Source organism: Populus euphratica, unplaced genomic scaffold (assembly GCF_000495115.2).
Source record: "Populus euphratica unplaced genomic scaffold, PopEup_1.0 scaffold10.1, whole genome shotgun sequence".
In the NCBI taxonomy this organism is placed as follows: domain Eukaryota; kingdom Viridiplantae; phylum Streptophyta; class Magnoliopsida; order Malpighiales; family Salicaceae; genus Populus; species Populus euphratica.
This window is the reverse complement of record NW_011499856.1, coordinates 2625450-2697026: the sequence shown is the minus strand read 5'-3', so window position 1 is coordinate 2697026 and position 71577 is coordinate 2625450. Positions and strand designations below refer to the sequence as shown.

The following is a 71577-nucleotide window of genomic DNA, read 5'->3' as shown; positions in this document are numbered from 1 at the left end:
TTAATAAATAAATAAAAATCATTAATAATAACTAGAGACAAAACTAGAAAAATTAAAAAGTAAATATAAATCTAAATATTATGTTCAATGAATTTTTTTATTAAAATTATTTTTTATTTAATAAAATGATAATAAAAATAAATACATGAAATCAGTTATATAAAATTAAAAATAAAAAAAAATATCATGCAAAGTTAAACATGTTAGAAATATAATTTAGGAGTTAATATTTTTTATTTTTTAAAATAAATTTTATCTATATAAAAAATTATAAATGTACTAGAGTAAATACATATAAAATAATTAAAAATATTTAAAAATTATGTAGAATAGTTATTAATTTAAAGATAAATTCAAAAATATTTTAAAAATATATATTAAAAAATATTAATAAAAAAATAATTTTTTTAAAAATACGTAAACAATACTAGCCTTCCTAGAGCTAGGCTCGCACACTGAGCACATTTTTAAAAAACTCACATATGGGCTTTTCTTTATATGGCAACGGGGGAATGAGTCATAAAAAATAAAATAAAAAAAGTTAGATGATATATCGACGGCAACGGGGGAATGAGTCATTAAAAAAAAAAAAAAAAAAGAGTTAGATGACATATCGGCTACTTTTATATGGGCTCATGGTTTGGTGACCTAAAAACTTATATTTAATTTTAAAAAATTTATAAAATATATTAATAAACATGAATAAAAAAACTTAAAAATATGCTTAAAAATCTAAAATCAACCTAAAGTTTTTCTTAAAAAAAACTTTTTGAGCATAAATTTACCATCTAAGACAAAATGACACTTAAATAAACTTTCATAATTAAATATAGCTCAACACTAATTTTTTTATATTTATAATTGATGTTAACTGATTTTTTTTTAGAATTCAACCAATTTTTTTCTTATTTCTCAAATTAGATATTAAAAAATAAAGAAAATAAAATATTAAACTAAAATTAAATTTCTAAATACTCGAAAGACCCAGAGTTTATAATTTAAAAAATATAGAAATTAAAATAAATATTTTTTTATCAAATTTTAAAATTATCACCTATTTTTTCTTCTTTTATTACTCCATTCCTTGTTCTTTCAATCTTGTTGTGCTTCAATTTAAGTATGAAAAGATACAATTGGTTACAAAACAATTTAAACATCAAAATGAAAAAAATTTATCACAATAAGTACATGTGAAATGTGAAAAGTGAGAGTATAACAATAATTATTATTTAAAATATTTGTTACTAAAATATAAATTAAAATAAAATATTTTTTATTTTAAAAAAAAAAAATTGACATCAACACATTAAAATAATTTAAAAATACTAAAAACATAATTTAAAATAAAAAACTTTTTTTATTTTTTTTAAAACACAAAAATAAATAATTTCATGTTGTTTCATTTTACTCATGGAGCATCGTGCAGTAAACACAAAAATAAATAATTTCATGTTGTTTTATTTTATTCATGGAGCATAGTAGAAGATAACACACAAGAAACAACAATTAAATTAAACAATATATAAAAAAACTATTTTATCCTTGAAACTTCATGTCCTTTCCAAGTTTTTTCTGAAATATTCTTTGTATTTTTTTTCAAAATCATTTAATATTATTTAATGGTGGTATTATTTTTAGAAAAAAATCATAGTTTAAAGTTTTAAATTATACATATGCATTAACAATTTCAAACAATTACAAATTATTAATAATAAAAAGGTTACATAAACATATTAACTAGTTTAGTATGCTTTTAAATCTAAAATTTCATTGTAAGAATATCACGTCTGATATATTAAATAAAATAACATGAAAAAATTCATATGAATAACAAAAGTAAAAAAAAAAAATCAACATGATAAAGCGTTGAAATAATAATAATAATAAATAAATAAATAAACTAGAGCCGAGGCGGGCATGCCGAGGCTCTATCCAGGTGCCCTTTGGCTCGTGTTTAGACTGTTATTTTTTAAAAAAAGATTCTATATAAAGATAACGTGTCATATGCATAGATGGTGTGTCGTTTATGCATCGTATATTTCATTGCTTGTTGGAATCTGGAAAATCGCATCAAATTCAACCGAGACATGGGCTTAATATAAAAATATGTATTTTTTAAATTAAAAAAAAAACCATATCCATACAATCCTTTGAACTTTTAAATAAATCCAAAGTTAAAAATCATTCGTGAACACTATATTCAAAAATTGAATTTAAATTTAAAATTTAAATTCCCATATCTCTATATTTCGGTGATGTGATGGTTTAAAGTTAATATCTGTACTCTGTAGGGTTCCTCATGATATATATATGTGTGTGTGTGTGTGGTTTTAGTTTTTATCATTATGGTCAAATTACCTCAAAAGTAATTCTCTCTTTTTTATTATTATTTTTGTTTGATCAAAATAAATAATAAAAAATAATTTAAATAAAATCAATGGACATGACTTATAAATGAAGGACATGATTTATAATTTTTAAAATTTTGCAAGGACAATTCTAAAATAAAACTTCACGATATTTTTTTAATCTATTTCTTATTCTTCATATCCCCTCGTATTAGAAATATAAGAATTCACTCAATTTCTCTATCTTTCTATCTATACCAACTAATGTAATGGAAATTCTAAAAGGTACCTCAATATAGGGGTAAGTAAAAAAAAAAATTAAAAAACTAATGAAATTAAAAAAATTAAAAAAACTAAAAAAATCAAATTGCAAAAAAAAAAAAATGATTAGAATGTAAAAAAAATTAATTGGTTTAGTTTTGATTTTATAGACTTGAAACTAAAAAAACCAAATCAAATTAAAAAACCCGAGTCAAACTAAAAGATCAAGCTAAAATATAGTCAAATTGATTTGAACTGATTTTTTTTTTAAACTAAACCAAATTAAAATTGATTGGTTTAAACCAGTGTGGATTGTTTTTTAAATTTTATTTTAATTATTTTTTTTTATAAAAATCAAATTAAATTAAAAATAATCATTCTAACTCAACATCTTTTACTTTTTATGAAACGATAAAATATATAATAACAAATTTTCCTAACAAACTATAAATCATTTTTTGAAAAGTTAAATGAGTAATAGACTAGCTTATATGAATGAAAAATGTTGAATTAATGAAGTATCTTTTCCATTGTAAATATTCAACCTAAACCGAATTTAATTCATATAAAAATTAACTAATAATTAAATCATTTTTGTTTTAAAAAATGATACTTACTAGATTGATAGAAGCAATTAACAAAATTTATTTAACTACCCCATGATTTAATTATTTTTATATTTATTTTATGTGTTTTAAAAAAATTGCAGTTTATATTTTAAATTTTATTGTATACATGATATTTTACATTCTAAATTATTTTTAATTTAATTTATTTTAAAAATTTGATGTAGGTGTAATAATTTATATTCTAAATTATTTTATAATTGAATCTATTTTATAATTATGTAAATTATAGTTTTTTAAAAACATAAAGATTAAATATAAAAAACCAGTAAATTATACGACTTTTAGTAATTTTCCCTTTCCTTTGTTAAGCCGATATAAAAGAAAGTGGAAAAATGATAAATAGGAAAAAAACCCCTGCACTCTACGAAGTCTTACCAGAGAGGCAAACCCTTCTTTCTTCTCTGTCGAATATCGATGGCCAGCAACAGCAAGAAGAGACCACTCGATAGTGACCTCAACCAAAACCTCATCAGAAAACACCACCACCACCACTCTCCCTCCTCTTCCTCAATAACTAGGAAACCCTCTTTCCCATCTTATCTTGAAACCCCAAATCTCCCACCAACAATCAAAATCCTCTGTGAAATCATAGCAAACACACCTTCTCATAATGTGGAACCAGTTCTTGATGCCACTGTTATACGTGTTAAACAAACCGATGTAGAACAAGTTCTTAAATTGTCTTATTCTTCACCTGGCTCAGCTGTCAAGTTCTTCAGATGGGCTGGCTCGCAACTTAATGACAAACATAGTCCTTATTCTTGGAATCTTGTTGTTGATCTTTTAGGTAAGAATTCTATGTTTGATGCTATGTGGGGTGCTATTAAGTCTATGAAAAGAGAAAAATTGGTTTCTTTAGCTACTTTTGCTTCGGTTTTTAGTAGTTATGTTATTGTTGATCGAGTTAAAGAAGCTATTATGACTTTTGAAGTTATGGATCAATATGGTTGTACTCGAAATGTTGTTGCTTTGAATTCTTTGTTAAGTGCTATTTGTCGAGAAGGTAGAACTTTTGATGCTGTTGAGTTTTTACATGTGGCAAAGAATAGGATTTCACCTGATGCTGATTCATATGCGATTTTATTAGAGGGGTGGGAAAAGGAAATGAATGTGGCTAGTGCGAGAACGACTTTTGCAGATATGGTAAGCATGGTTGGTTGGGATCCAAGGAATGTTCCGGCATATGATACGTTTCTGAGTACTTTGCTTATGGGGTATGATGGGTTGCGCGAGGCGATGAAGCATTTTGACACGATGAAGGATAGGGGCTGTTTTCCTGGGGTGAGGTTTTTTAGACTAGCACTTGAAGAGTGCTTGAAGTGTAATGATATTAGAGCGGCTATGTTGATTTGGGAGACATTGGTGGCAAGGGTTGGGTTTAGGCCTGATATTCAGCTGTATAATTTGATGATTGCTATACATTGTTATGATAACCAAACTGATATAGCGAACAAGTTTTTGGATGAGATGATTTATAATGGAGTGTTCCCTGACTCACAAACATATAATGTGCTGTTCCAATACTTGATTAAGTATAAAAAGTTGAAGGAGGCATCATTTGTGCTCAACGAGATGATCAAGAATGAATTCTTTCCTAACAAAACAAATTGCAATGCTGCTATTAAGGCATATATGGATTCAAAGGAACCTTATATGGCTATAAAAGTGTGGAAATGCATGATGGAGAATTATAGTGAATCAGACTTGGAAGAGGCTGGAAATATGTTGGTTGTTGAGCTCCGCTATCATCATATGGTTCCAGAAGCAGTAAAGTATGCCGAGGTTATGATTGAAAAGGGAATCAAGTTGACCTCTTCATCATTATCAAAGTTGAAACAGATGCTTAATGAGGAGAAAAAGCCAATTTTGTACGAGGAACTTCTGAGAAAGTGGAAAGCTCATCGGGTAGACTAAAATTTGTTGAAACTAAATAATATTAGCAATGCTTACATTAACTGGTGTCTTACAATTATTGCTGCAGGACTTGCACACATGTTTCATGCTGTATAGAAAAAAGACCACATGACCCTAAATGGGTGCTCTAGCCTTTTGTATCATAATGCTATTTAAAATTGTGACTCTTAGATGTATTTGTAGAATGCTGAGCAATGTCATTCTAGCTGATTATCCTTCAAATCATGATTAGATGGACGTTCAACTTTACCTAAGGAGTATACCTTTGTCCATATCAGAGTAGCAGGTGGATACCACCACTATTATAGTTTTCCTGTTTGTAAATCTATGTATCACCTTGATCCCTCTCCACTGTCTTGGCAAGACAATTTTAATGGTGAACAATATTTCTCGTATTCCTGATGAATATGTTCCTAATGTTCATGGCAAATGGTGCCTCAAGAAGAAGAGGTTTTGAGGCGGGGGGTTCAATATTGCTTACATCAAGATAGTGGTTCTCTTGATATTTAAATGTGTCTTTCTCCTGTTATTATTTGGATTTTCATTTAGTTTTAATGTGGATTTTCCTTAGCTATGCCTGCTGGCTTCCTTTTGGTTTATGTTACATGTGGTTCTCTTGCTATTTAAAGTTGTCTTTCTACTGTCTAGCACTTGAGCGTTCATCTTGCAGAACTTGGAACACCATTCCTGTGCCTAGAATCCTTTTCTTTTCTTTTGTTTTTTTTTCAATGAGGGGGAGAGGAAAAAACTTGGGATTCCCTTAGTTTGGGTTTCTCCTTCCGAACTTTCATGAATCTTTGGAAAATTCAATCAAAAAGTTTCTAAGAAGAACAGAAGCTAACTTCCATTTTAGGCATGTATAAAATTATTTATTCCTCTAGTTTCTCCTAGATTTCCAAAGATGGGGTTTTTATTCTTGTCTCGAGTTTTTTCTTTCCTTCATTTTTTCAAGAATCAAACACAATGTACATACGCATACGGTATTTCACATTTTTTCAAGAATCAAACACAATGTACATAAGCATACGGTATTTCACTTATTCGTTTTTTTAGATGTATTGATTCTCCGCATGCACGCACTCAGACCCCACACCTTCGCACTGTGTTTGATTAAACAGATCCCTTTGTTAATGTGTATTTCACAGAGCACATCGCACTTCAAATGCTTGCTATGCAATGCTCCATTCAGTATAGTACACTCATGCGAAGGATGCCGCCGCTTGCTAGCAGTAGTTTTGGTGCTAGATTAGATCTCCCATGTTAGAATTGCAGCATGACTGGATTTTACTGATTTGGTTCATCTCCACTTGAGACCCCAGATCATGACTTCAATGAAAGATTCCATTCAAGCGACTCCTTCCCCCTGTACATGTCTATCCTGTAGCAAGTACTAGGTAGTATTTTTCCCCTTTACTCAGCTTTTGAAGTTCAAAAGTTTGATTTTTTATTCTGCTTCTTTATGCTATACACCTTCCATCCGAGACATGAAAGGACACATCAAATGATCCTTGTATGGTTCGTTCATGTTGATGGCTTCCGAATAAGAAAGAAGCAAAAAGAAAATTGATGAGAATAATAATAATAAAAAAACAAAAAGAAAATTGATGAGAATAATAATAAAAAAATAAAAACAATCTGCAATATTTGGATAAAAAGAGTAATAACATAGGTAATCACCGATGCTATACGGATCTACATGTTTTCCCTCGGATTGTTCAAGAGAAGCCATCAACCGTACGTTTTTGTATATAATTAAGTAAACTTATTGAATATTTGGATAAAAAGAGTAATAACATAGCTAATCACGGATATTATACGGATGTACATGTTTTCCCTCGAATTGTTCAAGAGAAGCCATCAACCGTATGGTTTTCTATATAATAAAGTAAACTAATCTTTTTCATGTGGTTAAAGGTATTTTGAATTAATTGTTGCACATCAATATTAAATTGACTTTTCTGCATAGGTAGACTATCCTCGTGAGAAAACTCATAAGATTTTTATGATGAATGGCTTGGTCTATTGTTTGAATTCTATTCATGGCTAAGCCTCTAATTCCTATTAATTGTACCATTTGATTTGGTGAAAAATGGTAATTGAAAAATGGTGAAAATGGGTGACAAGGAATGTGATAGGTTTGGGTATGAGACATGAGAATGTTTTTAGTAATTGGAATAAATATAAAGGGTGTTAAATAGATTAACATTAATAATTAAAAAAAAAACTAAATGAGGAGGAGAATTTTTTATTGCACACATCCCCACATATCACTATTTACTTGATATATTATATTTTTAATTTATTAAGATTAAATTTTGTAATTTAATTTTTATAAGTTTATCTCAAACTCATGATCTAGATCATGATTTTAATACGTTAACTCGATTGATTCAATTTTTTTCTTTTTCTAATTAACTGTTTTTTGCTCAATTTCATCCTTCAATATTATATTGATTGAAAGTTAGATTTCGTGATTTATTTTAATCTACTTTCTATAAGGTTATCCCTGTCTTATGACTCGGGTCACAAGTTTAATGAGTTAAACCTGGTTGACCCAAGTTGTTTTTTATATTCTTTTTTAATTTTATCTTTTAACATTAGGTTGATTGAGAATTGAGTTGTATAATTTGTCTCAGTTTACTTTCTTTTAAGTTATTTTGGTTTCATAATCCAGATTATGAGTTTGACAAGTTTACTTAAGTTGATTTTGGTTATTTTTTAAGATTTTTTATCTATTTTTTTCTAGTTTTATCATTTAACATTAGGTTTATTGGAAATCGAGTTTCATAATTTGTTTTTATAGGATTATCATGATTTTATAATTTGAATTAATCTGAGTTGATCCAATATGTTATTGTCATAATATTTATTAAAAAATTTTATTTTAAGTATTTTTACCGGTCATCTAGATTATTTTTGAATTTATTAAAGCGACCAAGATGAATTCCTACACTTTTTATTAAAAAAATTAAAAATATTTAAATATTTTTTTTATATATAAAAAGTTAATCTTACCTGTAATATTATTGTGGCTAATGATGTCGTAGCTTCTAAAGCCCTAGTACCTTTGTTTTTTTGGGCTGAAAAAATCATCCATAAAAGTTATCTTTCCCTCCGGAGATCCAAAAGAAATATAGCATGAAAACGTGAAAAACCAAAAATCGTGAGCGGCAGGATTCGAACCTGCGCGGGCAGAGCCCACATGATTTCTAGTCATGCCCGATAACCACTCCGGCACGCCCACAGCTGTTGAAGATGCTAATGAAATAATATAAATATATTTTATAAATAAAAGGAAAATCAAGAAATAAACAAAGCAAAGTGAAAGGATATTCCAGATTGTCTCCATCAAATAAACTTCTAGCATTAAGAGTTAATGCCAGGATGAGATTTGTACACGTGGCCTATAATTTGCCCGTATTTTGTATCGTGATATTTGCGTTGTTAACGAAACTAAAGAAACACAAGTAAAAATGAAATGATAATCAAAATATTATATAGTATTTTTTAGTAAATAAATTAAGATTCATATAAATTAAGGGCTCATATATTTAATAAAATAATCAAGGTTATTTAATTTTAAAATATCTAAGCTTATTAACTATGTAATTAAATATCAGCTTATTATTATATATAAAACAAAAAAGATTGAAATTAGTTAATTTTAAAATATTCAGGGTTATTTTTTTCTTTTAACCTCAGTGACCATCACTTTCTATATTTCCTATATTCTTTAAAGTAAAGACTAATATAACTTTAAGCTGTTTTTATATATATATATATATATATATATAAAATCACTTTACATTCTCAAAAGTAATATATTTTAAAAAAATAACTATAATTTTTTTTGATGTTTTAATTTAAAATAAAGCTAAAAAGAGAGAGTATAGGGCCAAATCGGCTTCCAATCCCATTCTCGAATTTAGAAGACAAAAATGGTAATTAAAATGTTCTTTCGATCCTTACCTCGGCCATTGAACAAGGATTCAAATGTTGCTATTTTCATATTTAAGAAAGATACGGTAAATTTAATACATCTCGTTAGAAGAAATTAGTTCAATCCACGAGATGAACTCTCCAAGAAATCAAGATTCAAGGAGTAAAAGAGGCTCTAACATGACATTATTATATAATGGAATCCAATTCCTAAGATTATTACAATTATTAGGCCATCAATGTATCATGTTCATGTGCATGGAAGTCAACGAAACCGATTTAAGAATCCAAAGCAATTGAATTTTTTTTTCTTGATTCATGTTGGTTTTTTAAATTAATTTACATATATCTTAATTAATTTTTATAAATTCTGAAGATAATGACTATATAAATCTTCAATAACTATTAATATTAATAGCTATATGACTCGAATCTGAGATTAATAAAAAAGAAAATTTTTTAATTCGCTATATGACTCGAATCTGAGATTAATAAATTTTTTTTTTTTAATTTTAAATTCTTAATGACAGGATTATCTACTAAAAAAAATTGAAATTTAAGTTTCGTATGATTTTTTTATATTATTTTTTTCTTTATAAGTTTGAAAATCATCACTTTTCAATAATTCAATAAGATACTGCCCACCACCTTGTTATACAGGGTTACCCTGTTAAAAATCTATTTAAAAATATGGTTACGGTTATTTTTCAAAGTATTTTTCATTTAGAAATGTATCAAAAAATATTTTTTTATTTTTTAAAAATTATTTTTTATATTAGCACATCAAAATGATTTTAAAACATAAAAAAATTAATTTGAAACAAAAAAAATAATAATTTTTTTTAAATATTTTTAAAATACAAAAATAAACAGGAATAAAACAATATAAATATTGAAGTATGATTAAAAAAATTTAGGACCCATTTTGTTCCACCATCTCTACGAAGCAACACTAATTGTTTCACCATCCAATCATATTGTTATTGATGGAAAGTTTTAAAATATAATTATTATTATATTTTATTTAAAAATATATTAAAAAAATATTTTTTTAAAAAAATTATTGTTTTAAATTAGAATGTTGGGTTTGTTCATGCATCCAACCACTATAATCAATTTTCACGTATCTTAGGTGAATGACGATTAAGATACAGATAGATTAAGAGGTTGTAATTAATCTCATGAGTCTATGAAGCTTATCTTGGCTCAAGACTCTTCGTGGCATCCTAACTTCGCTCTCAATCAAGACATTAATAATCTTGTGCATTCGGGTTGGCAGTCCAAGATTTTACATGCTCTCCGTGAAGGCATCAAACTTTCTAGCTCTTATTGGTTCCAAGTTATTAATTTAATGTATAACGAAGATAGAAAGTTATAGTTTTTGAAATCCTAGAAATTATAAATTTAAGTTGTAGAGAAAGAAATCAAAGTTTTTTAAATTCTAATTAAGATTGTAGAGAAAATCCCGTTAAATAAAATTTGAATATCAATAATAATAATAATAATAATAATCTTGAATAATCTATTTTAAATAATAACATATAAATTGTTTAAATGATAGCTAAAACCGGCTTAATTAGATGATATATAAAACCTAAAAACCAAATAAAATCCTAAAATATAATTAAGAAACGAATTTGAAATAAATAAAGAACATTCTAAAACTCCATTTTACGGGTAACTTGGATATGATGTTGATCTCAGTTAATTATAACAAGTCGATCCATTAAATAATTATACTTGTAAAGTATATATATTGATAAAATTTCAGCTCGACTAAACTATAAAATAAATCTTGTTGTATGCTTATATTTTTAATACCCATCCTCATTCAGGATTCTAAACTTTTGGATCCTAAAAGATATTGTTATAAGACTAATTTATTATTAATATACCAATTTATGATCAAGGTTTCAACTTATGATCAAAGAAGAATTTAGTTAACGTGTGTGCAGAAAGCTTGCTGTAAGGCACCCTTGTTATTAACAATAAATAAATAAATAAATAAATCCACAATTTCACATATTGTTCGAGCATTTTTAATTAGTTATTAGTGGTTTTGAGAGATTTGGAAACGCTAATAAATAAATTAACAGTAGAATCACATTGTTGGATTGTTGGGAGCACAATTGCCTACACTTTTCTCCCATAAGAATACAAGAGAAAGACATAATAATTAAAATTTTCAATTAATTAGTTGGTGGGATCATGTCACAGGAGACATTACAGCGCAAAGAGCAGCTTACACAGAACATGATAGCGTGCACTTTGTTCTCGTGCTTCTTATTCTTTACGTGAGAAATCTCCTTTCTTTTGCACTTCTTTCAATCTTTTCCCATGTAAATCTATTTCTTTTTTTTTTATATATAAAAAAATATGATACTGTTCTTTTCCCGGCCCTAAAGAAAAATGAAAGGGATGAGATGAGATGCTCTACTCGTCAAAATTCCCCTTTTTTTCCAGAAAAAAGATGTTCTAATTTTCTTTTTTAGAGAATACATAGAAGATGCTCTTAATTCTGCTTGCACTAAAAAATAAACTTGGACAAAAAGAGTACAATTCTATTATGATTCTAAAAAATGAAAATCAACATCAAATTAATCAACACATATATTATTATTATTATTATTATTATTATTAATTAATATAAATATTTTAATTAATTTTATAAATTTTAAAATTAACGAATATATAAACCTGGCTATCAATATATAGAAATCATTGGATCCCCTTCTTTTTTTGCCAGCACCAGAAAATGCTAATATGGATACAAATTTATAAATGCAAAGAAATAAAAAATGAAATATAAAAGAAAAATTAACAAATAATACTCTTTGAGATTTCACTTTGGGAAGTAAATAAGTTTGTGCCAGATTTTGCTTTCATGGTTTGATCTAAAAGAAAAATTGCGTAAAAAGAAAATTATAAACATCGTGGGGTTCAGATGTGAAAGGCAACCCTTAACTTATAAAAATAATAACATTACCTCGGTGGAATCAGTACTAGATCAAAAGTCATTTGTTGAACTCAATACTTCATTATGCAGTCTGATATTCATTGCTCACAGTACATTTGTTTAATAATATTTAACTATCATTTAAGTTACCATTTTTTTTAAAAAAAAAATTAAGGTATACATTAATAAAGCATTGCTATTTTATTACTAAAAAAAATTATTTTCTTAATTGAAGTATAAATATAAAATAAGTACTTCATTTTTCTCAATACTCCATTTATAGATAAAAATAAATACTTGAGAGAGTTTTTTTATTTATTATTTGAATTGTGAATTTTCATGGTACAATATTTTTTTAATGTATTTCAATTTATTTTAAGAATATATATTTTATTAAATATAAGTCAAGCTACTTGTTGATGTAATATGAATATTAGATCAAGAGTAGATTTGAAAACATGGTCCAACTTATGTTTTTTAAAAAATTAAATATTTTTCACTTAAAATTAATATTTTTAAATTATTTTAATGTATTGATATTAAAAATAATTTTTTAAATAAAAAAAATATCATCTTGATACAATTTTAAACAAATTTTTTTAAAGTACAATCACTATTATAATTCTAAATAATTAACAAATAAATAAACAAGTTTAATAAATGACTTGGGCTATAATAGTGAAGTGTTTGATGTTATTATTTTTTAAGGTTAAGTATTCGCCTTTAATAACTGACATCAAATATTGAATTATTTATAGAAATAATAATGACATTTCAGATAATAACAAGAGTCAACTTTGTTAATAAGAATGTCATGGTTACCAATATAAAGTATATGTTTATTATCACGTGACATAAGAGAGAGATAAAAACATTAATAATAATAATAATAATATATTTAGTTAAAAAGATAAGAAATATATAAAAATATGTAATTGCTTGGAAAATTTTAAAGTAAATTTTTGGGCTTCTAAAATATAAGATATCTAAGAGACATGTTTTTAAAGATAATATTTTTTATTTTTTTATTTTTAAAATATTATTGTAATTTATTTTTAATTTCAAGAATATTGTCCAGCTAAAAATATAAAAATAAAAAATAATAATTATTATAATTTTAAAACTTAATCTAAGATAATGCTTGAGTTACCGGGAGTGATTATCAATTTAGGTCAATATTTAACTTGAATTAATCTATTTTTTAAATTATCAAAATGATATCATTTTAATAAAAAAATTTTAAAAAATCAACAAGTTTGTGGCTTCTGTTTTACCTTAAATTAACTTAATCATGAATTGATTCAGGTTTTTTAAAAAGTTAGACTGAGTTAATTTTTTTTTATTTTATTTAAAACTTAAATAAATCAATCTAAACTCTAGGGTGGATAGGTTTCTGAGTAACCCGTTGAATATGTTTAAATTTTATAGCTAAAATTATTATATTATTATTGATTTCAATACTCAACATAAATTAAACTAAATAAATAATATCTAATTATTTTTTAAAATATATAAGTTTGATAAGAAAAACATATTAAAGTTAAAATATTTTTTTATATTTTTTATTTTATTCACTATTAACCAAACATGATATAAAAATAATTATTTTATTATATATATTATTACTAAACACAATTTTATCTTTATTTTTCATTTTATCTCGTTTCTTTCATCATCTCTATTTTTATTTCTTTTATTAGAGGATAGTAATGAAAATGAGTGACAATAAAAGCAACCCTTCCGTACTAGAAAAAAAAAAAAAACGTTACAGATGGGAAATTAGAATTGCAACTACTTCTTTTGCTCTTGTAGAAGTACCACTAAATTGTATAGAGGACATAAGATATTCTTTGTAAGGTAAACATTACAATATTCATCGTTTTTATTTCTAAAGAATATCGTTGTCATGCTTTCTGGCCTTTGGCTTTGGGATCAAATTAAGAACTGGTCATGCTTTCTTCTCTCATGTAGTAATGTCCTCGGCATCGTCTCTTTTCAACATCACGTTCAATGAACCCTAGCTGGAATCCATGAAATTATTATGGATAATATCATGTCTTTTCAACCCAATTTCAATCAATTAATTGATTCTCGAGGTGGGCCTCAAACAGTTCGATGACATAATGATTGTGGTCAAAGACGTCAATGAATTATAAGTGATCAATGTCGGAAATTGTTGTCGTTATGGTGCTGCAGACAAAATCAATTTAAAAGTTAATAAATTAAAAATATAGGATGCCTCCTAAGTTTGTCAACTCATCATTTTTTTTATACATATAATATTGTATTAAGAATATTATTTTTCTAAACTAAAAAAAATATTAAAAATATAAATTTTTTTTGTTGACAGTATCATTAAATTTAGTTAAACAATTTAATCTTAAAATTTGCTAATCTAATTCCTTAACTAGTTCGAGTTTCAAATTAAATTGTGTGGAAACTTATTCAAAATAAATCATTTAATTTAATGAGCGTAAAAAACTTGAAAGTCTAGTAAAAATATAATATAATTTTTTTAAAAAAATATAATAAAATATTTTTTTAATATTGAGACAATATCAAATTAGATTGATTTCGGTCACCCTAGAACTTAGGTTATAGAATTCAATGAGTTTAATAACTTTGATGTTTTTGATAAATTATTTATATTTAATTTTATGATAAAATTAGATGCTTGCAAAATCAAGCACCAACCCTAAAAAAAATATTTATTTGAGATTGTGATAAGCATGTAGAAAGTAGAAAAACATAAATCATTAAATTCATTTCCTAACCAATTCAATATTGAAAAAGAATTAGATAAACTTGTTAATCGAGTAATCCGAGTCAACACATTAAATTTGAAAACAGGATAATGAACTTTAATGAGATTAATAACTTGTTTTTTAAACTATTTTTTATTTAACTATATAATAACAAAAATTAATAATTACAAAATTGAGCATCAAATCAATATTGAGACTTCTCTTAAGATTATAATAACCTTATAGAAAAAAATGGAAAGAATTATGAAATTTATTTTTCAATCAACTCAATAATGAAGAGTAAAATAAAAAAAAATAAGAAAAAAGTTAAAATCGCTAAACCCTTCAATAGGTCCATGGATTTTCTAAAATTTAATAACATGTTTTTTTTTTTGTTTTTTTTTTTAACCATATGATAAAGAGAAAGATAGAAGATCATATAATCAAGTTTAATTAGTAAACAGAAAAACCATCGCTAAACCCACGAACTGTGATAACTAGGATTACCTCGCCAAACTCACAAACTGAGTCATGAACTCTTCAAAATTTAATAATATAGTTTTTTAAAATTATTTTTTATTTGATTAAACTTTTTTTAAAATAGACCATATTGTAATACTAAGATATTTTTTTAATATCAACCCGATGCTGGGATATTTTCTTGATACAACAATAACCATATAAAAAATAAATTAAAATAAATTATTAACTATAAATCCCTATAAACATATCATATAAGAACCAAATTGAAAAAAATTCAATAACCAAATAAAAAAAAGAGTCGAGATGAAAAGAAAAAAAACAACATTATGGAGAAAGAAACAATGTTTGAAATTGTTTTTGAATAAATTTTTGTACTTTCAAAAAATAAGTATATGGATTTATGTCTTATATATTTTTATTATCTATATTATTTTTTATCTTAAAACTATAAATCACACACTCTAAATCCAAGAAAAGTCGAACTTTCTCTAAGAAATAAAGTCCTTAGAATTTGATGTATTCTAAAAGGAGTCAAAATAAAATCTTGGGATGAAAATGAAAACTAAGCTTTAGAGGGTTTCCCTAATTAGTCGCTAAAATAAACTCATCTTTATGGCATGCTTTTTAATGTGTTCCTGACTATATAAAAAGAACAAAAATCATCAAACTTAAAGCAACTCTACACACGTTATGCCCAATCTGTCTGTACTTGAGCATTGAAAGAGTGCCATGCATCATGGATTTTTGCCTCACAAAAGGATCAGAATGATTGTAAACAAACTCACAAATTCTAATTAATCACCTCCCAATCTCTTTGGTAGGTCCTAATCAGGCACCGGGTACACACGTGCACGACCAAAATCATAATTATCGAACTGGATAACCTTATTTCGGACCAGTCAAAAGTGACCAACCTTACCTGAATTCTACCATTTCCAGCATCACTGCCAGCCTAGTAAAAAATCCAATGCTTGGGTCCCAAATGGCATCGCATCCCAATTCTCTCCGGTGAGGAGACAAGTTGGGTCCCCTTTGTATCATTGATTCTACCACCAAGTTAGGCTGAGGCTCAGCTTCAGCTTGTTCTGGTAAAATAATTCTCGTGGAGATCCTTTATCATGTTAAAAAATCTTAATAATCAAGCTAGGCTAATTAGGCTTGGCTTAAATTCTATCTTGTTTAAATAATGGTCACCTTTTTTGTTTTGTTTTGTTTTTTTCTGTCGAGCCTCTTTCTCCTAATCCTATCACACTCTTGATTTGTGTTGTAGCATCAAAATGCTTAAGCTTCAAATGCTTTGCACACCCCTTCCCAAAGATTGATTTGCAACTTTAAACATTTTTAAAAATCTAGTTGCTTAAGTATTTGGAGATTGACAAGTTTCAACTACCATATTGGGAACACCTTAATGATAACATCCATTATCTCTTCTTATATCATGCTGACTCACTCTTATATCATGCTAATCAACTACTGAAATTTTAGATTTAACGATAAAATTTTTTATTGGTATTTATATTTATAGTCTATCAATAAAAAACTTACCAACAAGTTTATGGACAAAAGTAATTTGTTAGATAAACTCTTATCAGTGATTTATAGTCTATCAATAGTAATTTTATAGATAGATTTATTGATGGAAAATACGTGCAAAAAAGTAATTTATCCTTTTTATTCTGTTAACACTTTCATCGATGGATATAACATATCACTGATAAAAAAATAGTATGTTATTTCATTGGTGATTTTTTTCACCTATCTATATGTTTATCATATGTTTATCAGTGAATTTGATATATAATAGTCAAACATACCATTTATTATTTTGTTGGTGAGCAAATAGTGGAAATATCATTTGCAAAAATCTTTTTCTGACTCTTTAAAATATATCAATGGACTAAGTCCTCAGTAAACTCATCAGTAATAATTTAAAAAATTTATATATTTTTAAAAATCTATTAAATAGAAATATAAAATAATTAAATGAATATAAAATTCAAATATTTATTATAAATTTAAACATTTATAAATTCAAATATAATAAATCTAGAATAGAGGTGTTGGAGGAAGAGAGCGAGAAAGCAGGTCTTCACCTAGATTGCGGGGTGAATAAGAAGGAGCACATGTTCCACCCATCTGATATCTCGTTTTCTTGACCAATCGACAGAGTTTGACCGTCTTAACAATGAGTTGTTTATAATTAGTAGTAAGATGAGTAGTCTAATCTTTAACTTGCTAGCCTAAAATTACCTAGAATTCTAGAATTTGAGTGCTCGGAAACGATTGTGAGCATCCAATGATTGAATATGCAAGTCCTCGATTATAGTGTTACAAAGACTGTATACCCGATTTTTATTGAGTCCGCTAGACAATCATGCCTCAAACAATAAAAATACAAATCGAGATTCGGATAAGTCGATGGATCATTATTATATCTCTTTTCCAATCGAGTGTTATATGTATCTTGAAAAAAAAATCAACAAATTCTAAAAAATAATAATTTAAGAACAAATAGTTGAAAACAACATACAAACAACTAAGCTTGGATATCCACTAGTTGTTACATCTTTTTTTGGTGGTCATTAATACGCACATGCATTTCTACAAAACCTCCATCAAGCTTGGTTTGCATCCAAGAAGTGTGGCATGCATTGTTGTTAGTTAAATATATTTATAAAAATCAATAAATTTATTTAAATTTGAATAAAAATATTTATAAAATCTCAAACATACTCTAGCATGTACAAATTATATATTTATATAACAAATTTACCACAAAAATATGCAATAAAAATTAACATTTTAAAATTAAGATTAAATTAAAAATTTATAGTTTTGCTTACTTAAAGCGAGAAATCCTCAATAAAATTTGAATAAGAATATAAAAACTGAGTGTTAAGATAGTCAAACTTGTAATTAGAAGTTGATTTGTAATATATTTTTTTTGTGTGTGGGGGGAGGGGTGTGTGCTGTTAGTTGCAAAGAAAAATAGAGGAAGAATAAGAAATAAAAGGAAAAGAAAGGATTGTTGCTTGTCATGTCAACAATTAAATATTACAGACGATTTATTGATAAATTTAATTAATGAATTTAAATCTATTAATAATTTTGTTTGTAAAAATAATACAATATCGTTTTTATTGACTTTTTTTTTCAGTTGTAATTTTATCAGTATATACTGATAAAATATTTTTATTGGTATTTATTGATGAATACAACAATGGTATATTCACTGTGATATATCTATAGAAATATTCAATCAATATATCTATTTTTATTTATCAATTTTCTAATAGTAACCCAAATTCCTAAACATATTTTCTAGCAAAATTTCATTAAAATGATGACTAGTCCCGCTACAGGTAGGTCCAGCCATCACCCAAGTCTCGACAAATGGCTCTCCATGGATAACCTAATTTGTATAGCAAGGTGGGAACCTCCTTTTTATTTATTTATTTATTTATGTGGGGTGTTCGGGTCAGCTTACGCATATCACGACTAATCCTCACGGTCCACTGAATATCCTGCAAGTTCAGTGAGCAGGTAAAACACCACGGGGGTGACAGGCATGCGTGGTAAGACTCGAACCCAGGTACATAAAAAGGGGACAAGCCCCTCCCACCGTGGGGCTAGAACCTCGCGAGCAAGGTGGAACCTCTTTGTTATTAGTTGTCGATATACACCTAATCTGCATAGCAAGGTGTCGCTGCTGTGTAGGAAATATTTTGAAAGGGAAACATCTGGTTGGTACTCGGTTGGAGGATATTCCCTCTCCTGCTATGAGTTCTATCAACCCCTTTGCCAATAAATATTAACTCTTGCATGCAAGAGCAGACATGCAGCTGTTCCTGGTTGGAACAATTCTCCAATCGATTTGCAAGAAAATCAAGCAGTTGCAATTAAATAGAATATTAAAATTTATTCAGAGTTGCAAAGATAATAGAAATCGGTGGATAATCTCCTTTCAAAGAGCACTCTTCCTAGGAGAACACCACCAAAAACATCAAGGTAAAAATATAGTTTTAAAAACTGATTAAAAAATTTATTTATTTAAATTATATATCGAAAGGATTGATTCTTATAAAAGAAATAATTTTAAAAAATTAAAATAACATAATTAATTTTTTTTAAAAAATCAATAGATCAATACTCGAGTTTTGATATTATCAAAACTTGATTAATAAAGTTACTAGATAAACCTGGATTAATTATTTTTTTATTATTATTATTTTTCAACTTAAACCGGTTAAGGTGTGGACCTGTAGTTGACCCGCCGGCTGGTCTAGATTTTGAAACATTGGGTAAAATTGCGCAGTTTCACTTGATTGTGTCAGAAACAATTGCAAGATGCAGATTTGCATTATTTCAAGATGCATGGCTATTATGGCATCTTCCTCCTGACAAAAAGTGTAGATCGCCTGATGAATAGTTTGATCATACTGCATCAGTAGTACCAGATCAGTTAGGAATTTTGTGAAAAATACCTAGACTAGGGGTGTGTTTGGGTACCGCATTCCCACAAATTTTGATTTTTTTTTAATATTTTTAAATTGTCTAATTTTGATGTATTAATATCAAAAATAATTTTTTTAAATAAAAATATCAATTTAATATATTTTTAAATAAAAAATATTTTAAATTATAATTATTATCACAATCTCAAATAAGTAATAAATAAATAAAATAATAAATTTAATAAATTACTTGTGTTCTAATAGGGAAGTGTTGATGTTATTATCTTTTAAGGTTAATTGCTCGACTTTAATAACTGACATCAAATATTGAATTATTTATAGGAATAATAATGACATTTCAGATAAAAACAAGAGTCAACTTTGTTGGTAAGAATGTCATTGGCAGCAATACTTTAGTATATGTTTATTATCACGTGATACAAGAAAGAGAGAGATAAAAACATTAAAAATAATAATATATTTAGTTAAAAAGATAAAAATATATAAAAAAAATATGTATTTGCTTGGAAAATTTAAAGTAAATTCTTGGGCTTCTAAAATATAAGATAGGCAAGAGATATATTTTTAAAGATAATATTTTTTATTTTTAAAATATTATTGTAATTTTTTTAATTTCAAAAATATTATCCAACAAAAAATATAAACAAAAGATAATTATTATTATAGTTCTAAAACTTATTCTAAGATATTGCTCGAGGAATAAGTGTTAATTTAGGTCAACATTTAACCTGAGTTAATTTAATTCTTTTTAAAATGATTAAAATGATATTATTTTAATAATATTTTTTTTAAAAAAATCAATAAATTTGTGGTCTATGTTTTACCATGAATTGACTTAATCATGGATTAACTTAGATTTTTGAACAAATTAGGCTGAGTCAATTCTTTCTCTATCTTATCTTAAACTCAGATAGATTGATCCAAGCTTTAGGTTGGGCAGATCCAGAGAAACTTGTAAGGTAGATCCAAGTTTTATAGCTAAAATTATTATATTATTATTAATTTTAGTACTCAATATAAACTAAACTAAACTAAATAAATAATATCTAATTATTTTAAGATATTCTTTGTAAGGTAAACATTACAATATTCATCTTTTTTTTTATTTATATGGGGTGTCCGGGTCAGCTTACGCGCACCACGACTAATCCCCACGGCCCACTGAACATCCTGCAAGTCCAGTGAGCAGGTAAGGCACCGCGGAAGTGACAGACATGTATAGTAAGATTCGAATCCAGATACGAAGCAAAGGAACAAGCCCCTCTCACTGCTAGACCAGAACCTCACTTGGTATCTGGTCATGCTTTTTGGCCTCTGGCTTTGGGATCAAATTAAGAACCGGTCATGCTTTCTTCTCTTATGTAGTAATGTCCTCGGCATCATCTCTTTTCAACGTCACGTTCAATGAACCCTAGCTGGAATCCATGAAATTATTATGGATAATATCATGTCTTTTCAACCCAATTTCAATCAATTAATTGATTCTCGAGGTGGGCCTCAAACAGTTCGATGACATAATGATTGTGGTCAAAGACGTCAATGAATTATAAGTGATCAATGTCGGAAATTGTTGTCGTTATGGTGCTGCAGACAAAATCAATTTAAAAGTTAATAAATTAAAAATATAGGATGCCTCCTAAGTTTGTCAACTCATCATTTTTTTTTTTATACATGTAATATTGCATATATTACATTAAGACTGTTATTTTTCTAAACAAAAAAAATATTAAGAGTATGAATATTTTTTTGGTAGTATTATTAAATCTAATCAAGTAATTTGATCTTGAAATTTATTAATTTGATTCTTTAACTAACTCAAGTTTCAAATTAAACTGTATGTAAGATGATTCAAAGTGAATTATTTAATTTAATAAGCCTAAAAAAACTTAGAAGTATAATAAAAATATGATATATTTTTTTTAAAAAACTTTTAATACAATAATGTTTTTTTAATATTAAGACAATATCAAATTGGATTGACCTTAATCACCTTAGAATTTAGGTCACAGACTTTAATGAATTAAATAACTTTGATGTTTTTATAAATTATTTTTATTTAATTTTACGATAAAATCAGATACTTGCAAAATCAAGCACCAACTCTAAAAAAGATGTTTATTTGAGATTGTAATAAATATGTAGAAAGTAGAAAAAAATAAATCATATAATTCATTTCCTAACCAATCCAATATTGAAGAAGAATTAGATAAACTTGCTAAACCTGTTAAGCGAATAACCCGAGTCAACATGTTAAACTTGCAAATGAGGTAATACACTTTAATGAGATTAATAACTTGTTTTTTTAAACTGTTTTTTATTTAACTATATAATAACAAAAATTAATGATTGCAAAATTAAGCATCAAATCAATATTGAGACTTCTCTTAAAATTATAATAACCTTATAAAAAAAATAAAAAGAATTATGAAATTTAATTTTCAATCAACTCACTAATAAAGAGTGAAATAAAAAAAATAAGAAAAAAGTTAAAATTGCTAAACCCATCAATAGGTCCATGGATTTTCTAAAATTTAATAACTTGTTTTTTTTTAAAAAATTGTTTTTTAACTATATAATAAAGAGAAAGATAGACAATCATATAATCAAGTTCAATTAGTAAACAGAAAAACCACCACTAAACCTGCGAACTGTGATAACCAAGATTACCTCGCCAAACTTACAAACTGAGTCATGAACTCTACAAAGTTTAATAATATAGTTTTTTTAAATTATTTTTTATTTGATTAATTTTTTTTTAAAATAAACGATATTGTAATACTAAGATATTTTTCTAACATCAACCCAATGCTAGGATATTTTCTTGATATTACGATAACTATATAAAAAATAAATTAAAATAAATTATTAACTATAAATCCCTATAAACATGTCATATAAGAACTAAATTGAAAAAAATTAATAACCAAATGAAAAAAAAAAGTTAAGATGAAAAGAAAAAAAACAACATTGAGAAAGAAACAATATTTCCCCTGCACCTTTCATCTTTATACTTAATAAAACAAGTGAAATTGTTTTTGAATAAATTTTTGTACTTTCAAAAAATAAGTATATGGATTTATGTCTTATATATTTTTATTATCTATATTATTTTTTATCTTAAAACTATAAATCACACACTCTAAATCCAAGAAAAGTCGAACTTTCTCTAAGAAATAAAGTCCTTAGAATTTGATGTATTCTAAAAGGAGTCAAAATAAAATCTTGGGATGAAAATGAAAACTAAGCTTTAGAGGGTTTCCCTAATTAGTCGCTAAAATAAACTCATCTTTATGGCATGCTTTTTAATGTGTTCCTGACTATATAAAAAGAACAAAAATCATCAAACTTAAAGCAACTCTACACACGTTATGCCCAATCTGTCTGTACTTGAGCATTGAAAGAGTGCCATGCATCATGGATTTTTGCCTCACAAAAGGATCAGAATGATTGTAAACAAACTCACAAATTCTAATTAATCACCTCCCAATCTCTTTGGTAGGTCCTAATCAGGCACCGGGTACACACGTGCACGACCAAAATCATAATTATCGAACTGGATAACCTTATTTCGGACCAGTCAAAAGTGACCATTACCTGAATTCTACCATTTCCAGCATCACTGCCAGCCTAGTAAAAAATCCAATGCTTGGGTCCCAAATGGCATCGCATCCCAATTCTCTTCGGTGAGGAGACAAGTTGGGTCGCCTTTGTATCATTGATTCTTCCACCAAGTTAGGCTGAGGCTCAGCTTCAGCTTGTTCTGGTAAAATAATTCTCGTGGAGATCCTTTATCATGTTAAAAAATCTTAATAATCAAGCTAGGCTAATTAGGCTTGGCTTAAATTCTATCTTGTTTAAATAATGGTCACCTTTTTTGTTTTGTTTTGTTTTTTTCTGTCGAGCCTCTTTCTCCTAATCCTATCACACTCTTGATTTGTGTTGTAGCATCAAATGCTTAAGCTTCAAATGCTTTGCACACCCCTTCCCAAAGATTGATTTGCAACTTTAAACATTTTTAAAAATCTAGTTGCTTAAGTATTTGGAGATTGACAAGTTTCAACTACCATATTGGGAACACCTTAATGATAACATCCATTATCTCTTCTTATATCATGCTGACTCACTCTTTTATCATGCTGACCAACTACTAAAATTTTAGATTTAATGATAAATTTTTTTATTAGTATTTATATTTACTGTCACTAATACCAATAAGTTCATGGACAAAAATAATTTGTTAGATAAACTCTCATCGGTGATTTGTGGTCCATCGATAATAATTTTGCAGATAAATTTATTGATGGAAAAAAGTGTGCAAAAAAGTAATTTATCCTTTTTATTCTGTCGACATTTTCATCGATAGATATAACATATCACTGATAAAAAAAGCATATGTCATTTCAACAGTGATTTTTTTCACCTGTCCGTATGTCTGTCAGTGAATTTGACATATAATAGTTAAACATACCATTTATTATTTTGTTGGTGAGCAAATAGTGGAAATATCATTTGCAAAAATCCTTTTCTGACTCTTTAAAATATATTGATGGACTAATTCCATCAGTAAACTCGTCAGTAATAATTTAAAAAATTTATATATTTTTAAAAATCTATTAAATAGAAATAGAAAATAATTAATAAAAGTTAAATGAATATAAAATCCAAATATTTATTATAAATTTAAACATTTATAAGTTTAAATATAATAAATCTAGAATGGAGGTGTTGGAGGAAGAGAGCGAGAAGGAGGGTCTTTGCCTGGATTGCGAGGCAAATAAGAAGGAGCACATATACCACCCATCTGATATCTCATTTTCTTTACCAATCAGCAGAGTTTGACCGTCTTAACAATGAGTCGTTTATAATTAGTAGTAAGATGAGTCATCTAATCTTTAACTTGCTAGCCTAAAATTACCTAGAATTCTAGAATTTGAGTGCTCGGAAACGATTGTGAGCATCCAATGATTGAATATGCAATTTCTCAACTATAGTGTTAGAGATATTGTATGCCTGATTTTTATTGAGTCCACTAAACGATCATGCCTCAAACTATAAAAACACAGATCCAGATTCGGATAGTTCGATGGATCATCATTATATCTCTCTTTCAATCTAGAGTTACATGTATCTTGAAAAAAAAAAAGAAGTCAACAAATTCAAAAAAATAATAATTCAAGAAAAAATAGTTGAAAACAAAAGGCTGAGCTTGTATATCCACTAGTTGTTACATTGTTTTTTGGTGGTCATTAATTTGCATATGTATTTCTACAAAAACTTCCATCGGACTTGGTTTGCATCCAAAAAGTGTAGCATACATTGTTGTTAGTTAAATATATTTATAAAAAATAATAAATTTATTTAAATTTGAATAAAAATATTTATAAATTCTCAAACATACCCTAGCATGTACAAATTATATATTTATACAACAAAAATATACAATAAAAATTAACATTTTAAAATAAAATTTAAATTAAAAATCTATAGTTTTGCTTACTTAAAACAAGGAATTCTTAATAAAATTTGAATAAGAACATAAAAACTGAGTATTAAGATAGTCAAATTTATAGTTGAAGGTTGATTTGTAATAATTTTGTGTGTGTGTGTGTGTTGGGGGGTGTGTGTGTGCTGTTAGTTGCAAAGAAAAATGAAGGAAGAATAAGAAATAAAAGGGAAAGAAAGGATTGTTGCTCGTCATGTCACAAATTAAATATTACAGATGAATTTACTAATAAATTTATCTGATAAATTTAAATTTATTTGATAAATTTAAATTTATTAGTAATTATATTTGTAAAAATAACACGATATCGTTTTTATTGACTTTTTTTTCTTTTCTTTTCAGTTGTAATTTTATCGGTATATACCAATAAAATATTTATATTGGTATTTATCAATGAATACAATAATGATATATTTACTATGATATATCTATAAAAATACTCTATCAATGTATCTATTTTTATTTATCAATTTTCTAATAGTAACCTAAATTCCTAAACGCATTTTCTAGTAAAAATTCATTAAAATGATGACTAGTACCGCTACAGGAAGGTCCGGCCATCACCCAAGCCTCCACAAATGGCTCTCCATGGATAACCTAATTTGTATAGCAAGGTGGCAACCTCTTTGTTATGAGTTGTCGACATACACCTAATCTGCATAGCAAGGTGTCGATGCTGTGTAGGAAATATTTTGAAAGGGAAACATCTGGTTGGTACTCGGTTGGAGGATATTCCCTCTCCTGCTATGAGTTCTATCAACCCCTTTGCCAATAAATATTAACTCTTGCATGCAAGAGCAGACATGCAGCTGTTCCTGGTTGGAACAATTCTCCAATCGATTTGCAAGAAAATCAAGCAGTTGCAATTAAATAGAATATTAAAATTTATTCAGAGTTGCAAAGATAATAGAAATCGGTGGATAATTTCCTTTCAAAGAGCACTCTTCCAGGAGAACGCCAACAAAAATATAAATATTGTTTTAAAATCTAATTAGGGAGTTCATTCGTTTAAATTATATATCAAGAGGATTGATTCTTATAAAAAAATAATTTTAAGAAATTAAAATAACATAATATTAATGAATTGATAATCGAGTTTTGATATTACCAAAATTTATAAAAGTACTACATCAACTTGAATTAACTATATATATATATATATATTTTATTATTCTTCAACCTAAACCGGTGTGGATCCCTAGTTGACCCGTAATTGACCCGTCGGCTGGTCTAGATTTTGAAACATTGGGTAAAATTACGCAGTTTCACTTGATTGTGTCAGAAACAATTGCAAGATGCAGATTTGCATTATTTCAAGATGCATGGCTATTATGGCATCTTCTATAAGGAAAAAAAAAAAAAAAAGAAGAGCCGGATTCAAGTCCTTCGAAACAATGCTATCTGATTTAGTCTCATCGTGAACTTAATTCATAAACCATAATATTTAATTTCAATTTGAGAAGGGCCTGACCTGGGAGATTTTTTATTACGGCATCTTCCTCCTGACAGAACTGTAGATCGCCTGATGAATAATTTGATCAGACTGCATCAGTGGTACCAGATCAGTTAGGAATTTTGTGAAAAATACCTGGACAAGGGGTGTGTTTGGGCACCACATTCCTAAATTTTGAATTTTTTTAATATTTTTGAATTATATATTGATTTTAAAAATAATTTTTTTATTTTAATATATTTTTAAATAAAAAATTTTAAATTATCACCGTCACCATAAAATAAATACCAAATCAATTATGTTATCCATAAATAAGGTCTATTGCTAGTTTGAATTCCAGTACTCTCCTTTTGTTTTTCCAGTATATGAAAAAAAAATATTAAATGAAAACACTGTAATAATTACGTTATTTTTTGTGATTTTTTTTTTACCGAAATTTATAAACATCCCAACATTTTCACCTCTTTAATATCATTTCTTTCATTAAGAAATATATATATTTTTTAAAGAGTTTCTCCATTTACTCATATTTTTAACAAATTGTTTCCCTTCTTAGGTAATTCTAACCAGATTGTTATGTATTGAGTTGACTTTCATCAAAGAATCTGCCTGCCAAATATTCAGATTTACAGTTAATAAGTACTTAATAAGCAATATTTAACCGTTAATAAGTATTTACCATTAATAAGTACTTAATAAGCAATATTTAAAAATATATGACAATATTAATAGAAAGTAACTTTAGTCAAATATAAATACATCTTGTATGATATAAATTCATTTAAGGAAAATAATTTAATCTATATATATATATATATATATATATATATTCAATTAGAGAACAAATTTGATCGTTTCTTTAATTCTGAATCTATTAATTACCAAAACTTTCTTTCTATTATTTTTCCCATACCTTTTTATTGAATTTCCTTTTCTTTCTTTTTCTTTCTTCAAAAAACATGATTTTTGGAAGGGATTTTCTACCAATTGAATCGATGAGGGTACGTAGGTAAGGTTTCATCATCAAATCAATCAAATTGTAAGAACCCTGTCTTAGAATTTGTCAAAGATAAATATGCAAGTAGTTCTATTCCCAAAATCTTTGGACAGAAACTAAGGAAGATTTGATATAAAAGGCAAAGGTACTGAAATAGATAAAAAAAAACATACCATTATAACATCGTCATCGTGACATAAATACCAAAATTTCCATTTTCTAGAAAATCAAATCAAACTTATTGAACATAACCTCTTTTTTTTTTTATGATAACTTTTAAATTAATTAAAATAATATTATTTATTTTTTATAAAAAAATTAAATTAATTTTAACTGAGTTGAGTGAATTGATACTTAATCATTTTAATTGATTATATCAAATTAAATTATTATTATTTTTTAATTTTAAATTCGAGCTGATTTAAATCCTAAATTAATATACAAAGGCCAAGCAAATATACAAAGGCAAAGCAAAGTTAGCTTTTATAAAGTTAATAAAATGCGAAAAAAGGGACACGCCTTTTAAAATTTTGCTTAATTTCGAATCATGAGATGCTTATAATTACTGAGAAGTTAAAACTATTTTTCCATTGCTTGGAAGCAAGCCCTATCTCATATAAGAAATTGAGAGATGCTCTTCATAAATGTTTTTTTTTTCCTTGCTATTTGTGATTTATTAACCATTAATTAAAAAAATATAAAAGCATGGAAAAAAGAGTGCTTACAAAAATGTTACCCACAGTATGTTAAACCTAATAATTATAAAAATCTTACCCATAGTATGTTTGACCTAATACTCATAAAAATGTACATCCACGGTAAGAATTAACCACCTTTCCAAATGGAAGAAAAGTTTTGAGTGATTGGTTTTCTCTGCATATATTTAAATTTTATTATGGTAATAATTATTTTTTAAAATGTTTTTTATTTAAAAATATATTAAAATATTTTTTTTATTTTTTAAAATTTATTTTTGACATCAATATATCAAACTAATAAAAATATAAAAAATATTTAAAAAAAAATTAAAATCTTTAGTAAACATACATTCAACTTGCACATTGTCAAACAAATTTTTAGGTAATAAAAATAAGAAAAAAATTGAAAAACCATCATCTAAGATGTGCATAGCTAAGGCCTTTAGATATAAATCAAAAGCTTTTAACAATTTTCATGTGTCCATATAAAATATAATGTAAGATGTAGAGAGTATTTGAAAACGTTAATCAACTCATGTTTTTTTTTAAAATTTATTTTTTAAAAATTTATTTTTTTTAAACCAACTCATGTTTTTTTTTAAATTTTATTTTATTAAATATTAATTTTTTTATATTTTGAATCATTTTGATAAGTTGATTTTAAAAATATTTTTTTAAAACTAAAAAAATTATTTTAATGTATTTCAAAATAAAAAAATTTTAAAAAACAATTATAACCACACTCCTAAACAGATGAATATATATTCATAAAATTTAGTTGTTTTAATTTTTTTTCCATTTGAATCCCAACAGGTAAAATAGAAAATTTAAAACAAATTCCATTTACCATCTAAATCAATATTTACTATTAAGATAAAAACAATATAAGTCAACAATAACGATTTCGAATGTTAAATAAATCTTCTTCTCTTATCCAAAGTTAGGTGAATTCTGATAATTCATGAGTTATATATAGATAGCCTCCTTTGTTTACTTAGAACTGAAACTTAAATTCTTTCAGCTTCTCATGAAAAAACTTGAACTTAAAGCTTGAACCCATGCACGTTTTCGGGATCGAGCTATAGCTAGTTTTGCCTATACACGTAGAGAGGTTGTTGGAGGTTGGCAAAAGACCTTCGGATGGTCACCATACTACAAAGCAATCCTTGTTATGATACACATGTCCTAATCAATTTCTTTTCCTGTCTGAATTTTCGTTCCCAAGAAACCCCATAAGTCACAGGCCTCACCTTTTACATATAAGAAGCCTTTGCCCCCCTCGTCATCTCTTTTGTGTTCTTATTTCACGACCCAATCTGAAAAACACTCTTTAACCCACAATCTTCTTCTTCTTCTTTTTTCTTTAACCCACAATCTTCATCTTCTTAGCTGGTGCCCTTTCTTTTTTTATTTAGCTCATGCCCAATTGCAATTGGGGGGTTCTATTTGTCCACTCTGACATTATCAGAAAGAATCCCTTGTTTCTCTACGTAATCAACTCATTTTTCCCTTGAATAATAAAATACCATCAACTGAATCCGAACCCCAATAAAACCCGTTTCATTTCTATAGGTTATAAGCTTTAAGGGAACATACACCTCTTCTTCATTGCCACCTTCTCCCTCTACTCGAATCCCCATTAAACAAATCAACCCTTCACGGCTTCACCTATACATATACATACATACATACATACATACATACATACATTGCATTTATTTATGCAAACAAGGACCATAAACCATTGAAGTCCGCTTCTTTATTTCCTCTCTCTCTCTCTCTCTCTCATGCTCTCATAGAGAAAAGCAAATTCTCCCCCACCCTTGAAGCAAAGGAGGCATCAACTTTAACTTTTTTTATTATCTCTTTTTCTGGTTTCTGGGCCCTCGTGCATTCATTGTGATCTGCGTTCAAAATGGGGTTCTGTCAAGGCACTTGTGGAAACACAAAAAAGCCATCAAATAGCTCTACTTGCGATGCTCTCTCCGCTTCAACTATCATAGACAAAGATTATTCCTTTGACTATGATAATGAGCTGAAAATGAAAGGTTTTTTGTCAAAAATGTTTTGGCAATCTGGCTTGGCCTGTTTTTTACCAAATGAGAGTGATGAAACCATTAAAAAGAGTAATAACAAGAATGGAAGTTTAGAACACAACAAGGCATGGCTGCTGGCAGAGTCCGGTGGTTGTGGTAGTGGTTCAGAGTTAACAAATGCTGATCCACACTCAGTTCACTCTTCTTTCAGGTTCAGTTTATGCTCTCAAGTTGAGCTTGAGTCAATGAACATGAATTCTTCAGCTTCTGCAACTGTGTTGATGGTGAATTTGGACAATGGATTGAATGAGACAAGAGCTAAAGAGCTTAAATGGAGGAGAATTCAGTCTCTTGAGAGGAGTATCTCTCCAGTTGCAAATTCTTTGGTCAGATTCAGTTATAGTGAAATTCTTGCTGCTACTAATAATTTCTCAAAAGGTAAGAAATGAAATCTTTTGTTTTTGGTTTTGAATCTTGAAGTTGGTTTCTTGCTTGAGATTTTGATTTGTTCTTGTTGTGATGGGTAGGTAGAGTTTTGGGAAGGGGAGCTTTGAGCTTTGTCTTTAGAGGTAAAGTTGGGTTCTTGAGGACTGCTGTGGCAATTAAGAGATTAGACAAGGAGGATAAAGAGGCTTCAAAAGCATTTTGTAGAGAATTAATGATTGCTAGTTCTCTTTACCACTCAAATATTGTGCCTCTTGTGGGGTTCTGTATTGATCCGGAGGAGGGTTTGTTCTTGGTGTACAAATATGTATCTGGTGGAAGCTTAGAACGCCATTTGCACGGTATAATTTCTTGTTCTTTGATTTGGAAATTTGAAATTTGATTGAATTTGGTGGAATTTGAGTAATTTATGGAATACCCATTTGCAGATAAGAAGAAAGTAAAGGGAGGAGTCAAGGGTTCTTCAGGCCTTTCCTGGCCTGTGAGATACAAGGTTGCTCTTGGAATTGCACAAGCAATTGCATATTTGCATAATGGAACTGAGAGATGTGTTGTTCATAGAGATATTAAACCCTCAAATATACTCCTTTCTTCCAAGAAAATCCCAAAGGTAAGGGGGTTTGTTTTATGGTTTACAATCTCTCATTTAAGTGGTTCTGTGGTATTCGGAGTCAATTTTAGTCGACGCATGCTATTTTTATTGACCAATAATCACAATTCTGCTTGCAGTTGTGTGATTTCGGTTTAGCTACTTGGACTTCTGCACCTTCAGTCCCTTTCCTTTGTAAAACTGTCAAGGGGACATTTGGGTATGAGAAAAGAAACCATACATGTCTTTTTAATGGTTCAACAAATTTATATTTCTTTTCTAATTTTCTGATTAAATCTTTATTGCACAGCTACTTGGCTCCTGAGTATTTCCAGCATGGGAAAATATCTGATAAGACGGATGTGTATGCTTTTGGTGTGGTCCTTCTGGAACTAATTACCGGAAGGAAGCCAATTGAAGCAAGAAGGCCACCGGGGGAAGAGAATTTGGTCCTATGGGTAGGTTACTGAATTAATTTCCTTTAAAATTTCCGTTAGTCCCTTTGACTTTGTAATGCTTTATTGAAGGGCCCCTCTATAAGCTTTTCCATGAAGAGATAAGGCGTTCTATTAGGCAATGCCATAGTCTACAAGCCACATTCTGATCATACCTAATTAGAAGTCAATCCTTTAATTAGACATCCAGCGAACATCACAATTCTTAGTAAACTTTGAGCAAATATAACCTCTATCCTGTAGTTCTGTAAAAAGGATGAAATTTATGCATCAGTTTTTCCCTGCAGATTGTAGGGAAATCGATTGACAATAGAAACTGTTATACTGGTGGCTAGAATTCTAGGCTTTCGTTTGACATTTTCAATTCCATCTAGTTAACTTTCGACCTCGGTTATATTAAGCAGTTGTCATCTCAGAATCATGCACGAATTTGCCAAATTTGTTGTAATATCATGTAGAGGATGATTCTATTTGTTCTCATGGTTTTGCTATTTTGAAGGATCCTATCATATTACTAAATTTTACTATGATTTTTGCCTTAAAGCTCTAATAAAACCACGTGCTTTTGCTTTGGAAACAAGGCCAGTCATAGTAGGATTTGATTGCACTATGAAAAATCATTTCGACTTGGGCAAGTAGCAAACAAGCCTATCATAAATATTGGCCATTTGTTCGCAACATGATGACATTTGTTCTTTTATTATGAATAGTATCTGCTTGGCTTGGATGTGAAATTGAACATCATGGACCCTGCATTCTTTTGCAGGCTAAACCTCTATTGCAGAAGGGAAAAGGAGCCATTGAGGAGTTGCTTGATCCACGACTTGAATGCACTTTGAGAAATACAACTCAAATAATCCAGATGATTCAGGCTGCCACCGCCTGTGTAAGTAATGAAGAATCTCGAAGGCCAGGAATAGACGAAATTATTGGCATACTGAGAGGTGAAGAACAACCAATCTACTCAAACAGGAAGAAGTCCAATTTTTCTGGGATTATAGATTGTTACCCTCAACTACAACAGACAAAAAGTGAGATGAATAGTCACTTAGCCTTGGCTATGTTAGGAGTTTCAGAATTTGAGGATGATGATCACCTTTGTTGTCGTTAAAACATGGTATATTCGACTTTCTGATTTTTCTCTTTGGTGGTTTTGCTTGCCTTTTTTTTTCTCTCTCTGAAGAGAAAAAGCCTGGAAATCAGAATCAGAACGAGTGTAAAAATTGTAAGTAGGAAAAACCAGTTTGCTTAGAAGTGTGTAAATAGCTTCCATTCTGCTGCCCTTGGCTTCAATGGGCCAACAAGATAGATTTTATTTGAAGGCTAAACTTCTAATTTTATAATCTTGGAAGCAATATGCTGATTTTCTAGTAATCTTCCCTTGATGATTGTAAAGACTGAGAGTAATAGATTCATTTCAAGGTTAGACTTGTTATATTATATTTCTTAAACGCAACATGCAGATTTGCTTGTTTTCTTAACTTGTTGACAGTAGAAAAGCTTGAATATGATGCCTCTTATCGTTCATGCATGTGTTTGTTGGCATGAATCAAGTGGGACAAAGCAGTTCATCATGAAATGTGAATTCTGAGTTCTCGAGAGGCCATGACTTGCATGCTAGCATATGGTTTTTCACAAAATTGTTGTACCTGACCACAGAACTAGAAGATCATACTGTAGTAAATAGCCGAGGAATTCAGCATCCTATGACCATAAAATGATAGCATGACGATCACAGTCAATGGCTAAAATTAAGATGTTAGTCAATTTTTTGTGCATTTAAAATTTTCTGGAATAGGAGCCATTTTTCAGTATGGGATCCGAAAAGTGTGAACTGGCAACGTCTTGTTCGACCACAAATTTGTTGCGATATCACATCCAAATACTCGAGATACCTAATTTCACATATAGAAACATTAGTTGATAAAGATGTTTGTAGTGTAGCTACGAAAGCAAGTCTGTGTCAATCAAAATTCATTTAGACTTGCCGCTGCCTTAAACAATCATAGATTACAGCACATCTCAAGTAAAAACAACAAAGAAAAGGAAAGGATATATGTTGAAAGATTAAAATATCTTCGCAACATCCTTCATCAGGCCACTGTTAGCCTTAGCAAAATCTAAGAACTCCTGATATGAAATGGATCCATCACCATCAGTATCTATCTCAGCCATCATGCGCTTGACCTCCTCTGCTGTGACTGAGCCGAGGGTCTTCAAACAATCGCCCAGCTCTGCTGCAGAGATCTTGCCATCACCATTCAAGTCGAATCTTTTGAAAATACGATTCAGCTCAGCTTGTTCGTCAGCCATGTTGGTGTTAAAAGAGTGTCTTGATCCTGGTCTTGTAACTGAATGAGGATGATTGGGAGGTAAAAGAATTGGGTTTTTAAAGAGATGATTTCTTTGTGTTTAACTCTAAGTTCATCCAATGAATTCGGAAAAGGAATGGATTGCCCGAAAACTCTCAACTATTTTGTCCATAAATATCCATCGGTTGAAATGGACAAGTCTAAACTTAGAATTTGTTCAAAGAAAGGAGAAAAATGAGGACAAAACATGGGATGTGATTCGTATGACTCGACTCCTACAAGGAAACATAGGACGTGTCATTGGTTGAGACATCAGCTTGTCAATAATGAAGCGTTATAGTTAAAGCGATAACTACTGTAGATTTTTGTTCTTTGGGACTCGTGTTGAAACATTGCGAGTGTAGAAAAATGCCTAAATTTTGACAGGACTCATGGGAAATTTCTTTGGTTGTTTCAATAATATTAAGCTTTTCATTACAACATTACTTTGAAAGCAAGTCCTCCCTAAGAGAGCCTCCAAATTATTAAGCACTTGATATGTCTACTTGGAGGTCTCAGGTTCAAATATTGGAAGACTTGAGATTTACACTTAGAGATCTGGGTTCAAATCTTGGGAAAGGGAGTAAGAATGGGAAAAGTTACTTCCTTTTGTAGCCTAAGAAGTGTTGTAGAAAATTAAGAAATATTTGAGAGCAAATTAGATGATGCTCAATATTCAAGCAAACTTACAATATTGGTTTTGCAGTTATGTTGACGAGGGTCATATCATGGCTAGGTTTTCTGCAGGAAGCCAATAGGGAGAGAGAACAAGGCTTATACCAGCTGCAGATTGAATCATGAAATTGATCAATCTCATTAGATTCATTCTGTTTAAAAGATCACTGCTGATAGGAGTTTATCAAAATTTTGCGGGCCTTATTTGTCAAGAAGCACTTCATTAGTAGGGTGAAGGAGTCATATAAATTGCAGAGAAAAGGACAATAGAAATCACAAAAATTGTAAATTTATTTTATTGGAGGAGTCCTCAGCTGAATGTTTGCAATATGGTGTGAGACAGGGGGTTTGGTGTTACCTGCAAGAGTCAAATGATTTCACTCAACAGATTACGGTAAACTTACAACAATGAACTGGGTAGATATGTTTTGAACAATAGAATTAAATAGATCCTACACTACCACCACCCTCCATTGCAAGCATTGTCGAACAATCCAATGAATTGGAATGGAATTTATTACCTAATCACAAATATCACAAGAAACCCTATCCAACAGAATGAAGGATGGCACTGTGCACAGCTTCTCTGGTTGGTAAAGCTGGAATTGCACCTCTCCCCTTAACAGTCAATGCACCACAGGCATTAGCAAACATCAGAGCTTCTCGCAATCGGTCCTCATTCTTAAAGATTAAAATAAAATGGATCAGATGGTAAAGTGCTTTACGATGTTACAAGATGAAGTGCACTGTTTATTAAACAAGCAATCATGAAAACCAAAGACAATATTGCACTGTTTGCATGACAACATCAACCTGGAATGTCTGTAAATTAAAGAATATCATAAAATAATCCTACTGGAGATTGGAAACCAAAATTGCATAAATAGATACATAAATTTTAGATGCTGGAAAGAAAAATAAATTGGGAGTTAAGCAATTTTGAGAAGTTCTCGGCATTGTCTAGCTCTATGAAGTCCTTGCATGGTTATAACAAACTCCCTACCAAATATTATCCCTTCTAAATACAGCCGAAGATCAAGTTTCTTCTATAAAAAGGAAGAAAGCACCCTATATTCGTTATATGTTTGCATGAAATGATAGAACAGGAGTGTATACGGGTACTGAGATTGCCAAGGGCAGATCCAAAACTCAAATTTTTTAGTCAACAGTTGATATATTGCAAAGGTAGGATTATGCAATACATTCGAACAAGCAAATTTGCATTATGATGAAGATTCCAAATGCATACACGTAAATTTGTGCATGCACACATACAGCAGCAATATTGACCTGAAGAAACTACCTTTTTTAAATCAAATTGTTAATGGCATTACCTGGAGCAAGGAGAAATCCTTAGCTAGCTGTGACAATATTCCGGCAACAAATGCATCCCCAGCACCAGTGGTGTCCACAGCATCTACCTTTAATCCCTTCACTCTCCCATTGAACTCCTGAAAACATATAAGAAGCTACTTAGCAACAAATTTAGAAGAAAAGGTTATCTGCAAGCTAGGGAGATTTCACAAGGCATTAGCACTATGTTAGAAGCTCAATCAGTTCAAAAATCATAGTAAATTTTCCCTAAATTTACACGTCAAATCCTCCAAATTGATAGAAGGACAGCATTTTATAGCTGGTCTCAACAGAACAAACTTACATAAGCAGAGAAGGTTTTTATCAAATTGCAGTTTTATGTTAGAGTTGATGAAAATATTTTCCAGTCACAATAATTCTCTCTAAATCAAAATATCTGGATTGCTTCTCCATGCCTGTTGTTCTACAATGTTACATGCTGCAGCAAGACCCTCTCTTTCTCTCTCATGAACAAATTCCTGTCATCACCCAATCTCAAAGAAATAATACAGCAAAACAATATTTCTCAGTGGCATGCATGGTGAGGAGAAGGAGGGAGAGTATTGTAAGTTGTAAAAGTAAATGCTAAATGACATATTTTTAGGACTTACTTTGGTGTAATACCTGCAGCCCTCAGGCCCTTCGGTGACAAGAAGCAATTTATGATTTGGATGGCATAGCTTACGAACAACAGCATCATCATATGGATCTTCTCCTTTAGTCAAGAAGGATATCTCTTCTTCACTTACCTGAAAGACATAATTTAAATGTGACCGTCAGGTGTTTTTTTATCCAGATTGTGTTATGTACATTAGGGGAAGGAAAACAATTGCCAAAAAGAACCAAGGTGCTTACCTTAATAATATCAGCAGTGTCCCAAATGCTCAGAATCCCTTCTCTGGCACTCTCAGCAGAAGGCCATAGTGGAAGCCTCAGGTTAGGATCGTAGGATAAAACAACACCTGCATCCTTGGCAGCTTTTGCTGCAGCAATGTGAGCTGATTTGCATGGCTCTGTTATAAGACTTATAGAGCCATAATGAAATATTTTTGCCTGCCAGGGGACAGAAAAGAGGAGAAACAAACGATTTTTTATCTTATCTTTTTTAAAACCAGTGGGGCTTAAATCTAGATTTTAAATTAGTTTTATCTAATAAGGTGCCCGAAGAGCAGTAAAATCTTCATAAGTTCTAAAAGAATGAAAAACTACAATCTCTGTCATTCAAATTAGAAACGTAATTCATACGTACATTTAAAGTTTACATAGTGAAGTTAAATCTATCCTTCCATTTTGGGTCTGTTAGGTGTTTCTTTCTAAGAAACTACAGACTTTTGTGTCCAAGAACCATTTCTGCTCTTTGATTTATCATTCTTTTATAAAAAATTCAAAAGGTGCCTTAGCAAATGACTTCATTTCAAAAAAATATTTAAAAGATGATGAAGATGAAGATGAAGATGAACAGACAATATTTGAATCGCATCTTCCGTTTTAAAAATCTTCTATAAAAGGGATTTTTTGCGCTTTTAATTTTTAAGCAATCATTACAAGTATAAACCTCACATACCTTTCTAATCAAATCTAGATCAAGTTCAGCTTCTTGAAACAACATATCTGCACTAGGATTACGGTAAAACATGAACTCACGTTCCCCATCACTCCTTAATGTAACAAATGCTAAAGCAGTCCGTGCACCAGGATCAAAACGCATCTCTTCACTGTTCACATTATTCTCCTTTAATATTTCAGCAAGCATGTATCCGAACTCATCTTCACCAACCTGTGCATGTCGTACAAAAGATTCGAGATCTGAGAGAATAGACGAGAGATAAAATATCTATGGTTAATTTTTGTCGAAAACACACAAATATGATAAATAAAAGCATGGAATGGCATGCTATGAAACTGACGCACAGTTAATTTTTTGAAGAAAGAGGGAATAAGCAATCCTTTGTCAAGAATACACTAGGTTGAAAGAACAATCAATATAACTATGTTGTTAACAAAGCGAACTATTGCTTTGACAGCTCCTGGCTTTTACAGATAGGTTCTATCTCCAACTATTCATAGTCTATAAGCAATAAATCAATTTCCATTCAACTCAAAGAGGTTGATGACATTTTTTCACTGTTAGATATCATTAATTTCGAGGAAAGAGTTTGTGGTAGTGGATGCACAGAAGCATTTAAATTCCTAAGCAGCTGTGCCCTACAAACTCAGAAAACTCCTGGAATCAGCAAGCAAAATCTCTGTGAAACAAGAAGGTTGTTCTGTGTCTTGAAGCAATTAAGATGAAGAAAGTAAACATAGATGACACTATAATAGGATCCTAAATTTAATACCACAATCCTAGATTACACAGCCCTATAGAATCAAAAAACCAGTCAGGCAGAAGTTTTAATCCATTCCTTAACAAATTGGCTATTTGAAAATGAATCTATCCTTGCTTCCTTATTTTCTACTCATTTCCACAAAAATGGATTGATATTATCATAATGGTACCTTCCCAATAAATGCTGATGAGCCACCAAGACGAGCAATACCGACAGCAACATTAGCAGGTGCACCTCCTGGAGCCTTTTTAAATGCTGGCGCATCAGCCAATGAAAGTCCACTAAAGGTAGGGACAAAGTCAATTAGCATTTCACCAAAGCAAACCACAAGAGAGGAATCTTTCGTTTCTGGTAACCCATCACCTCCTAATGCTTTACCTAGTATGCATAAGAAAGGAAGCAAATTAAAGGGTCAAGAGTCACATAACAAGTTGATGAAAAGTTGAAAAAAGAGAGAAAAGAAGTTCATATATCTAAATAGATAGCAAAAACAGAAACGTAATGCATTTGGTAAAAGAAGCTGATGCCCAAGGGAATTTGAACTATAAAGGCAAAAAAAATTTATTCTCTCTTCCTGTCCTTCCAGCAGAATATATTTCTCAAGATAGCAGAATAAAGCTCAATGAGCCAAAACTATTAAAGAATTTGAAGCCTCTTGATGATGTGACATCTACAAGATTGGAACTTTACAGGCCTCAAAAGCTCAAAAATATTCTCTGACTCTTCTAAATCTATCATTTAACAAAACAAGTTAAAAACAAAAACACAACCTTAGATTCAACTTAACATCTACTACGCTATTATGAGACTAAAACTGGCAGAATCCAAAACTTGATCATCTAAACTTCAATTTAAAAGACATGGCCAGTCGTTTCCAACAAGAATCAGTGCAATTTAAACTGACTATGAAGAACCCATCAAGGAAAAAGCACTTTGACATACATCAAAACTCAAGATAAACTGAAGTAATTTATGATTCCAAGAAACAAAAAATGCTTACTTTGGAAGCTCAATCGAGGAATGGAAACCGAAGAAGAGCAAGAAAAAGATGAGGCTTTAACATTCCCTCGTCTAAAACTAAGTTCTTGACGAGAAGTCAAAGTCACACTACCAAAACGAAAAGCAGGAGAGTGAACAGCAGCCATGCACTTCAAAATCAAAACTTGCTAACAAATTGTGGTTGCTTAGTTGTTAGAGAGAGATATGGAGTGTTTTGAGGGGTGGAGGGAGTGTTGTTGGATAAAAACAATGGAGATTTGAGCGGAGGATGCAAGAGAGTGAAGTAGTTTGTCGTTTGTCAGCTTGTGGATTATGGACAAGACAACTCCTTTCACTCTTGCTCTGCGTAGTCTGTTGATGGCTATTCCCTGGTCTCTCGAGTCAAATTCGAATGCATAAATTTATTTTTATGTTTTAAAAATGATATAAAAGAATTTTGAAGTTTTTTTTATATACATGTTGATATTAAAAATAGTTTTAAAAATAAAAAATAATATTAATTTAATATATTTTTAAATAAAAAATAATTATTATCAAATAAAAAAAGAAAAAAGAATATAATCTTTTTTTTTATCCTCTTTCATAATTCATAATAATATAAATAGCATTAAGAACTTTCTGATGTAAAAAAAAAAAAAAAAGAGTTTGTGACACTGAAATAGACTCCTAATAAAATTAGAACTACCTCTAATATCTCATACTATTTTTTCAATATATAATCTAATGTTAAAACAAAATAAAACAATTTCTTATATTAAATGAGTATTATAACTAAAATTAGTTTTTTTTCCTATTTTTTTCATGATTCCCTTAAAAAAAAAGATTTTGATTATGGTATTGCTGGTTGTTTAGATAGCAATCCAAAACACCTTGTATTGTTCGAAATCAAAACAATTGTAAGTAAGAAAAACCTACAAATTACTTATTATTTTGTTAATGGTTTAAGGTTAAAAGAAAGGAAATTGAGCAATCATATTTCTAAGGCCCAAATTTTACAATCAATTTCATAATGATAATTGGTTTGTTGATCCTTAAATAGTTACATAATGACTTTTTATTTTATTTTTTTAGAATTACATAAATAAAAATTATATTCAAAACCAGGGATCATTTATAAGATTAATTGTTTAAAAAAAAAAATACATTTAAATGATTCAATTAACTATAGAAAATAAGATTTTTAGTATTGACTGGAGATGTGAAACAATGTACATATACATGATTTTTTTAAAGAATAATTCATTCCTAGGATTTTTTTAAAGAATAATTTTTTAAAGAGTTTTTTGTTAAATAACATAAAATATTAATTTAAATAGATTTTTAATAATTTAGTTGACTTAATCAAACTTAAATCTAATTTAGACTTGATCAGATGAACAAAAAAAAATTGATTGAAATATTATTTTTTTAATAAAAATAGTTATCCCAGTAACATGTTAATTGACACAACTTATGCATTTTAATCTTAGCCATAGGCCGGTAAATATAGCCCACGAAAAATTAGATAGAAATTATAAAAGAGCGATGAAGCCCAGATGAATCGGGATCAAGCCCAGATAAGGCAGAAAGTTATAAAGCCCATTCCCTTTCCTTGTCGGCCCAACTCATTCCTGATTCCTTCTGTCTATTTCTAAACCCTATGAATTCTCCGAAAATTTTATTTTATGGTACTTAATTATTGGATATTTACAATATAAAAAAAATGATATCTGATCCTATAAAAAAGTGATAAAAATTCCTTTTCCTATTAAATAATAATTATTTTTAATTATCTCTTTTTATATCTGTCTCTTTCATATACTATATACTATAAGTTAATTTTTAGTAGTTATAATTTGAGTGTCATAAAATTTCTCCAGACCCTCATGAATAATTATATTTTTAAATGGTGCCATTATGGACTGCAAGCTTTGTGGATGTTAATAGCAACTATCCCTATCATAAATTCATTGAGATTCTCAATAAAATTTAATAATGCATAGTTTTTGTTTAATATATTCATTAAATATGTACTGTATTAATATTTTTAGTAAATAAAAATCATATAAACAATACATTAAAACTATAAAAAAAAATGTGAAAATTATCATACTAGTCTAGAGTCATTAGAGTCATTAGTTAACTTGCGGGACGCTAGAAAACTCAAATCTATTATATTCAAAGCAAAATTGTTTTAATTTTTTTATTTTAATTTAATCAGATTAATTTAACCAGTTCTATTAAATTATGAATTAACTTGTCAATTTATTCATGTTTAACTAAATTAATTTAAAAAACAGTATAAAATTTAACTTTGTTTAGTCAAGCTTGAAATTTTCTACAAGGAGCCAGGTTTAATAATTGTATTTGAAAGACAAAAGGTTAATTTATAACATGGAACTCATATTTACCCACTATTTTTCTCTACAAGGGCCGTTACTATAGTTTTAATTGTGAGCTCATATTGACGGTGTTATAACATGGAATAAAGTTAGCAAATTACGAAAATGACCATTAATTGAAGCTCGATAAGGATATCCTAGGGTTTTTTTTTTTTTTTTTTTAAGTATAGAAGTAAAGTATAATTGACTGTCAGCATTAGTTGAACTAATTACAAGCCCAAGCCCTACAGAATTCGTTCCATAACACTCAACGTCAGACACAATCACGTTTAACAATATCTTACTCCGTTATCTCCCCCTTCTCCAGATACCATGCTGAGCTGTCCCTTGACCCATTTGGAATTTGCTCACTCGTTATGGTTCGGTCACTTGTGTGCTTGTCTCGACATTTAGAACTGCAACAAACAGACATCCTTTTCACAGAGTTTGCTTTAAAAATGTTTTGAAGAGTAGATGTTATTTAAAGTATTTTTTAATTAAAAATATATTAAAATAATATTTTTTATTTTAAAAAATTTATTTTTGATATAAACATATTAAAATAATATAAAAATATAAAAAATTAATTTTTTTAATATTTTTTTTAAAAAACTTGACCTCATTGGTATCACATAATTTAAATACACCAAACTTTCATCTTTTGAATTGATTGTGTTTGTTTTAGTGGTTGTAATTAAGATTGAAGTTAGGTGCAACTTAATTATATATAAAATTAAATTATAAAAACTAATGTTTTAATAAATCAAATGCACAAAACAAAACTTCAACCACAGAAACAAAAACAAAATATCCTAGCCGATATACATTGCAGGCTATTCAGGATCCTTCAGGAAGTGTCCCAGTTGAGCTGGTAAATGTTCTTGGACGCGAATTTATATGTCAGAAAACTGGTACAATGTCGGCCCTTTTGTCGGATATCAAAATAACAGAATATCTAATCTTTTAGTTCATAATATTACTACTACTAATAATAATAAATAAATAAATAAAATCATTAGATCCTATGTTTTGTCCAATATTTCACAACTTTCTCGGAAAGACCAGTAACCCCCCAAATCTTTTATTAGTTTACACTAGTAGATATTTTACCCGTAATTCTGTGCGAGCTGAATTTATTTTTTTTAAAATGAATAATGTAGGTTTTTCTAACAAAAAAAATCCTAAGCATATATAAAAAGTATATACATATATTTAATTAAATAAATCAAGAACTATTTGTGACAATAAATAAAAAAAAATTCAACCTAGGTCAAATAATTTTTTTCTAACATAAAATAACAAACGTATAGGAAATTTTAATATATTTTTTGATATCGAGAAAAATATATAATTATAAATCAAAAAATTGATATTTATACATAATAAAGATCGAATGCTTATGCTTTATTGCGATCTAAGTTACGAGAATATGATAATCTTATAAGAAATAAATATAAATAAATTACTAATATATAGAAAACACAAAACATATCACAAGCACCAATTTAAAATAAATCAAATGCTTTAAAATAAAAATGACATCTTTTAAAATATAAAGATAAAACTATGACATATTAAATCGACATAACCTTTATAGCTCAATCTATTAAGCATGCTACTTGAGTTATGAATTTTATTGAGTTTATAATAAGATTTTTAGTTTTTTCTAAATATATAATAATGTTTTTTTAAGTGTAAAAAAATAAAAATAAAAAAACTAAGAAAAAGAATAAAAAAACCAAGTGAAATGTATATGAGCCTTTAAAAAAACATATTAGCCCAAACATACGTATTTGGACCTGTTGATTTGTTTTAAAAAAATTGAAAGTCATTCCTTTTTTATAAAAAAAAGTTGGAAGTTCATTTATATTCAATAAAAAAAGAGAATTCAATTAATTAAAAAAACAAAAAAATTAAAATTTATTTTAATGCTTTCTGTTTTTCTTGAAGTTTTTGGGATTATATGTTATTAATAAGATATCATGATTGAACAACTTATTGATACAAATAATGTCCAAACATCTATAGGATTTATATAACTACTTTTTCTATCAAACATTTACCTACCCAACATTTAGTTTGGTATGCATTCACTAGATTTTTTTTTTTATCACAACTTCTTTAGATGTATACTCCAAATGATATTAATGTAGGAAATAAACCGACTTACCACTTAAACCAAACCTCCAAATTTTATTAAGACTAATAAGTATTATTGACAATAACGGAGAAAATTGAACAAAAAGCATGAATTTGTATTAATTAATGCCCATCAACTCAACTCATTTTCTATGTTTCAATGTGTAAATTATATTTTATTTCTAGTTATCTAGAATTGAACTCAAATGAACTGTTCTGACCACCTATCTCACAAAGACATAAACTATCATGAAACAACGAATAATAACATTCCATTGGATTTGTTAAGCAAAGCATCCACATGGGTATACTTTAGACCAGACTTTTCTTCTTCTAGAATGCAAGAATCCATCTTTTTGCTGGGTTTGAATGCTTGATTCAAACGGTCATAACTACCAAAACTCCTCAACATATTGGCAATTAAAAAAAAAAAAAACTTCGGCACCATTTGTTTTTATATTGAATTAATTTTTTTAATGTTTTTACATTATTTTAATATATTGATATTAAAAATAATTTTAAATAAATAAAAAACAACATTTTAATATATTCTCAAATAAAAAATACTTTTAAAAAATTATAATTCCTAGCAAAGTGTTGAATAATGCCCCACACATTCTTTCCACCTAAGGTATCCTTTTCAGCCGTTTCTTTGCTTCGAGATTTTGATTACACGCTTCTAAAGTCGTATAAGCAAATAGGAGCACGCATGCGTTGAGCAAGTATTCCTTCATTATTATACTAGCACACTCTCAATTTATTGGAAGTCGTTTCACCCCTTCTAAGACGTCGTTCTTAATATATAGTCCTTTTTAGCATGTATTATTAATTCGTAGTCATAAATGGCAAAATAAAGGCTAGTTGCCAAATTTGATTATGATGCACTAACTCGATTTCTAGCCATTTACTATTATTATTACAAGAAATTAAATTATGATAAAACCCCAATCTTGGCCAATTATAAGAAATTTATCCTTTGGGGACGAAAGGAAAGAATTTGGGCACCGGAATTTAACCCAAGAGACGAGGACGACTTAACAGAATAAATCCATTTGCCTTTTGACTGCAAAAAATAACTTCAATGACCTAAATGTTGTAATGAGGGTGCCTTTTTTTATATTATTATTATTATTATTATTACTACTATTACAAAAATCTAATTAGTTTATACATATTTTAATTAATTTTAGAGGTTTTAAAATTAAAAATTATATAAATATAAATTTTTAATAATATTAAAATTTATAAGATTTGAACGAGTAATTTTTTTAAAAATAAATTTAAAATATAACTAATTAAATTAAATCATTTAAAATTAATTTTTATTTTATTTTTAATACCATGTTTTATAATATATTATTATATTTGATTGAACAGATAAAAACAAAATAGTAGTTTTTCAAATATTTTTAATTGTGTTTTTATCTTTACTGTTTTTTATTGCAAAACAATAATTGAATGCTATTTTTTTTTAAAAATGAATTGATAATTAAAGATGCATTCGCATCTTAATTTTAAAATTCACACCTCCATCAGATTAAAATAGAAAAAAATAATTATAATACATTTCTTAATTTTCTCGTGTATAGTCTATTTTTTTCCTTACCTATTAGGAAAGAACGATTTAATCTCAACTTCTCCAATGATATAATGCCCCGAGAAAGAATTATATGTTAATACACATGTTCCTTTCAAGTGAATGGTATGCTTTAGCAACTACGCGCTTCCTTCAAAGAGGCTAAATGTATATTTTTCTTTTTAATCTTTGAAGTAAGGTATCATGATGCCATCTTTTGTTGCATCATAAATTACGACAGACTAAATACAGATTTTAGCATCCATTGCGGCGGAACCAGGGAGGGCAAGGAGGAGCCCGGGTCCCTACAAAAATTTTTAAGATTTTTTATTATTTAAGATTTTTTAATTTAAATAAATAAGTTTTTTAATAATATATATTACTGTATTAATTTTGACCTTCCCTTCCCTGTGAAATGCATTTGGCTCCGCAGGCATATATATAATCATCTGTTAATTATCCAAAATTATTGTCACGTGCCTAACAATGATTAATTAAAGTGATTTATTTTTTATTCGACGATAAAGGATATTTCTAGACTAGATCCTTTTCTTAAATGATTTTAAAGGCATTTGATAAATTCTGATCCCAGATTTTAAACCCATAAAATCAAAGAAAGAAATATACTTTATTAGCTTTCAAACCAATTTCTTAAGGTTAATATAGTCAGTATAAGATAAAGCGAAGAATTATGAAAATAAATTATGTTCAAAATGGCTCGAAAATCTCTGGTCTGAATAAACTTAATTACCTTTGCATCCTTTTAATTATTGCTATTCTTCCAATCGAATTAAGAACTTGATTAGGGTTTCTATAATCATATATATACTCCCATTAACTTACATCACGCGTGAGACCCTATCATTAGCAAACAAGAAGAAGTTTCCTTCTATGGAGCGTTCATCATTATTAATTATAATCATCTCAAAGATCCATTATAAAACAAAATATCTAAAAGATTCAATAACAAATCAACCAATTGGGTTAACAAATTACCCATATACCCATAGATAATCTCCAAATTGATTATGAAATTATTATCTAAAATATTATCGATCCCCCTCTAGTCAATGCATAAATAGTCATCGAATAAAAGTATTAGTGTAATTAGTCCCTTAATTAACAAATTGAGGATTGAAATTGAGACCACTACTTGGATTATATTTATCCACGTGCCATCCTCGTGCTTGACTATATTAGTCATTGAACAAAAAAATCCAGTGCAAGTAGCACACGAAAAGATTTGGAATTCAAATCGAGACCTTCTATATCAACTAGTCCACTTGATTTTTTTAAATACTTTCTTTTTTTAAATACCTTCTATCAATTGCATCCTTTTGTTTTGTTCATAGACTGCTTATACTTTAACCAATAGTTTAATGGGATTTTTAATTATTTTTTCCTCTTTTTTTTTTTCCTTTTATTTTTGGTTATAAGGGAGAGGGCGAGATTCTTTAAGGGATAATTAGAGTGATGAAAAACTCAAATTGTTTTTTAACCTTTCCTAACTCTATTGGTAAATCATGCAACGTAAGATGCTAAAGGGTGTCGCAATATAAAATTGATGAACATATTTGTCTAGATGCAAGACTTAATTCACCATAATAATACTTTAGAAAATTGAATTAACTCTCCTTCAAAAGGTCAAACCCCCTAACCACTCTCCTTCCATATCCACCCGCGCCGAAACCACTCTCCCAAAAGTAAATGTTTGGTCACTTGCAAAAAAAAAAGAAGAAAGAAAAGGAAAATAAAAAACAAAAACGCGTGGAGGCCGCGTTTAAACCAGCACCACATAACCCTATATAAAAACGCTCCTTGATCTCCACAAATACGCTCAGAAAGAAGGAAAAAGCCCTTCTAGTCTACTCTTTAATTTCCTCCTCCAGCAGCAAAACCAAAAGTCCTCGTCTTTTCTTTTCATTCTACAATGGCAAAATCAAAAAACCCAACGACCTTCGGTTCCATGGACGACATAAGAAAAATATTCGACAAGTTCGACAAAAATGGAGATGGCAAGATTTCTTGTAGTGAGGTTGTAGACAACCTTAAAGAACTGGGCACCAAGATATCACCAGCGGAAGTCCAGTCCATAATGCAAGAATTCGACAAAGATGGTGATGGCTATATTGCTCTTGATGAGTTTGTCGACTTCATCCAGAATGGTGGAATTGACGATAGCGGCGGCAATGATAGTAAAGAATTGAGGGATGCGTTTGATTTGTATGATAAAAACAAGAATGGGCTGATTTCAGTTGATGAGTTGCACTCGGTGATGAAGATGTTGGGGTTGAAGTGTAGCTTGAGTGATTGTCGTAAGATGATACGTGAAGTTGATCAAGATGGTGATGGTAATGTTAATTTTGAGGAGTTTAAGAAGATGATGGCTAGAGGGTTAGCGTAGATTAATTAATTAACTAATTACTACTACAATGTTTTTCATTTTATTTCTTAGGTTTGGTATAACGTTGTAGGAGTAGGTTTTTTAGACAATTAATGGTGTAATTATATATATATTAGTAGTTTAAGGTTTTAATCTTCCTTTTGTTTTAGTTTTCCATTGATGTTTTTGCGGGTTTGAGGCAACTTTAATCTGTAAAAACAGCAAAAACAGTGGTGGAATTTAGTAGTTTTTAATTTGGATTATTGTTGATAAATCTCTAGCTATTTTGTTCTTAATAAATTATGATAACACATGATTCAAGATAATTAAGAACCTTGTTTGTTTTTCTTCGTATTCTTAATTTTTTTTTTGTGCTTATGTGATCTGTGACTTTCTTTTTGCCTTTTGTTTTTAAATTAATTATAATTATATCCTATTCCTTATAATTTAATTAAAAATATCTCATCTTTACGCCTTAAGTTCATGCCAACAAGTAGATGAGATTTACCATGGTTCGATAAATTTGGATTCACATAGCAATAATGGAATTAATTCTCTTATTAGATAAGATTTACCAGGAAATTATGGTATTATTTGTTGATTAATCTTTCATAAATTGCGGGTTTGATTTTGAATTCGTGATTATCATAAGGTGAAGGTAGTTTCTTCATGAAACTTGTGATGGGATTGGTGGAAATTGGGAGAAATTATATTAAGACTAGAGTTGTATATGGTGTGGTCATTGTTTGTGTATGGTTGAATTCAAGTACAAGAATCATGTGGGATCACGAAAATATATATATATATGTGTGTGTGTGTGTGTGTGTGTGTGTGGTGCCAATTGCCTTTCCAATGCTGAGCTCAACACGGCATTGGTTTGGTAATTAGTTGCTCCATCCTTTTCAAGTCACGCGTTTTTTCCTCCTCCGATGTTTCTAGTTCTATAATAATTTTGATGGTTGATGGGTTTTTATTTAAAAATATATTAAAATAATTTTTAAAAAAATTATTTTATATATATTAAAATAATTTAAAAATATTAAAAATATATTAATTTAAAATAAAAAATAAAAATAATTTTTTTATTTTAAAAAACACTTCCAAAACTATCAAATTCTATTGATTATATTTGGGATTCACAATATATGGAATTAAGTTAATATAGAATAGGGTTTTTAAAGACAATAAATAGGGTTTTTGTAGTGCTTTTCAGTAGAATTTTATTTTATTTTATATCTTTTTTATATTGAATTTAGGTAGATAATAAATGCTCGACTACATATAAATTTTATTTATTATATGCATTTAAGTGTATAATAATAATTGTTTTTTAAAATATTTTTTTAGAAGTTTTTTTAAATAATATTTTTTTTTGTTTTAAAATATATTTTGGATATTATGAAAATGATTTAAAAATATTACAAAAATAATTTTCAATAAAAAATATTTAAAAAATTATGGAACACGTGTTCCACCCGCAACGCCGTACACCACCCGTGAGTCAACAAGTAATTAAGAGTTATATTTCTAGATGGACGTCTTTCTTTTATCCATTTCCCTTTTCGTTCATTGGTGGACGAGGCATGTATACGACCTACGTGCCAGATCTGATCTTTCTTTTATTTTTTATTATTCGGATTGAGGTGTAGGTGGTGGGAATCCAAGCCATAACTTGTTCCTACAGCAAACTTCTGGACGGGTATAATTGAGAGACTGATTGAACTTTATTTTAAGGATTCTCATCTCGACAAGCCCTCCAAGAAATCTCTATCCCATGTGGGTGTGATCACACCACTACTAATGGAGGTCAACAATTAGGATAGGCAACCCCTGGAAGTCCTAGAAGCTTACACCAGCACTAATGGTGGTCAAAAATAGAATTAGGATAGGCAACCGCTGGAATTGTTAGAAGCTTGTACCAGTAGAAATGCTATTTTGAGCAACCAGAGGTCGCCATCTTAACAGAGCATCATAAACTACAGTCTTTTAAAACCTGAAGCTAAGCTAATGTTGTCCTCCACTATATGATCCTTCCGTATTCAAGTGTTAATAGGCTAAGCTAATGTTGTCCTCCACCATATGATCCTTTCGTATTCAAGTGTTAATAGATTGCGCAAAAGCTTACATCATTAACCTAATCTATTCATTTATTTGTTGGATTGAATAATTGGACTCGTGTTAAATCAGTTTCTGTAATTACACTACCTTTCTCTTTAGCAAGTTGAACCTCTAATCAGTTGGAGAAAGATGAGCCTTTCTTACATGCTTGGTGGTAAGAATACTGTAAAACAGATGGTGACCTTTCCTGGGAACATCTTTGCGTTGCTGGGAATTCACTGGGGTCTTTGGATCAGCTACTCAAAATTTCCATGGTGGTCCATGTTGGCAAATCATTGGTGAGCTGTAGAAATTTTATTCAGGCTACTTGAAAAAAATGGGTTTTTGGTTTCTGAAACTATTCTCTTCCTCAGATTGTCCAGGTAAAAATGATCTGCCACATTGCACCTCTACAACAATAACGTGATAGACTCAGCAATGAATGGAACGCAAGAACTTCAATTGAAAGCCTAAACCAATAAATCAATTAAATGGATTGAAACCAGAACGAAGCGTATGGGAATGGAAAGAACCTGTTGTTCTGGTATAAATGACAGCTAAAATAGGGTATGAGAACTATTACAAAATGATAGTTTTGTAAATAACCACACATAGCCTTTCAATAAAAGACCATGCAATCTTGAGGTAAATGTGTTAAAGCTTCAGGGGAACGTTGCTCATAGATGGGTTCTCGCTCAAGATCTCTGTTATTTTCCTCTATATCTGTCTGAAAGCCTGCTGCTTCCAATATATAAGCCTTTACTTCATGGAATCTCTTGTTTGATAGAGAAACCTCAGCAAGAAGTCTCCATGCATATGTTTCTGAGGCATCGTCAAAATCCTCCTGTCTCTTCAGCACTATATGTCCGCTGATCTCCCAAACGGCTGGATTAACTTGAGTGTCCAACAGCTCCTGGCTTGCTTCTCCGCGTGCTTGTTTCTCGGCATAGCACTGAAAGTTCATCAGGATGGAGGAAACAGCACTTCAGATATCTTCCAGAAAAAAGGGGAGGGGGTGGAGCTCACGAGACACTAAGTAAAGGGTGGCAGTAAAAACTGCAGTTTCCACTTGAAAAATGTACGTTTTCCTGGGAGGTGAAGGTTGCATGAAGGAAAGGTAAAATCCAAATCACCCCCCAGGATTTAAAGCGTTCCAAGCTATGTCCTATATCTAAATGCATCATTTTGTGGAAGAAAACCTCAGGTTGCATGTCCCAGACAATAGGCAGAAAATCAAACTCTAAAATTATTCGATTTTTGCAGGTTAATTGCCAGAATGTCTTGGCCAACAATTGCTTGGGAAATTCAAGTTCTGACCATTCCAAGAAACATATTGTTATATTCAAGGTCAATGTCATAGTTGTTTCAGATTTCTAGTTGACACAAACTTTCCTGACAGCAACAAATCCTAAAGTATGGACGTACAAATTATTTGTCTCTTTATTCCGTTCTAATTACAAATAGCTTACAAATCTTGTCTCCACTTCATAAAATCATGTACCTAAAGGACTTCAACAATAAACTTTAATTCATGTGGTTATAGAAAGAGGAATATTTACCTGTGTAAAGAGAAAAATTCTTCTTCCACAATCAGCAATGAGCACATTGAAAGGGATATTGTTGTTCTGGAGGAAAATGCAAGAACTAGCTACTGAATCAGATAGATCTTGAACTGTATTTCCACCCTCAAAGACAAGACCTCGCACTGGATAATTCAGGAGCTGCGAAACGATTACTCCTTTATCTTGCGGACTCTTCATTATCATTATTCTTCTAGTTGGAGCTTTCTCAACAGGGAAGGGTGCTGCTAAGTAATATGCCTGCAAGAATTAGAAAATTTATTCGTAATTAAAATTTAAATGATCCCTAAACCATAAATTAATAGCGCATAAATAGAAAAACGTTAGCAATTGGATATAGAAAGTTACTTGGAAGTGTAGGTGATTAATTGTGGCGAAAGCACCCAAACTGTTGTAACCCACTCTAAAGAAAGGATCAGCTGCTTCTTTAGCCATATGAAGAGCAAGTAAGAAGCTGCCATGATCAATCCTCTGAGGCAAGCAATTGAGAACTTGGGGTATCAAGAGAACATGTCCATACTCAATTGGACTCACCTGATCATCAGCATTTCACAAATAAATGAGACGAGCAAAACATAAATTCCTATGAAATATGAAAAGTGGAAAACAGTAAAAGAGAAAAAGAGAGTCAGAATAGTAAGATCAATTTGCTTACATTGATAGCAACAACACTTGAGTTGTTGGAATCAGCTGTTGTAGGCGGCGCACAAGGAAAAAAATGTCTGTTGTGGTCAATACTTTTTTCAAACCTGAAAAGCACTTCTTCCTGTCCTACTTTGGTGAAATTGAACTTAGTCTCATCAAAATCCTGAAGCACCTTATCGACCCTGAACTCAGTGGGTCTCTTCTTCAGATGGCGGCCCTTGTTCAGTTGCGCAATGAAACCATATCTACCAGGAATGATCTTTGTATCACAAGCAGTCACATCATAGCGGAAAAGGCCACGGCTCATTCGATCCTCCCATTGTCCCAGCAACAGGTTGTGCAGGAAACAAATATGAGGCTGTTCTTCTGATGATTTCTCAACACTATTTCCAATCAAATTCGAATTGTCTTCCTTGAATGCATACAGAGGCAGCTTAGACACTGAATAAAAAAAAAAATCAGCATTGGAAGAATTTGTGGAGAAAAACAAGAGCGTATCCATAATACTGTCCCTTTTTTCTACACATTCCCTGTCAAAGCCATTCATGGTTTCTAAATTCTATAGGAATTAGCAAACAAGTTTGCTGCTTTCCTTCTTTTAATAACACTTTTAATCACAACACTTTGCTAGAATCATCTTCTCTTTTCCTCCTAGACTTTTCCACTATTTGGAACAGGGACATAGTTCCTGTATGAAGGTTTTTGCACATAAAGTTCAACTCTTGCCTGCTATCAAAATCAGGAAAAATAAAAAAGGCCAAGATTTTCATAATGAAAACTCATCCACACCCTGCCTAACAACCCATCATCAATCGCTCATATGAACACTGTTCTCCATGTTTTCTCCACAAGCAAACAAGGCTTTACATGCCACTAAATTACCAATGTCAACAACAACGTCATGAGAATTGAAAAGTCTCTTTATTCTACGTACACAGAATAATCCCCAACCAAGATTAATCAAACAAAAAATCTGGGAAAAAAAAACCTACATACCAGGTAAGCAACACTTCCCAAGGCAATTCCTGCCACACCCTTCAAACCCTTTTTCAGAATTCTCCTCCTGATAATTTGAAACCACAGTAGGAACCTTCTTTATCGTCAGCATCATCTTTATATTATATATCCTCTTTTAATCAACTACAAATATTCCTAAAGAAAACCTGCAAAATCTCTATACAACAACTAGTATAAAAAAAAAAAAAGAAAACGCAGAAACTGTCAAACTTCGGCTGCCACCGCCAGCCAAGAAAAGGAGATCAGAAGGGCAACCACCATCAGAAGGAAGAGCACCCCTTCCACCGTGTGGGGCTGAGATTCTTGCACTGCCTATCTTGTTCTTGTTCTTGTTCTTTTGGTATTGAAATAGTAATTCTTGGTCGCTAAAGTTCTGATTTTGGTCTTGTTGGAATCCTTTTCCAAATAAAGAAGCCGTGTTTCAGGAAACTGATGAATAATCAAACTTGGCTATTATTTTTATTTTATTTTTGTGTGCCTTTCCGTTTCTTTCTCTGATTCTTGGTCTCTATATTTGGTCTCTTTACACTAGTTAGTGATGGCGGTGTCCCGAGCTCCATGAGCTTCAAAATAATATATAATATAAATAGTTTTGCATTAATTATAGGAGTTATTTTATGGGCCTGGTTTTGAGCAGGCTCAGGTCCAAATAATAACCGTATCCATGGATTGTTATTATTATATTTAATAAATTTGAAATTTTGGATGGGGTTGGATTTATTGTTAAATTGGATAATTTATTCATTTGATTAAAATATTATAATTATTAAACCTAATTTAACTTTGTGTGCGTTAACTTGATTTGCTTACTCAATATTTAACTTACATTAGTTTTGTTTTTGATACATTTAGAAGTTAATTTTATCAAATTAAAATGATTTAATTAATTAATTAAAAAATTAGTTAATTTAATTAAATTTAATTGAGATGCAGCTAAATTCTGGTAAAATTTAAATAATTAATTTTAAAAAATAATTTAATATTTTTAAAATAATTTTTTTAATATTTAAAATAATATTGTTTGAGATAAATTAAGTTGATCTGATCAAGTTATGATTTAAATTTTAAGATCGAGTCTAATAATTATTAATTATTATGAAATACTATTAATTCAATTAACTTTATAATTTATTAAGCATTTTTTAAAATTAATTTTCTTATTTTTCTATTTAAAAATGAAAAAAAATTGAACTTAAAAGTTAATTCAATAAGACAATAACATGTAAGTTGATAGAGTAACCAAGGCATTTGATCATTCATATCTCTTGTTGGATAGAATAATTATAATCATCATGGTCCATTTTTAAGTGAATAAAAATATATTATATAGACATATCTAATAATCTCTTCCAAGATATTTTTCAGATAAATCTGGTCGATATTTATAACCGAAATAATTTTTTCACATCGCTGAAGAACATTGAAAAATTATTAATCCTAGAAAATAAGTCTGAAAATAGGCGGTTACCTTTTCTTCTTCATTCTTGTTTGAACATGGATACGTCATTAATCCGAGTTCAAGAAGAATTTTGTTTTGATAAAAGCCCCCGAAGCTGGATGCTGGATATCGAACCACGTGCCAAGCCATGAATTCGCCAGCTACCACACAGTGACTCAAATGGGCCAAAACTAGGTCTGAATAATATATATGGGCTCTAATGGAGTTAGAAAGAGAATGCTTAAACCTCCGTTTCAAAGGGTTTTTTTTTTAAAAAAAATTAAATTAAAGTTTTTTATAATTTTTTTATTGTTTGGAGTGCTATTTCTAAAAATAAAAAAATTATTTAATATATTTTTAACTAAAAATTATTTTTAAAAATATCTTACACCACATTAATCAATTAGCCTAACATTTTTTTTTTATTTTAGTTAAAGAAACATCTTGATTAAAAAGAAGACCAGGAATGTGGCCGACCATCAAACCTTATAGAATTGACAATCAAAGCTTCAATCATAGCAACCGGTAACTAGATAAGAAGGAAATTGGCTAGAACACAAACTCATAATAAAGGAAACAAAGCTATCAACAAATAAACACAACACTTGTGTCCAAGAACAATGAACATGGGATAAAATACATGAGAAGACAAACCTTGCAACGGGAAGAAGAGAAAATATTGAGTTGAGGACTCAACTTTTCATATAGATAGTTAGTCCACAACGCAAATGAGAGAAGGGCTACAATGTTTTAGTTTTTTTTTTATATATAAATAAATTAATGCCCATGCAGGTTAAACAAATAAATCATTCAAAAATTAAATGCGATTAAATTCCCCCTTAGAAGATAGGAAAAATTAATTAATGGCAGATTTCCTTGCAATTTTATAAAATTTAACTCTTATTTTGGACAACGGTTGATAAATTATGGATTAGTATTCAATAGCGTACAAGCTCAAGATTTTATCCACAAGATCGAATGATTGCATTGTAATAATTTAAGAATTTAGGAATGAAAAAGATAAAGTTTCCCATTGAAATATTGTTATTCGAACTAAGATTATTTGATGTTATGAAAATTGTACGTGGAGTTTTTCTAACATTTGATTTTATTATTATATTTGGATTAAAATATTTATTTGGTGAAATTTTTATGTATTTTTTTTTGTTTAATTGTTGGTTAGGTTCGAGGTTTAATATAGTCAAAGAAATTTTTAGTAACACTTAACACACCCTTTTGTCACCATGATAGTTTCCTTATGAAAATGATAAAGTTTCCCATTGAAATATTGTTATTCAAACTAAGATTATTTGATGTTATGAAAATTGTACGTGGAGTTTTTCTAACATTTGATTTTATTACTATATTTGGATTAAAATTTTTATTTGGTGAAATTTTTATGGATTTTTTTTTGTTTAAGTGTTGGTTAGGTTCGAGGTTTAATTTAGTCAAAGAAATTTTTAGTAACACTTAACACACCCTTTTGTCACCATGATAGTTTCCTTTACTTAACCATTATCATCAAGCTAACAATAACCACTTAGAATACAAAACCAAGATGGCTTGCTAAACATTTATAGTAATTATGATGATTTAATACCTTGTGGATACAAAAAATATGATTTTAGACATATAAATACCTCATTAGTAAATTACTAAGAATTTAAAATTTAAATATTTAGACCAAGTGAAAATAAAGTATAATTGTGTTGGAGGAATATTTGGAGCATTACTAGTTGATGGTAGTCAAGATGACTGCTCATCGTGTTAGACTTAGTAAAATTTCATATCAAAATTCCATATTTCATTTGAATCAAATTATAGAATATATAGGTATAATGGGAGATTTTAGAGATTTATTCTTAGTTAGTATAACAGTTGACACTTAAACAAAAGGATTTGATCCATATAACTAGTATTTTTATTTTATTATAACTCAGTAACTCATAAACATCGAGCTAGAGTGATGAACAATTTAAATTTATTACAAAATATAGTAAGAGTCTAACAATATATATATATTTTTTTTAGATTAATGTGGGTGACTTGGAGCATTACTAGTTGATGGTAGCCAAGATGACTGCTCGTCATGTTAGACTTAGTAAAATTTCATATCAGAATTTCATACTTCATTTGAATCAAATTATAGAATATATAGATATAATGGGAGATTTTAGACATTTATTCTTAGTTAGTATAACAGTTGACCCTTAAATAAAAGGATTTGATTCTATAACTAGTATTTTTATTTTAGTGTAACTCAGTAACTCACATGAACATCGAGATAGAGTGATGAACAATCTAAATTTATTATAAAATATAGTAAAAGTTTAACAATATTTAGTTTATCAACTTGTAAGTTTATATGTTTATGTAAATTTTTTTGCGAGTCTAACAATATTTAGTTTATCAACTTGTGAGTTTATATGTTTATGTAAATTTTTTTGCCATCAACATTGTTTTGTATCGGTCAATGAATCCATCAATTTTATATTTAATTGAAAGCATCTATTTGCACTGCACAATCTTTTTTCCTTTCAAGTTTTTGTATTAACCTCCATGTGTTATATTTTTCTGCAAAGCTTCCATCTTTTCTTGTATGGCTTGTGCTCACTTAGAATCAATTAAGGCTTCTTTCATATTATTTAGAATCTGACACGCAGATAATGTCTAGGTGAAGGTCTTAAGGTCTTAATAGGCTTAGATAATTGATTAAATAGGGATAGATACGAGAAATAGTAATTGAAACATAAATTTAAAAATTATTTTTTAAAAAATATATCAAAATAAGATATCATTAAAAAAACAATATAAGTAAATAAGTTCATTTCATTAAATCCATGATTCATATTATAAACTCAACTAGGTTTAATATTGTATTTCCTCTTAAATTTATATACAAAGTAAAAATAAAATAAAAAAGAACCTAGACTTATGGGCCTCTGTCCTATGTGTTTAAGCCATCAAAATAAAGAGCTCTAGAGCGGATTTGGGCTTATTTTTATGTTTTAAAGGGAAGTATGTCAATTTTTTTGATAAAAAAACTCGGTCTATCAAGACTGATGACATGTTATCTGCAAATTCAGATTTTAATCACCATAATGATGGCTGGAAAATCATTCAGCTATTGTTTTGGTCTAAAACCCTAATTTTCAAACAATTTCAACTTAAAAATACCTTATCAACACTTTTATAACACCCTTAAACTATTTCATCAACTTTAAATGTCTAAAAAGTAGTTTAAAAATTCTAAATCAAACTGATTTAATTTTGGATTTCTCAACTCAAATTTGGTTTTTCATACAACATCGAGGATCTAAACAATAGCCATAAGGCTAGTACTCTCATTTCATGGAACCCCTAGAAACAAAAAACTCATTTTGGTGGCCGAAAATAGAGTGAATAATGAATTTTTATCTCATCATCGAAATTCAACAACCCTTCCTTTTTTCTCTCTAACTAACTATGTATACAATGCAAATGAGCTTGCACATCAATTTTTTTTTAAAAAAATTAAGAAGACCTAAATTGTATACATTGTATTTTTTTCAAGATTGAGAATCTAAGTAAATTTTTTATATAATTTCTGCCGTGCATTCTATATTTGAGATTTTTTTCATTTCGCTCTCCTTACTTTCTATTTCACCTTTAACTAAGAATTTAGATGCAATTGGCATTGAATTAGAATTAAATTAATATATAAAATTTTGAGGATTAAAATGAATTATAAAAAATAAACAATATATCCTTGATTTTATTTCATTTTTTTATTTTTTGTGTGAATATTGTCGGTCAAACAGTAAACACCCCACCCTTTTAGGTTTGCACTTCATTAGTTTGGCACCAAATATTACAACAATACAAACTAAAGTATTTCAAGTATTGACTAAATTCCAAAGGTCTGTTGCATCAAAAGGATTGCCACTCCAACAATGTTGTCCTTGTTCACAGAACACGTCTCGAATTCTCATCCCTTCTGGAGCGCTGTCCTCTGCAAGAAGACTTTTGATGGGCTCTTGGTCAGACTCTGACCCCGAACGTAGACATCCGGTGTTGCTCGGTGCATTAATTTCTTTGTCATCTAATAAGCTTTCCCACCACATGCTTTCAACTTCAAAAATATCGGAAGGGGACAGTGCTGATGTAGAACATGGCTTACAAAGATCGTACCCATATTGAAAACCACCATTGAAAAATGGAATACCTTTTCCTCCTAACCAGCATAAACTTTTGAATTTATGAGGTCGAGGCTTTATTATGTTGGCTTTTGTTATTGCTTTTGGTTCTGGTGTTGTTTGAGCTTCTCTGGTGCCAGAAACCACCTTCTTACGCAGGCTTGTGCTCCAATAATTCTTTAAATCATTTGCTGTTCTTCCTGGAAGTCTACCAGCAATCAATGACCACCTGTGTAACAAAACATAATGTAGTTTATATATATGTACATATATCGCGCAACATATGTGAAATTAATTGAGGTAATTATTACTGAATCAAGAAATTTCCTTTCATAATCTAATTGGCTTCAATTCGATACAATTGGTTTTCTTATCATAAAAAAAAATTCCTCTTTATAATCCAAAATACTTTAGCTTCCAAGTGAAGTGATTTTGAACTCTCCCCTAAGCTATATGGCTTCGATCTACTTGGGAGTGATTCGGTCAACGCTACTTAATAGATGGAAGACTATGGTCAGGACCGACCATGGAGATTTGAAGGCTTGTTTAGCAGGATTACAATTTTGATCAGTAATTTAGACTCTGGTTTGCAGCATGTCAATAGAGAAAGGAACTCTATTGCAGAAGGGCTGGAAAATTAAGGTCTGCACAGACAGCATGACCTTCTGGCTTGGATTTGAGCTTTGTAACTGTGTAATTTCTAAGAGCCACTTTCTTGTTGGCTCCTTCCAATAATATTTCATCAAATTTCATAAATAAAAGTAAGCTTCGATCAATTCAAGCCTTCAAACTTTCTCGTTTCTCCCTCTCCCTCTTACAAGAATTCTTTTAGTTTTGCTATTAGCTGCCATTGGTGATTTTTATTAGATCACTAGCTATAGTCTACCACTTCTTCATCCATTGTTTTTTACATCTTTTTCTTCAACAATCTCAGATCGAGTATTGATACTTCCATGCAAGGTTTGCAGTGCATGTAATATATAATATATTTACACATTTTCACTTGCCTATTGCCAAGCAACCTGTGTAGCTTGATAATTAAGTCTTCTTCGTCCTCAGAATACCGTCCTCTCTTGATACCTGGCTTGAGATAATTCAAACACCTCAACCTGCAGCTTTTCCTGCATCTATTCAAGCCTGCAAATGAAAATTAAGAATCAGTGCACAGTTTTTCGAAGTGTCCAGCTAGTTGAATATTCTTTGTCGCTGTAACCAAACACGAGAGACTATACTCGATATAGGCATATAAACATGAGAAAATCTATTGATTTACAAGCATGAACGAAGTCATTTAGATACCTGCTTTGGAAGAAACTTGATGCCATCTTCCTTCACCATATTTCTCAACGCAATCCCTTAGAAGTATGTCTTCATCTCTGGTCCATGCACCTTTCCTTATTCCTGATGAACTCACCATAGTGCCTCTTATGTAGTCTATTTCCCACCTAATTAAAGCTAGGAAGTCTATATACAAACAAGCGAAGTACATTTACATCACTCTCAATCCAAACTATCATATATATATATATATATATATATATGTATAGTACTGTTATTACCACGACAATTTTGTAATTGCAAACAACAGCGATATGCATGGAAACAGTTCTTGCAATCATCAGCTACCAGTCCAACAATTTCAAACGGTTAAATAACGTTTTTAGTGGAAACGGTGCAAATTGTCTACTAGTTTCAAACAACAGCGATATGCATCGAAACGGTGCAACAACAGCGAAATGCATGGAAACGGTGCAAATTGTCTACTAGTTTCAAACAACGGCGATATGCATGGAAACGGTGCAAGAAACAGTGCAAATTGTCTCCTAGTGCTAGCGCTCAACTAACAATCAATTGGAAGGATTATGAAATCCACCAAGAGGGGCAAACGCCATCTAAATTAAAGTACCCCAATTCATGGTTATAAATGCTTTTTTTTTTTTAGAAAAAAAGCTTCTAAAAAATTATATTTCTCGACATATTTTCGAGAAACCAATTTCCATATAAAACAATTCAGCTTAACCTTCTACTTCTTATAGGCCATAGGTTAGCGTTCTTATTCCTACCCAACATAGTAGAAAAATAAAGGATAATGTGGTTATTTATAAGTAAAAATTTTCAAAACCAATCATGGAAGAACACTTAAAATATTTAATTTTTATTAATATAATCTTCACACCACAAATCTATTACAATCTATCTTAATAATACTGAATAGAAAAAAAATAAAAATAGAAAAGAATAATAATACTTAATAGAAAATAATGTAGGAGAAAAATTCATTTAAATAGGAAAACTAGAAAAGTAAAATAATAACGAATATGCAAAAAAATTCTAAATTAAATAAAAAATAAAATAATATTTTTATAAAAAACTGCCATCACAACCATTTATATAAAAAAAAAACTAGAAAAATTCAATAATACTAAATAAAAAAATAAAAATATAAAAACTAGAAATTAAAGCTTAATAATAATAAATAAAAATAAAATAAGATTAAGTATGAAGACTAGAAAAGTCTAATAATACTAAATAGAAAAAGAAATTCCTAAACTTAAATTTTTTTTTAATACTTTATAAATAAAGTCCAATTGAAATCATCGAACACCATAAAACCTCGTATCACCAAGCATAAATTCATTCGATTGTTCCATGTAGCCTTTAATAAAGAACCCTATTATTACAAGTGACTCATCTTCACACTTCCTACCTAAGTTAACAAAAATTTAAATGTTGTGGCGTTTTCGTGAAGCAAATTGCATTATATTGCATTGTGGACGCGTACTGAGTGCCTTGTGAAATTATTGTGCATTAAGTGTGTTTTTTTCGACCTTATTCTTTTTTTTTTCTAGCTTTATTTTTATTGGATTGAGTTGAAGGCCAATTTAAATTAAATTATAAAAGAAAGACAAAACTGAAGCTTAGAGGACCAAAGTCAAAAGGGCTAGGAAAATAGGTGACAACCTCAAAGCTTTTGAAAAAAGTTTAGTTTGGTCCTTATTCTTTCCAATTTATTTTTTACTTTGTCCCCTTTGATTTTTGAAATCTCAATTTCAATCCAGAGCTTTATTTTTCTTATTGTTCAATTCTTGATTTAGAAGAGAATAAAGAAAGTGAGTAAATTCTGGTAGCAGAGAGAGAAAAAGTCTTAATTAACATTGATTTAAATCATAAAATATTAATTTTGGTGTTGATGGATTCAATTTAATGAGGGGAGTTGCATCTAGCTGTGATTTGGCCTCCCCATCATCGAAATGATAAATCTAAGAAGAGTTATAATTTTAAGTTGATTTTGGGTTTATGGACTAGTTTTAGTTTAAGTTGGTTCATGCATTTTATAAGTTTGTGATTTTAAACTATGAGAGTATTTTTGGTGTTGCTATTTGGGTTGAAAAATGTGATTAGTACTTAAAAGTATATTTTTATCAAGGTCTTATATCATCATTTTACACTTAAAACATCATTAACTTCTCAACTAATATATATTTTATAATAACATATCTAATAATAAGCATGTTTTATATTAGCAAGTCTAAAAATATAATATACCTTTAATTCATGGTAAATGTTCATCCTAAATGCAGGTCTATCACATAAATAAAAGGATTGATTGATGAGTTTTAGTACTAAAATTGAAAAGACAAAGAGAGAGCCAAACTTAGAAAAGAGATGCTGGTGCAGTCCAAACTGAAATACCATTCGGTAATTAGGTCATATCTGGAGTTGTAGATCTCATATTTAGGTCCATTTTATATGGATGGAAATTTAAGACATAGGCTTACAATTTTCATGTGGAGGTCTGATTTTAAAAAGGTTATTTTCAAGTCCAAATTGTAGCAACAATGAAGAAGTTTGAATCTGTCCTGCAGTTCAGATACTGTTCAGTGTTTAGCCCATATCTAGAGTACTAGAAGTCCAAATGATCTATTTTTTTTCTTGGAAAGATGAGACAATTTTAATACTTTGCTTGTTAAATGATTAATCTTGATTTATGTTGTATAACACTTGGTACAACAAATGCTTGGCACTTTCATAGCCCATACTGTATGGTATAACCGACACTTGAGCTATGAAAGGAACTTGATTTGTTGTTAACATAAGTTATAATCATGAATGCTTGACGAGATTTACGAGTATTAGCATTAATTGAATAAGATGGCTAATGTAATCATGTTAACAATCTATAATCTGATTGGAACCTCCTTTGTGTGTGGTTTCCAATTGAATAATAAGAGTTTATACTATACTTGTTTGACATACCATTAATGGATCCTCTAACCTTGATATTTGTTGTTATCATTGTTTAATCCTTACGTTAATCTTCCATCTTAAAGTTCTCATCAACTTTTTCTTTATCACTATTACTACTACTACTACTAGTATTATTATTACTATTACTAGTACTACCACTACTATTACTACTATTGTTATTGTTGTTGTATTATTATTATTTATAATTCATATAATTAACCTCCCTGTAGTTCAGACTCGGTTTTTCCCGGTTATTTATTACTTCGACACTCCTACACTTGGAAGAAGACATCAATCTATTGGTCGTGTCAAAATACTATAACACTTTTAATGGACCTGATAAATTAGGTTTTCTAGACATACTATAACAAATTTGTTTTGGTATTTATAGACAACTTATTGATTTATATGCTCAATTGAATAAATGGGACTTCTAGTTAGAAAAAGGTAGCATTTCTGGGATATGTCATTTTTGCAAAGGGCATCTTTGTAAACTCTTAGAAGATTGAAGCAGTTTTAAGATGGGAAAGACCAACTACAGTGACCGAAAAATGTAGCTTTGTAGGACTTGAAGGGTATTACAAGAGGTTTATTGTGGGTTTTTTTTTTTATATATATATAGCAACTCATTTGAAGCAATTAACTAGAAATGATAAAAAAATTGAGTGGTTGAAAAAGTGTGAAGAATGTTTTGAAAAACTGAAGAAGAGGCTTACCACTGCCTTTGTGATGACATTTCCATCAGAAATTAAGGGCTTTAAGGTTTAGAGCGATGCCTTAAAAAAAGGGTTTAAATGTGTTTTAATGCAACACGAGAAAATGATCACCTATGCATTAAGACAATTGAAAATACACGAGATAAATTACCTAGTACATGACCTAGAATTAGTATTTTCCCTACTGGTATGGAGAAATTACCTCTATTGGTCTTAAGTCTAAATCTTCATCGATTATAAAATTTTAAAGTATCTAATATGCAAAAAGAGTTAAATATTTGACAAAGGAGATGGATAGAACTCATCAAAAATTATGATTGTACCATAAAATACTATAATAGAAAGGCAAACATTATAACAAATGCTTTTGGTTGCAAAAATAAAGCTACTCTAAATAAATCACCTATATGAGAGGAATGATCACTAACTGAGTTGAGGGGATTGAAGACCCAGTTGGACACCAATTTTGAAAAGGTGTTAATAACATAATTAATAATACAACTGGCATATCAAGAATATTTATTACAAGCCTAAAACGAAGATAGTGAGGGTCTAAAATAAGAAGTAAAGTGGATGTTGGGATTGAAACCCCTTTTTGAATAACAAATGATGGAGTGCTGATGATGAGACAACACATGTATGTACCTAACAGAGAAGTGGCCAAACAAAAGGTATTACAAAAGACACACGAGTCTAAATTTACTATACATTTAGGTATTACTAAAATATACTAAGATCTAAAATGACACTATTAGTGGTCCAACATGAAAAGAGAGACAACTGAGTATATGGCAAAGTGTGGTATTTGTTAACAAGTTAAAATTAAACACCAAAAGCCAGTAGGATAATTAAAACCTTTACTAATTCCTAAATGGAATTGGCAAATGACCACCAAGGATTTCATATGGGGTCTACCTAGAGGGAAAAAAAAAAGAATGATGCAATATAAGTAATTGTAGATTGCTTAGCAAATTTTTCTTTGTTTCTACTAGTGTAGATGACGGACATCATAGATAAACTTGCTAAAATTTATGTGAATGAAGTAATACGACTTCATGGAATCCCCATATCCATCATCTCGGATTAGGATCCCAGGTTTACCTCTTGCTTTTGGTCAAGCATACAACACGTCCTAGGAACAACGTTGGATATAAACACTGCATTCCACCCCTAGACTGATGGACCGATCTGAAAGGATCATCCAAATCCTAAAAGATTTATTAAGAGTGCGTGCTTTAGAGTTTGGAGGAAACTATAAGGAACACATAATATTAGTGGAATTCATATACAATAATAGTCAATAAATAACAATAAAAACGGCCCCATATGAAGCCTTATACGGTAGGAAGTACAGAACTTCCATGTGCTTTATGATAAGAAACTATATGGTGCAAAATTAATTCAAGTTACTACTAAAAAGGTAAGAGTAATAAAAAAATCAGATAAAAACTACTCAAAATAGATAAATTAAGTATGCAAATATTCAAAGGAGACCCCTTGAGTCTAACATATAAAACAAAGTATTTCTAAAGGTAGCCTTATGAAAGAATATGTTGAGATTTAGATTGAAAGACAAGTTAACTATCAGATTCATCGGGTTCTTTAAAATCCTAAGATGCATCGGACTCATAGGCTATAAAGTAGATTTTCCCCCATAGTTGACCAATGTTCATAATGTATTCTACGTCTCCTTGTTGTGGAAGGACAATATAGACCCTATATGAGTGCTACCCTAGATTCTAATAGAGCTCAAAGAAGACTTAAGTCCTTAAGTAAAACAAATGAAGATTTTAGATTGGAGAGAGAAAGAATTGCAAAATAAAAAGATCCCCATCTTTAGGATCTTATGATAGAGCTCACAAAACAAATAAGAAACTTGAGAAACGGAATCTAGAATGAGGAAGAAGTATCTTGAACTATTTAAAAAACCAGGTGTTATAACCTAATTTTGGTCCATTAGTTTTTAATTTAATTTTATGGATGTTAAAATGTAAAATTAAAAGATCAGATATTTATTTTGATGAAAAGTATGATTTGTCAACTTGCATGAAAATTAGGGACTCCAATGTACTTTTATCATTTTATCTTTATCATCAAAATAAATATAGTTATCTGCTTTTGAATTTTATTATTAATCAAATTCAAATTTTAAAAAAGAGAACAAGTTTATTTGAGACTTTATTTCTTACATGTGATGAGATTCTTGCATTATAAATATAGATCTCAATATATGCATACAAGGGGGAGGCCATTACAAAAAAAATAAAATCTAGAAGGGATAATTTTTTTTTAAAGGAGGCCAATATTACAAAAAAATAAGGAGATTATAAAAATCATAAAAAATAAAATCATAAAAAAATTTAAAAAAGAAGGGGGCCGATCGAACCCTATACTAGTCATTGTTGCCTCCTTCAGTTTTAGTCTTCTCTCTTCTTCTCTGGTCTCAGGAATTAGAGACCATTTTTATCTCCCCTATTTCCTCTTCCTCCCCATTTCAATAACGTTTCCTTTCAAGCTCTTCATCTTTCATCACCAGCCTTGTCTCTCTCGACTGCCACCCTTCACAACCACTGCACTTCCTCTCCTCACCTCCCTCTGTACAAAACTAGACCAATCCCTCTTTCTAATCAAGTCTCACATCTCAATCGAGGGTTAAATTTTCACTCAATTTCCATCCTCTTTAAATCATAATAGCCATGAAAGGCCTTTGATAAAACCATTGAGTGACCTTCTCATCCGGCAGTGATGGTTAGTCCCTCAAATCGATCATCTTCCCTAGTTCGACCTCTATAATAATAGATTTTGACCGAGAACCAACTGGAGTTGATCACCATGAAGAAAGGCAAGTAAAATTGCTTTGGCTAATGGTATTCATGTTGGATAACTAAGATGATTGAATGAGATTATCATTAGTTAGTAATGATGATAATAGTTACTTTTTGAAAGTAGTTATTGATATGCTAAAGTAAAAGTAGTGACGTGTCAACTACAATTATGATTAATGTTTAATAACCATAGAAAAAGTGACCATATTTAGGAAATAATAATCATCCATGGAAGGATGCCAAATGTAAAAACGTTTTTAGACCATAATACACGTTATTGATTGGTGTTGAATATAGATCAAAGAAAATAATACAGCGTAAGGTCACACGTACATATGAAATAAAATGTTAAGGATAGACTTAATAGGAAGTCATTAATGAGAATTTACCTATTTAAATTGTTAATATGATTACAAGTATATATCAACTATCCAATTATATTATAAGAAATTGTTTATACACTTACATTGGATTTGGTTTTTAACAATGATGTCTTATAGCCATGACACTTAGAAACTTCATCGTAAGTATTTTATGATAAATTATGTAATCGTATGAATAGGCGACTTGCATTTTGTAACAACTATATAATAGCTATGAATTGCTTATTTGCATTTTTGTAAAACCTTATGATGTCGACTTTTAAAGTTGTCGCATGTGTGCGGCGTCATGATGATTAGTATTCACTCTTATATGTAAGTGTATCTATCTAGAAAAAATAGGGAGATAATGAATTCTTGACTTTTATCCATGGAAAGCAGGAATAAAAGTTACCACATAGTATTTTAATCACTAGGAACCCTAACTAGTCTCAGTGATCAAGTACGGGGACTAGTTGCTTAAAGGGAAGGTGTTAATACCTCAAATTTACCTTACCTTAGGTAAGCTTTATATTTTATTATCTGATATATGCTACGATTTTATTGTATTTCTAATTGTTGATTTGTCTATAGTTTAAAAAAAGTTATGCTTGGTAAGGAGATTCTTATATCATTAGATAAAACCTAACAGTTTTATATCTCAATTAAAAAAGCTAATTTTAATATTAGGAGTACTTCTTACGTGTAATTTTGTAATATAAGATATTAAAAGAAAAAAAAATAATTTTTCCAAAATACCGAACAGTGCTCGGGCTGGAAGACAGATTCGGGCTTCTTTGTTGTTGCTACAATTTGGACTTGATAATGGCCTTTTTAGATCTTGGGCTCCATATGAAAGTTGTAGGCCTATGTCTTACCTTTCTATCCATATAAATTGGACCTAAATCTGAGATATATAGCTCCAGATATGACCCATTTACCGAACAGTGTTCCGGTTTGGATTGCACCGACATCTCTTTTCTAAGTTTGGCCATCTCTTTATCCTTGCAATTTAAGTTCTTCAAGTCATCAATCAATCCTTTCATTTATGTGATAGGCCTGCATTTAAAATGAACATTTACCATAAATTAAATGTATCTTATATTATTAGATATATTATTATAAAATATGCTTTGGTTAAGGAGTTATTGATACTTCAAGTGCAAAATGATGATATAAAACCATGATAAAAATGCACTTTTAAGTACTAATCACTCAACCCAGCCGTGTGGACTAGGTTGATGATCCAACCCAGACTGGTTACTGTGCCCATGCATAGTAACCAATCAATTATAATTACCCAATTACAGTCCTAATTATTTTTCCTTGCTTGTAGAAATGTGCACAGTGCACGTTCTGCATGCAAGAAGATGAAACGGAAACAGAGACGAGGGGGAAAGAATTACCTGGATTGGAAGTGCTCTGGTAGCTGAGCTAACTGTGGCTTGTGGTGGCGGCGGCGGCGATGTTGCAGTTTTTTTTTCTTCTTCCCTGTGCAAAGGCACAAGCCTATGTTTTTCCTCCTTATCGTCTGTTTTTTTTTGTCTATCTTCAATTTTTTGGCTTTCTTTCTCTTATGTGCTTCATTTCTTTTACTCTCTATTTTTTTGTTTTATTTTCTAGATGTGGTGATACCGCTGGTAGCTCACAGTGCTGGTGGCGATGGCAAACTAGGGGGCGCTGCTTGGCTGGTGGTTCTTCTTCCTTTCTTAGCGTTTTTTGTATTTCTCCTTCATTCAGTTTTTATTCTTTTCATTCTCTGTTTCTCTCTTCCTTCTCTCTATTTTCCTCCACCATGCTCATCTCTCTCCCCTGGTATTTATAAGGATGAAAAAGTGGAGAGTGTGCCACTACCCCTGTAGCCCAAAATAAAAGACAAACTATTTTATATTAGGTTAGACTCAACCCAGCCGTGTGGACTAGGTTGATTTTTATTCTTTTCATTCTCTGTTTCTCTTTTCCTTCTCTCTATTTTCCTCCACCATGCTCATCTCTCTCCCCTGGTATTTATAAGTATGTAAAAGTGGAGAGTGTGCCACTACCCCTGTTTGGCCAAGCTCTCGTAACTTTAATAAACTGATTATTAAAGTTAAAATACATGCTAACACATATTTTTGAGATTTTCTTTGTGGAATGAAAATATAATATGATAGATTTTTTTGAGAGATTTGGTTGTATGCATGAAAACAAGACATTATTTTTTAAAAATTTTTGCAATATTTTGACAAAAATCAGGTATTTTAAAGTTGGATTTGTATCTTTACGGTATAAAAATATAAATCGATATTAACTAAAATGGATAGAAAAATACGTGAGAAAATTATCAATGTTTTTGAAAATATATTTTTATTTTTTTAGCTGGCCATACTAGGCCCAAAAAAAATACTAAGCCATGATTAGCCCAAAATAAAAGACAAACTATTTTATATTAGGTTAGACTCAACCCAGCCGTGTGGACTAGGTTGATGATCCACCCCAGACTGGTTACTGTGCCCATGCATAGTAACCAATCAATTATAATTACCCAATTACAGTCCTAATTATTTTTCCTTGCTTGTAGAAATGTGCACAGTGCACGTTCTGCATGCAAGAAGATGAAACGGAAACAGAGACGAGGGGGAAAGAATTACCTGGATTGGAAGTGCTCTGGTAGCTGAGCTAACTGTGGCTTGTGGTGGCGGCGGCGGCGATGTTGCAGTTTTTTTTTCTTCTTCCCTGTGCAAAGGCACAAGCCTATGTTTTTCCTCCTTATCGTCTGTTTTTTTTTGTCTATCTTCAATTTTTTGGCTTTCTTTCTCTTATGTGCTTCATTTCTTTTACTCTCTATTTTTTTGTTTTATTTTCTAGATGTGGTGATACCGCTGGTAGCTCACAGTGCTGGTGGCGATGGCAAACTAGGGGGCGCTGCTTGGCTGGTGGTTCTTCTTCCTTTCTTAGCGTTTTTTGTATTTCTCCTTCATTCAGTTTTTATTCTTTTCATTCTCTGTTTCTCTCTTCCTTCTCTCTATTTTCCTCCACCATGCTCATCTCTCTCCCCTGGTATTTATAAGGATGAAAAAGTGGAGAGTGTGCCACTACCCCTGTCCAGTCATGGCACAGGGGTAAGGTGGCTGGACGACCACTGGTAGCTGCCTCAAAGTCGCCTATAGGGCCTGTCCCTCTATATTTTTGTCTTAATAGGTGAGGGGTATGAGTTTTGTCAGGGTCTATACAGGTGGGAGAGAAGGAAAACGGGATAAAAAGTAAGGGAACAAACCCCTTCTTCCCCTACCTTTGCATATGTAAGGGGCGAAGGAGAACAATGTCGTTCAAAACAACACTATTTGAGTTTTTTTTTTAAGAAAAAATAAATAAATATGAGAATAACCTAAAAATGGGTTATGATAAAAGTTAGGATGTGGTTTATGGCATATATAAACACGTCACGTTATTGATACGATAAAAATGTGCCTTTTTTGTGATGCTACCGTATGTTATGTGTATGTGTGTGATGTATTGCATCAATGGATATCATGTGATAATATATGGTATCATGAAATGTATTAATGGAACATGATACTATAAAAAAATACCTCATTTCTAGCTTGTTATGAATAATTAGTGTATTATGAATCTATTGAATTTTATGAGACATTACACCAATGACGAGATGGTTGGTGGATGAAAAAGCAGTAGAGAGAGAGAATAAAATTGGCCAAAAAAAATAAGGAAGAGATAATGTTTTGCTAGTTTTGCATACTGAGTTTTTGGTGCTTATTGCTTGGAATCTACTCGAGGGGTGGAAAATGGACATTTTATCCCTTTTAAGGACAAATCTTGGCTATTGATTCAAATCAGAAGGATCCCAACCCATTTAAAGTGGTCATCATGAACTGTCAAATTTAATAGTTGAAGGCTGCTTGAGGTGGCTTATTTAGGTTAATGTCAAAATTATTGTGGTGCTAATCGGCCATAAAAAACCATATTAGAGTATGGTCAAGTGTCATGCCATCATGTTAGTGTATGGTTTGTCTGGTTTGGCTGAGAGATAAAACATTAAATGCTAAAAATTTAGCCCCCTAACTAGTGTTTTCAGGCTAAAAAGGAAGAAGATAATAAATAGTAACCAGAAGACATATTAACTAGTCCTATTTTTTTACCGTTTGGGTCAAAACGACGCTATTTTGATCAAAATATGTTGTTTCATTGCAATGAAACAATGTTATTTTGGCTTTTAAGGTTTTAATATAGGAATTTGGTCAAAGTTTAATTTGTTCCTTTGGCTTTTAATTTCTTTCATTGCATCCGTAATTGACCATAAATTTTTAATTTTATGTAATTTTATCCCTGCCAAACTTCAATATCAGCATGAATTTGTGCACCCTTTTCATATTAGTTATTAGTCTTA

The 71577-nt window shown here is 29.8% G+C and overlaps 7 protein-coding genes, 1 long non-coding RNA gene and 1 other non-coding gene across 12 annotated transcripts; 4 read left to right on the top strand and 5 right to left on the bottom strand.

Moving 5' to 3' along the window:
* Positions 1 to 3569: 3569 nt before the first annotated feature.
* On the top strand, positions 3570 to 5678 carry LOC105123487 (pentatricopeptide repeat-containing protein At1g77360, mitochondrial-like). Of its 2 annotated transcripts, XM_011023106.1 has the most exons (2): positions 3570 to 4025; positions 4326 to 5678. In XM_011023106.1, exons 1-2 carry the CDS (start codon positions 3653 to 3655, stop codon positions 5150 to 5152), a joined length of 1200 nt encoding a protein of 399 aa, XP_011021408.1. In that variant the 5' UTR covers positions 3570 to 3652; the 3' UTR covers positions 5153 to 5678. The 2 variants fall into 2 exon arrangements, with proteins under 2 accessions (XP_011021408.1, XP_011021407.1); XM_011023105.1 differs by having other exon boundaries at positions 3570 to 5678.
* Positions 5679 to 8314: 2636 nt separating this feature from the next.
* On the bottom strand, positions 8315 to 8396 carry TRNAS-AGA (transfer RNA serine (anticodon AGA)). The gene has a single exon. It is a non-coding gene; the product is annotated as a tRNA-Ser (tRNA).
* A 21429-nt stretch (positions 8397 to 29825) lies between these two features.
* Positions 29826 to 33364, top strand: LOC105123481 (serine/threonine-protein kinase CDL1-like). The gene is made up of 6 exons (XM_011023098.1): positions 29826 to 30874; positions 30964 to 31221; positions 31309 to 31490; positions 31610 to 31689; positions 31780 to 31927; positions 32691 to 33364. The coding sequence occupies exons 1-6, from the start codon at positions 30316 to 30318 to the stop codon at positions 33033 to 33035; spliced, it is 1572 nt and encodes a 523-aa protein (XP_011021400.1). The 5' UTR covers positions 29826 to 30315; the 3' UTR covers positions 33036 to 33364.
* Positions 33365 to 33846: 482 nt separating this feature from the next.
* LOC105123482 (polcalcin Syr v 3-like) lies at positions 33847 to 34513 on the bottom strand. The gene has a single exon (XM_011023099.1). The coding sequence runs from the start codon at positions 34235 to 34237 to the stop codon at positions 33992 to 33994; it is 246 nt and encodes an 81-aa protein (XP_011021401.1). The 5' UTR covers positions 34238 to 34513; the 3' UTR covers positions 33847 to 33991.
* A 704-nt stretch (positions 34514 to 35217) lies between these two features.
* LOC105123483 (probable fructokinase-6, chloroplastic) lies at positions 35218 to 40005 on the bottom strand. Of its 2 annotated transcripts, XM_011023101.1 has the most exons (8): positions 39634 to 40005; positions 38803 to 39011; positions 37868 to 38080; positions 37159 to 37356; positions 36915 to 37052; positions 36285 to 36401; positions 35472 to 35631; positions 35218 to 35308 (listed from the first exon to the last, which is right to left on the bottom strand). In XM_011023101.1, the coding sequence occupies exons 1-7, from the start codon at positions 39776 to 39778 to the stop codon at positions 35497 to 35499; spliced, it is 1155 nt and encodes a 384-aa protein (XP_011021403.1). In that variant the 5' UTR covers positions 39779 to 40005; the 3' UTR covers positions 35218 to 35308; positions 35472 to 35496. The 2 variants fall into 2 exon arrangements, with proteins under 2 accessions (XP_011021403.1, XP_011021402.1); XM_011023100.1 differs by having other exon boundaries at positions 35222 to 35631.
* Positions 35638 to 55452, top strand: LOC105123486 (uncharacterized). Its single transcript, XR_841856.1, has 3 exons — positions 35638 to 36033; positions 48813 to 48816; positions 55441 to 55452. It is a non-coding gene; the product is annotated as an uncharacterized LOC105123486 (long non-coding RNA).
* LOC105123484 (calcium-binding protein CML24-like) lies at positions 47526 to 48416 on the top strand. Its single transcript, XM_011023102.1, has one exon. It carries the CDS (start codon positions 47638 to 47640, stop codon positions 48109 to 48111), a length of 474 nt encoding a protein of 157 aa, XP_011021404.1. The 5' UTR covers positions 47526 to 47637; the 3' UTR covers positions 48112 to 48416.
* On the bottom strand, positions 50707 to 53960 carry LOC105123485 (GDP-L-galactose phosphorylase 1-like). Its single transcript, XM_011023103.1, has 5 exons — positions 53409 to 53960; positions 52423 to 52853; positions 52116 to 52301; positions 51747 to 52007; positions 50707 to 51139 (listed from the first exon to the last, which is right to left on the bottom strand). Exons 1-5 carry the CDS (start codon positions 53521 to 53523, stop codon positions 50807 to 50809), a joined length of 1326 nt encoding a protein of 441 aa, XP_011021405.1. The 5' UTR covers positions 53524 to 53960; the 3' UTR covers positions 50707 to 50806.
* A 3209-nt stretch (positions 55453 to 58661) lies between the features above and the next one.
* On the bottom strand, positions 58662 to 60490 carry LOC105123480 (transcription factor MYB90-like). Of its 2 annotated transcripts, none has more exons than XM_011023095.1 (3): positions 60342 to 60490; positions 60065 to 60179; positions 58662 to 59271 (listed from the first exon to the last, which is right to left on the bottom strand). In XM_011023095.1, the coding sequence occupies exons 1-3, from the start codon at positions 60457 to 60459 to the stop codon at positions 58743 to 58745; spliced, it is 762 nt and encodes a 253-aa protein (XP_011021397.1). In that variant the 5' UTR covers positions 60460 to 60490; the 3' UTR covers positions 58662 to 58742. The 2 variants fall into 2 exon arrangements, with proteins under 2 accessions (XP_011021397.1, XP_011021399.1); XM_011023097.1 differs by having other exon boundaries at positions 60065 to 60169.
* Between the last annotated feature and the right edge of the window lie 11087 nt (positions 60491 to 71577).

What these genes read in the sequence shown, in the direction of transcription:
- LOC105123481 (XM_011023098.1), top strand. Translation starts at nt 30,316, where the DNA reads ATGGGGTTCTGTCAAGGCACTTGTGGAAACACAAAAAAGCCATCAAAT. An exon ending in CTTAGAACGCCATTTGCACG is followed by an intron (nt 31,222 to 31,308) that starts GTATAATTTCTT and finishes ACCCATTTGCAG; the next exon opens with ATAAGAAGAAAGTAAAGGGA. An exon ending in ACTGTCAAGGGGACATTTGG is followed by an intron (nt 31,690 to 31,779) that starts GTATGAGAAAAG and finishes TTTATTGCACAG; the next exon opens with CTACTTGGCTCCTGAGTATT.
- LOC105123485 (XM_011023103.1), bottom strand. Translation starts at nt 53,523, where the DNA reads ATGATGCTGACGATAAAGAAGGTTCCTACTGTGGTTTCAAATTATCAG. An exon ending in TGGGAAGTGTTGCTTACCTG is followed by an intron (nt 52,854 to 53,408) that starts GTATGTAGGTTT and finishes TTTTTTATTCAG; the next exon opens with TGTCTAAGCTGCCTCTGTAT. An exon ending in CAAGTGTTGTTGCTATCAAT is followed by an intron (nt 52,302 to 52,422) that starts GTAAGCAAATTG and finishes GCTGATGATCAG; the next exon opens with GTGAGTCCAATTGAGTATGG.
- LOC105123480 (XM_011023095.1), bottom strand. Translation starts at nt 60,459, where the DNA reads ATGGTGAGTTCATCAGGAATAAGGAAAGGTGCATGGACCAGAGATGAA. An exon ending in TCAAGTTTCTTCCAAAGCAG is followed by an intron (nt 60,180 to 60,341) that starts GTATCTAAATGA and finishes TTTCATTTGCAG; the next exon opens with GCTTGAATAGATGCAGGAAA. An exon ending in TTAATTATCAAGCTACACAG is followed by an intron (nt 59,272 to 60,064) that starts GTTGCTTGGCAA and finishes TTTGTTACACAG; the next exon opens with GTGGTCATTGATTGCTGGTA.
- LOC105123483 (XM_011023101.1), bottom strand. Translation starts at nt 39,778, where the DNA reads ATGGCTGCTGTTCACTCTCCTGCTTTTCGTTTTGGTAGTGTGACTTTG. An exon ending in TCCTCGATTGAGCTTCCAAA is followed by an intron (nt 39,012 to 39,633) that starts GTAAGCATTTTT and finishes TATGCATACTAG; the next exon opens with GTAAAGCATTAGGAGGTGAT. An exon ending in ACACTGCTGATATTATTAAG is followed by an intron (nt 37,053 to 37,158) that starts GTAAGCACCTTG and finishes TATGTCTTTCAG; the next exon opens with GTAAGTGAAGAAGAGATATC.
- LOC105123484 (XM_011023102.1), top strand. Translation starts at nt 47,638, where the DNA reads ATGGCAAAATCAAAAAACCCAACGACCTTCGGTTCCATGGACGACATA.
- LOC105123487 (XM_011023105.1), top strand. Translation starts at nt 3,653, where the DNA reads ATGGCCAGCAACAGCAAGAAGAGACCACTCGATAGTGACCTCAACCAA.
- LOC105123482 (XM_011023099.1), bottom strand. Translation starts at nt 34,237, where the DNA reads ATGGCTGACGAACAAGCTGAGCTGAATCGTATTTTCAAAAGATTCGAC.